Source organism: Muscardinus avellanarius (genome assembly GCF_963383645.1).
Source record: "Muscardinus avellanarius genome assembly, chromosome: 16".
Taxonomy (NCBI): domain Eukaryota; kingdom Metazoa; phylum Chordata; class Mammalia; order Rodentia; family Gliridae; genus Muscardinus; species Muscardinus avellanarius.
The window spans coordinates 54,907,894-54,958,669 of NC_137802.1; the positions used below are offsets into that span (position 1 = coordinate 54,907,894).

Sequence of the window (50,776 nt, forward strand, 5' to 3'; positions counted from 1 at the left end):
AAGCATCCTACCACTGAACTATATTCCAGACCTTTACAATTTTTTTTTTCCTTAAAAACTTTTGTGTGTGTGAGTGGGTTTGGGGATGGAACCCTGGGGCATTTGACCTCCGAGCTACACCCCCTGCCCTATTTTTTTTTATTCTTTATTTTGAAACCGGGTCTCACTGAGTTGCAGAGGGCCTCACTAAGTAGCTGAGGCTGTCCACGAACTGCAATCCTCCAGGTCTCAGCCTCCCGAATGCTGGGATGACAAGTGTGCGCCACCACGCCCGGCTCCTTATATTTATTTTTTAATTTTAATTTTTTTGAAGATTTAAATAAGTTTATTAAAAGATAGAAATATATAAAATGGTAAAGAAGTTTATTAAAAGATAGAAATACAGAAAATAGAAATACAGCCCCATGCCAAAATGGCATGAGGGGGTGACTCTAAATGAATACACCCCCCCCGGGCTCCTTTTAAATTTCTTATGTTGAGCTGGAAGTGGTAGCGTGCACACCTGTAATCCCAGTACTTGGGAGGCTGAGACCGGAGGATCACAGGTTGAGACGGATCTCCCTAAATTGCCCAGGCTGGCCTCGAACTTACGATCCTCCTGAGTAGCTGGGATTACAGGTGTGTGCCATTAAGCCCAAGCCCAAGCAAATTTTCTCTTTTTATAAGGATGCTAGTCCCACTGGATTGATTAGTGCTCATCCTAATAATCTTATTTTAATTCCATTACCCTGGTGAAGACACCATTTCCAAATAAGGCTACATACTTTTTGGGGGGCAGAGGTTCATGATTCAGTTCATGACATTGGGCATCCACGCTTGTGCTGCACACTAGGGTTACCACACTGACCCTAGTGGACACGACTGCTGCCCTCACAGAACTTATGGTCTATGGGTGTTTTTCCATGCAATCTCCTTTTTATTTAATGATTGATTTTTGCTGGTACTGGGGATTGAGTCTAGGGGTGCTCTACCTCTGAGCTGCACCTCCAGCCTCTTTTAATTTAGCAAGACTTTTAAGACAGAGTCTTGCTAAGTTGCTGAGACTCTAAGTTGCTGAGGCTGACCATGAATCTGCGATCCTCCTGTCTCAGCCTCCCTAGTACTGGGATTATAGGCATGTATCACCAAGGACCCAGCTTCATGTCATCTTCTTTTCAAATACTAATTCTCATTTGTAAACCACACAGGAGCGTCCAAGGTGCTTAGATTCACGTAAGTTTCTTTGGGCATGATGAATAGGTCCCTATTTCACAGGTGGGGAGACTGAGTTTTGGAGAAGTGAAATGACTCATGTAGGGTCACAAGACTGAAAAGTCATAAGATGAGTAATGGCCCTATTCAGCACTTGCTAGATGCCGACCAGTGCAAACTTCATAAACTTGGTTCATTTGGTCCCCAGAGAATTCTACAGGATAAAGAAGTTGGAGTAAAGTCGGGCGTGATGGCGCACGCTTATAATCCCAGCATTTGGGAGCTGAGACAGGAGGATGGCGGTTCACTGACAGCGCAGCTACTTAGTGAGGCCCTTTGCAACTCAGTGAGACCCTGTTTCAAAGTAAAGAATAAAGCTGGAGGTGGTGGGAGGCTGAGACAGGAGGATCGCACAGGTTCGAAGCCAGCCTCAGCTACTTAGGCTCTCAGCAATTTAGCGAGACCCTGTTTCCAAATAAATTATAAAATAGGGCTGGGGGTGTAGCCTGGAGGTAGAAAAGCCCCTGGGTCCCACCCCCCAGTACCACCAAAAAACAAACAAACAAACAAACAAAACCCCCCAAAACACCAACCAAACAAACAAAAAATAATAATAATAAAGAATAAAAAAATAGGGCTAGCCAGGCATGGTGGCACAGGCTTGTAATCCCAGCATTCAGGAGGCAGAAACCATAGAATCATGCCCGCCTTAGGAGACCCTGTCTCAAAATAAATAATACAAAAATAGGACTGGGGATGTAGCTCGGAGGTCGAATGCCCCTGGGTTCCATCCCCAGACCCACCCACCCACCCACACACACACACAAAAGTTGTAAAGAATGACACTCAAATTCCAAATTTGTGGAGCATTCAGTATGTTTAAAAATAAATAAGCGCTGGGCATGCTTATAATCCCCACACTTGGGAGGCAGAGACAGGAGGATCACGCTGGTTCAAACCTAACCTTGCTGGTTTAAGAGATCCAGTTTCCAAATTAAAAAATATAAAATAGGTCTGGAAGTATAGCCTGGAAGTAGACGGGTTTCCAGGAACCCCAGTACCACCAAAAATAAAAAATAAAAAAATAATAAAATAATAAATAAATAAATAAATAAAGCCGGGTGTGGTGGCGCACGCTGTAATCCCAGCATTCAGGAGGCTGAGACAGGAGGATCGCGGTTCGTGCACAGCCTCAGCTACTTAGTGAGGTCCTCTGCAACTCAGTGAGACCCGGTTTCAAAATAAGAATAAAAAATTGGCCAGGCATGGTGGCGCACGCTTGTAATCCCAGCATTCAGGAGGCTGAGACAGGAGGATCGCGGTTCGCAGACAGCCTCAGCTACTTAGTGAGGTCCTCCACAACTCAGTGAGACCCTGTTTCAAAATAAAGAGTAAAAAATTGGGCAGAGGATGTAGCTTGGAATTCGAATGCCCCTTGGTTCCATCCCCTGACCCGTAAATAAATAAATAAATAAATAAGTAAATAAATAAATGAAATTGGGTATGGTAGCATGCCTGTAACCCAGTACTTGGAAGGCTGAGACAAGAGGATCACACAGTTCTGAAGACAGCCTCAGGAACATAGAGTAACTCTCAGCAACTTAGTGAGACTCTGTCTCAAAATAAAAAATTATGCTGGGTGTGGTGGTGCATGCTTGTAATTCCAGTACTTGGGAGGCTGAGGCAGGAGGATCATAGGTTCAAAGACAGCCTCAACAACTTAGTGAGACCCTGTTTCAAAATAAAAGAATAAGCCAGGTGTGGCGGTGCAAGCTTGTAATACCAGCATTTGGAGGCTGAGACAGAAGGACTCAGGTTCAGAGACAGCCATATATACTCAGGCCCTTTGTAACTCAGTGAGACCCTGTTTAAAAATAAAGAATAAAATATAGGGCTGTGTTGTAGCTGGAGGTTGAGTGCTCCTGGGTTCCATCCCCAGTACCACACACACACACACACAAAAAAAAAAAAAAAAAAAAAAAAAAGAATAAAATAGGGTTGAGGAGCCGGGCATAGTGGCGCACACTTGTAATCCCAGCATTTGGGAAGTTGAGACTGGAGGATTGTAGTTCATGGACAGCCTCAGCTGCTTAGTGAGGCCCTTTGCAACTTAGTGAGACCCTCTTTCTTCTCTTCTCTTCCCTTCCTTCCTTCCTTCCTTTCTTTCTTTCTTTCTTTCTTTCCTTCTTTTTCTGTCTTTTTTTTTTGTGTGTGTGTGTGTGTATGGTACCGGGTTCCTGGAAGCCCTTCTACCTCTGAGCTACACTCCCAGACCTATTTTATACTTTTTTATTTGGAAACGGTCTCTTGAGCCAGCGCAGCTGTCTTCAAACCTGTGTGATCTTCCTGCCTCCGCCTCCCAAGCACAGGGATTACAAGCGTGCGCCACCATGCCTGGCTTGAGACCCTGTTTCAAAATGAAGAATAAAAAAATATAGGGCATGGGGTGTAGCTCAGAGGTCAAATGCCCCCTGAGTTCCTTCCCCAGACCCACAAAAAAAAAAAAGAAAGTAAAAGGGTTGGGGGTGTAGCTCAGAAGTAAAAGACCACTGAGTTCTATCTCTAGTAACACAAACACAAAATATATAGGGCTGGGGTATACTCAGAGGTAGAATACCCCTGAGTTCAATCCCCAGTATCACAAAACAAACAAATTAATTAATTAAAAAAATATGCTGGGTGTGGTGGCGCACGCTTGTAATCCCCACGCTTGGGAGGCTGAGACAGGAGGATTGCACAGGTTCAAAGCCAGCCTCAGCTACTTAGTGAGGCTCTCAGCAACCTAGTGAGACCCTGTTTCCAAATAAAATAGAAAATAGGTCTGGGAGTATAGCCCGGAGGTAGAAAGCCCCTGGGTTCCACCCCAAGAACCACCAAAAATAGATAAATAAAATACTAAATATTAAATAAGGCTGGGGGTATAACTCAGAGGTAGAGTGCCCTGGGTTCCATCACCCATAAATACATAGATAAATAATCACACCGAGGATAAGAACCACCCAGCTGTAACCACAAAAATAAGCGAGGTGCTCACACCTGTAACCCTGATTCAGGAGGATCCCAAGTTCAATGCCAGACTCTGCAATTTAGTGAGAACTTGTCTCAAAAAAGAGTTCGGGATGTAGCTCAGTGGTAGGTGCCTGCCTAGCACGTACAAGGGCCTGGGTTAAAAAAAGAGGGACAGAAAGCCGGGTGTGGTGGCGCACGCTTGTAATCCACGCGCTTGGGAGGCAGAGACAGGAGGATTGCGCAGGTTCGAAGCCAGCCGCGCGCGCTGGCTTAGGAGACCCTGTTTCCGAATAAAAAATATAAAAATAGGTCTGGGAGTGTAGCCCAGAGGTAGAAGGGCTTCCAGGAACCCCAGTACCACACACACACACACAAAAAAAAGAGGGACAGAATCACACGCCAGAATCTCTTCTTTTGTTCCTTTTCTGTTGTTTTTTGTTTTGGTGGCGGTGCTGGGGATTGAACACATGGCCTTGTGCCTACTAAGCAAGTCTCTGCCACTGAGGGGCATCCTCAGGCTCTAAGCACTAGGGACTGAACCCAGGGCCTTGCAGGTGCTAGGCAAGCATTCTACCACCGAGCTACATCTCCAGCCTCCCGGCACTTTTTTTAATTTGATTTTTTTTTTTTTTTTTTTTGGCAATACTGGGGATTGAACCCAGGGGCATTCTTCCTCTGAGCTATACCCCCAGCCCTATTTTTTAATCTTTACTTGGAAACAGGGTCTCACTAAATTGAGGAGGGCCTCATTAAGTAGCTGAGGCTGGCCGTGAACCTGCGATCCTCCTGTCTCAGCCTCCTAAGTACTGGGATTACAGGTGTGTGCCACCATGACCATCTTAAATTTGATTTTTGAGACAGGGTTTCACTAAGTTGCTCAGTCTGGCCTCAAACTTGTGACCCTCTTGCCTCAGCCTCCTGAACTGATGAGATGACAGGCAAATACCACCAATATTTTTTTCCCTTTTTCTTTTTGTGGCACTGGGGATTGAATCCAGGGGTGTTCTACCTCTGAGCTATCCCCCCATCCTTATTTTATTTTTTAGTTTGAAATGCTAAGTTGTAGAGGACCTCACTATGTTGCTGAGGCTGGCCACAAACCTGTGATCCTCCTGTCTCGGCTTCCTAAATACTGTGATTAAAGGTGTGTGCCACCATACCCAGCTTCACCAACATCGTGTGTGTGTGTGTGTGTGTGTGTGTGTGTGTGTGTGTGTGTGTGTGTGTTACTGGGGGTTGAACCCAGATACATTCTACCTCTGAGCTACATCTTCATCCTTATTCTATTTATTTTTTATTTTTTATTTTTGTGGTACTGGGGGTGGAACCCAGGCACATTCTACCTCTGAGCTACATCGCCAGCCCTATTTTTTTTCCCTTTATTTTGAAATAGGGTCTCACTGAGTTGCAGAGGGCCTCACTAAGTAGCTGAGGCTGGCGGCGAACCACGATCCTCCTGTCTCAGCCTCCCGAATGCTGGGATTACAAGCGTGCGCTACCATGCCCGGCTACTATTTTATTTTTTATTGGTAAACAGGGTCTCAGTAAGTAGTTGAGGCTGTCCTCAAACCTTCAATCTTCCTGTCTCAGCCTCCCAAGTACTGGGATTACAGGTGTTGTACTACCACACCTGGCTTCCCCAACATCTTTTTTTTTTTTTTTTGGTGGCACTGGGGTTCCTGGAAGCCCTTCTACCTCCAGGCTACACTCCCAGACCTATTTTTATATTTTTTATTTGGAAACAGGGTCTCTTAAGCCAGCGAGGCTGGCCTCGAACCTGTGCAATCCTCCTGTCTCTGCCTCCCAAGCGCGGAGATTACAAGCGTGTGCCACCACACTTGGCTCACCAACATCTTTAAATAACTTGTTCTTTCCTTGAAATGTTTGTTGTAGCTGGGCATGGTGGCACAGGCTTGTAATCTCAGCACTTTGGAGGCTGAGACAGGAGGATCACAGGTTCATGGCCAGTCTCAGCTATTTATTTATTATTATTAGTAGTAGTATTAGTAGTAGTAGTAGTAGTAGTACTGGGATGGAACTCAGGGGCTACCTCCGGGATACACTCCCAGACCTATTTTATATTTATTTGGAAACAGGGTCTCACTAAGTTGCTGAGAGCCTAAGTAGCTGAGGCTGGCTTTGAACCTGTGTGATCCTCCTGTCTCAGCCTCCCAAGCGCGGGGATTACAAGCGTGAGCCACCATGCCCTGCTGAGTCTCAGCTATTTAATGAGGCCTTCTGCAATTTAGTAAGCCCCTATTTCAAAATAAAGAATAAAAAAAAGGGCTGGGAATGTATCTTGGAGGTAGAATGCCCCTGGGTTCAATCCCCAGTACTGCAAAAATAAATAAATACATAAATAAATATATACATACATAAATAAAAAAGCAATGTTTGTTGTGAGATTTGCAGTAAATGTAGTTCAATTCATTTGTCTTTCTTATATGTAAACGTTTTTTTTCTTTTTGCACCGGGCAGTGAACCCAGGGCTTCCTGCATGCTAAGCATGATTTCTATATGTTGTAAGCTTTTAATTGGTATATAACATGAATACACAGAAGTGCATAAATCACAAGTGTATACCTTGAATTTTCACAGATTGGACACGATCAGAGTCCAGAACCTTCAAAGCCCCGCTCTTACCTGCTGCTCCCCAAGGGTGACCTCCATCTTGGCCTCGGCCACAGAATCATTGGCTATTTTGGGATGTTCTATGAGAACAGTCTCTTTTTTTTTTTTTTTTTCATGTGTGTGTGTGATACTGGGGATTGAACCCAGGGGCGTTTGACCTCCATGCTATGCCTCCAGCCCTTTTAATTTTTTTATTTTGAAACAGGGTCTTGCTAGGTTGGTGAGAGTCCCACTAAGTTGCTAATTCTGGTCTCAAACCTGAGATCCACTGTCTCAGCCTCCATGTACCGGAATTACAGGCATGTGCCACCATGCTTGGCTGAAAATAAACATTGTACACATATCTGTATTACACTGGGGTTCTTTCCTTCAACGCCATGTGATCTATCCCTGTTGAGTAGCAAGGGTTCATTCTTGTTTTTTGCTGTATAATTTTCCATTGTATGAACGTACTAAAATGCACTAATTCCGGGTGCCTCCCTTGGGCGTGATCAGCGCTGCTATGAGAATTCCTTTGTGCCTCTCGGTGCTCACGAGTATACTTTCCTCTTGGGTTTATATCTAGGAGTCAAATCGCTAGGTCATGCTGTTTGCATATATTCAACTTTAATAGAAATTGTTAGTTTCCCATCACTAGTGGGAGAATTCCTTTGCTCCACCTTTTCATCCAACACTTGGTGGTGTTTACTTTTTTTTTTTTGGTATTGAGGGTGGAACCCAGGGGCTTTTCTACCTCCGGGCTATACTCTCAGACCTATTTTATAATTTATTTGGAAACAGGGTCTCACTAAGTAGCTGAGGCTGGTTTCGAACCTGTGCGATCCTCCTGTCTCAGCCTCCCCAGCGCTGGGATTACAGGTATGTGCCACCACACCTGGCTTTTTCTTTCCTTTTTAGCGTTAATTTTTTTGGGCTAAGTATTTCGTGTGTATCTTTTATTTATCCACATGGGGACTCTGTGAGGAAGGTGTTACTGTTTGCTCTGTTGTACAGATAAGAAATTGAACCTGCGGTTCAGGCACCTTTCCTCCCTCCCAGCCACAGGTGAGAGGCAGGGCTAGTGAGGCCCCAGGACTTACAGTCCCCATCCCCATCCCCATGGACAGAGGCCCAGGCTGGTAGGGGTGGGACCCCGTGAACACAGATCACTGGGCACTGGTGAGACCCCCTGGGTGAGTGGGGCTTAGCCGGCGGGAACCCACGGGGCTGGCTGGGAGGAGTCTCGGGAGCACTGCCTTGAACAGGCTCTTGGGCCAAGTCATCTTACAGTAATGGCACCTGGTGGTCCCAGTTAGGATTTCAGGCCGTGCTTAAAGTTGTTAACGCTCCTGGTACCTTGCGGACTAACCGCCCGGAGAAGGCTTTCTTTTCTGAGTCTGGGTAGGCCAGCGGAGAGCCGAGACGAATGGCAGTAAAGACCCCTCCATTCTCCAGCCCACAGGCCGGCTGGGGAGCTGAGGGCGCAACTCCGCGGTCCCGGGCCGCTGTCACCACCCCCACCCCACCCCCAGCCCAGCCCAGCCCGGGATTCCCATCTCTGCCCGTCCCAGCTGCCAGCGACAGGCGTGGGGTGGGCTGCGAAGGTTCCTAGGACTAGATCGCTGCTGCTGCTGCTGCTGCTGCGGAGGAGGAGGAGGAGGAGGAGGAGGAGGAGGAGGAGGAGGAGGAGGAGGAGGAGGAGGAGGAGGAGGAGGAGGAAGGGGGAGGAGGACGAGGGGAGGAGGAGGAGGAGGAGGAGGAGGAAGGGGGAGGAGGACGAGGGGAGGAGGACGGGTAGGGGGGAAGAGGGGGAGGAGGACGGAGAGGGGGAGGAGGATGGGGGGAGGAAGAGGAGGGGAAAGGAGAGGAAGAGGAGGAGGAAGGGAGGGAGAGGAGGAGGAAGGGAGGGAGAGGAAGAGGAGGAGAGAGTAAGAGGTGAAGGAGAGGAAGAGGAAGAGGAAGGGGAGGACAGAGGGAGCTGGGGGAGGGAAGGTTAACTGGCTGCCTACACTTTAGGGCCCAGGGCCGAGCGGGTTCGCGCCGCCTCCCCTCCTCCCTTCTCCACTCGGCCTCCTCGGGTTGCCCCGGGGCAGCGTGGTGGAGGCGGGAGTGCGGCGGAGGCTGACCCCTGGGAGGGCAGATGGGGCGGGGGGCGAGGCTATCTGGCGCTGGGTGGGCTGGGTGGCGGAAGGAAAACCTTGGGCGGACGCGCGGCGGGGCGGGGGCCTCGGCCCGTCCTGCCGCCGGCGGCTCGACAGCGCCACCTGCCGGCCGCGCGCCTCGCCGTCGGGGGGACCCGACCCCGAGGAGTCGCAGGCTCAGGTCAGAGGTGCGACCCGAGGCCGCTGGCCCCTGCCCTGGGGTCGCCATCCGAGCAGGACACCGACCGGCCAAGGCCTTTCTGTCCCGGGCCAGCGCACTGCCCGCGCTGGAGAAAACAGCAGAGTACAGATCCAGAGGACCCAGTCCTTGGGCTGAGACCGAAGGGTGGCAGGTTCGAGGCCAGCCTCAGCAATTTAGTGAGCATCTCAGCAACCTAGCAAGACCCTGTTTCAAAATATAAATTAATGCCGGGCGTGGTGGTGCATGCTTGTGATCCCAGCATTTGGGAGGCTGAGATAGGAGGATTGGAGTTCACAAACAGCCTTAGCTACTTAGGCCCTTTGCAACTCAGTGAGACCCTGTTTCAAAATGAAGAATAAAAGCCGGGCGTGGTGGCGCAAGTTTGTAATCCCAGTGCTTGGGAGGCTGAGACAGGTGGATCACACAGGTTCGAAGCCAACCTCAGCTACTTAGTGAGGCTCTCAGCAATTTAGTGAGACCCTGTTTCCAAATAAAGTATAAAACAGGTCTGGGAGTATAGCCCAGAGGTAGAAAAGCCCCTGGGTTCCACCCCCAGTAACACACACACACACACACACACACACACACACACACACACACTAACAATAAGATTAAATCAGGCTGGGAGGTATAGCTTGGAGGCAGTATGCTCCTGAGTTCAATCCTCAGTACTGCCCTTCCACAAATAGGCCTGAGGTGTAGCTGGAAGTTAGGGCTCAGCCTAAAGGGCTCCACACGGAAGTAGAAGAGCAGGAAGAAGAGGAAGAAGAAATATAAAGATCCTTCATATACTTTATCCAGGCCCACCATCTCTCTGCATATGAAATACACTTTTGTATATATATATTAAAGATATACAGCTGGGTATGGTGATACACACCTTTAATCCCAGTACTTGGGAGGCTGAGACAGGAGAATTGCAGGTTTGAGGACAGCTTCAAAAATGTAGTGAGACTCTGAGCAACCTAGTCAAATGCCCCTGGGTTCCATCACCAGACCCGCAAAAAAAAAAAAAAAAAAAAAAAAAAAAAAAAAAATATATATATATATATATATATATATATATATTTCAGTGCTTATATATTATATGCTTATATTTATGTTTTATGTTGTTATATATGCTTATTACATATAGATAGTACTAATTATATATTTATACATAAACACACATACATGTAGCTGGGTATGATGGAGCATGCCTATAACCTCAGTACTTGGGAAATTGAGATAGGAGGTTCACGGGTTCCAGGACAGCCTCAGCAATGCAGAGAGACTCAGCAACCTAGTGAGACCTTGTTTCAAAACAAAAAATAAAAAGGGCTGGGGGTGTAGCTTGGAAGTAGAATCTCCCTGGGTTCAGTGGCTAGTAACACACACACAGACACACACACACACACACACACACATACACTTGGGCTGGGACATAGCTAAGTGGTACAGTGAGTTTAACATGAGCAAGGCCTGTAGATTTGATCCCCAGCAGCGAGCGTGCGCATGCACACACACACACACACACACACACACGCATGCGCCTCTGTTTTTCTGAGCTGAGAGTAGGTGGCGGCCTTCGTGCCCCTTGATCCACAGGCGCTTCTGTGGCGTCTATTTCCTAAGAGCCGGGAGGTTCTCTTGCATCACCAGGGCTGACATTTCACCTTCAGGAAATTTAATGTTGATACAAGGCTTTCATCTAATCTACTGTCCTACTCCGGCGTTACCCATTGACTCAGCAAGGAGCCTTGGGAGCGCTGTCCTGGTCTAGGGTCCAGCTCGGGCCCTACGTGGCTGATATGTCTCTTTGCGCTTCTTTAATCTGGTGCAACCCAGGGCATCTGACCTCTGAGCTGCACCCCCAGCCCTATTGTTTAGTCTTCATTTTTATTTTATTTTATTTTATTTTTGCAGGTCTGGGGATGGAACCTAGGGGCATTTGACCTCCGAGCTACACCCCCTGCCCTATTTTTTATTCTTTATTTTGAAACCGGGTCTCACTGAATTGCAGAGGGCCTCACTAAGTAGCTGAGGTTGTCCGCGAATCGCGATCCTCTGGTCTCAGCCTCCTGAATGCTGGGATTACAAGCGTGCGCCACCATGCCCGGCCCTTATTCTTTATTTTGAAAAAGGTCTCACTCAGTTGTGGAAGGCCTCACTAAGTAGCTGAGGCTGTCCCCAAACCGTGATCCTCTTGTCTCAGCCTCCCAAGTACTGGGATTACAAGTGTGCGCCACCACACCCAGCTAGGTTAGGGTTCTTTTAATTTTTTTTGTTACTGGGGATTGAACCTAGGAGTAGTCTACCTTTTAGCTATTCTCCCAGCCCTATTTATTTACTTATTTATTTTTATGGTACTGGGGACTGAGTCCAGGGGCATTCTATAGCCAAGCTATACTCCCAACTCTACTTTATCTTTTTTTTTTTTTTTTTTTTTTTGCGGATCAGGGGATGGAACCCAGGGGCATTTGACCTCCGAGCCACACCCACTGCCCTATTTTTATTCTTTATTTTGAAACAGGGTCTCACTAAGTTGCAGAAGGCCTCACTAAGTAGCTGAGGCTGTCTGCGAACTGCAATCCTCCAGTCTCAGCCTCCCGAATGCTGGGATTACAAGTGTGCGCCACCACGCCCGGCTTCTACTTTATCTTTTATTTTGAAGCAGGGTCTCGCTAAATTCTTAGGACCTCACTAAGTGGTTGATACTGGATGCGAACCTGTGAACCTCTTGTCTCAGCTTCTCAAGTACTGGGATTACAAGTGTGGGCCACCACACTTGGCTCTTATTTTTTAAATTCTGAAACAGGACTAATTCTGAAACTAGCTAAATTGCTGAGGCTGGCCTCAGCAGTCCTCCTGTCTCAGCCTCCCAAGTACTGGAATTAGAGTTATATGTTACCATGCCTAGCCTGCAGTTGGATTCCTTGCCTTAAGGGATTCACAGAACTCCTGAGCCTCTAAGAATTAACTCTCAAGTTGTCTGTCAAAAAATTAGATTATAGCGGGTGGCACATGCTTGTAATCCCAGCAGTCGGGAAGCTGAGACAGGAGGATTACAGGTTCACAGCCGGCCTCTGCTACTTACTAAGGCCCTTTGAAACTCAGTGAGACCCTATTTCAAAATAAAAAATAAAAATCGGGCTGGAGGGTGTAGCTTGGAGGTAGAATGCCACTGGGTTCCATCCCCAGTACTGGAAAAAAAAAATTAGATTTTTCCAAGGTGTGGTTGCATACACCTGTAATCCCAGTACTTGGGAGGCTGAGATGGAGGATCACAGATTCAAGGACAGCCTCAGCAAGTAGTGCGACTCTTGGCTACCTAGTGAGAGCCTGTTTCAAAATAAAAATAAAATAGGACCTGGGCGTGGTGATGCACACTTGTAATCGAGCATTTGGGAGGCTGAGAGAAGGATCATGGTTCGTGGCCAGTCTCAGCAATTTAGTGAGACCCTGTTTCCAAATAAAAATAATAATAAAATAGGGCTGGTGGTGTAGCTTGGAGGTAGAATGCTCCTGGAATCAGTCTCCAGTAACACACAGAGACACACACACACACACACACACACACACACACACACCATGCATTGTTTTGAGAGCCACAAGGGACACTCTAATTGTGGAACTGTCTCTTAATCCCTCCCTTGACCTCTGCGGCATCTGACATGGCCGACTGCCCGCCTCCCAGAGGTCTCCAGAGACCAGGCTCAGCTTCCCAGCCCTTCTCTCCAGTCCACGATGGTGGCCGCGGGGTGCTCAGCGGCAGAGCCACTCCTGCAGCAGGCTGCTTGTCAGGGACTGTCTTCAGGAGCGCGGTACCTGACCTCCGGGGCCCTTGACTGCTCAAGCCCTGGGGTGCTTCAGCCTTAGCCCTCTGCCTCAACCGGCCAGGAAGGGTGTCTCCACCTCCTGCCCGGACGGACCCGAAGTGGCCCAAGATGGCTCTTCTCTCCAGGCTCTTCCTCTACCTGGCCTTGTGGACCCCGCTCTCTCTAGCACTGCGCTCTGAACCTGAGATAGTTTTCCTCCTTCCATCACAGGCTTGTCTTCCCGCTATGAGAGCCTCCCTTCCCCCCTCTCTCTTTCTTCTACCTGGTTGTTCCTGGTGGTAAAAAAAGAATTCCCCAGGATGACCATGGTGGCGCAAAAGCTGTAATACTAATACTTGGGAGGCCCAGACGGGAGGATCGCAGGTTTGAGGACAGTCTTGGCAACTTAGTAAGGCCCTCCTTTAAAAGATCCCACTTTAAAATAAAAAATAATAAGCTGGGCGTGGTGGTGGACACTTGTAATCCCAGCGCTTGGGAGGCTGAGATAGGAGGATTGCACAGGTTCGAAGCCAGCCTCAGTTACTGAGTGAGGCTCACAGCAACTGAGTGAGACCCTGTTTCCAAATAAAATATAAAAATGGGTCTGGGAGTATAGCCTGAAGGTAGAAAACCCCCTGGGTTCCACCCTCAGTACCACAAAATAAATAAGTAAATAAATAAATAAATAAATAAGGCTAGGGTGTAGCTCAGAGATAGAATGTCCCTGGGATCAATCAGTATAATAAATAAATACATACATAAATTCAATCCCTAAACCAAACACAGTGGTGTCTGTAATACTGTTTTACCACTTACAGAGGCGGTCCTCCAACCTGAGATCTCCTGTCTCAGCCTCCCAAGTACTGGGATTACAAACATGCAATATCATGCCTGGCTCATAACTATTTAGAAGGGTGGTAAACCAGCTTTGACTAACTTCTTGCGTCAGACTCCCACATGTCAGGAGGGGCCTGGAATTAGTGTTCCTTCCTCAGTGACGCTCACCACTCCCCTCTATGCAGGAGCACTTCCTGGGTCTGCTTCTCCCTCATTTCCCCTCTTGTCTCTGGTATGCCCCCCCTTCTCTCCCTCCTCTTCCTCCTCCTCCTCCCCCCTCCTTTTCTCCCTCTCTTCCTCCTCCTCCTCCTCTTCCTTCTCCTCTTTCTTCTCCCTTTTCTTAGATACTAGGGATTCGACCCAGGGCATTCTACCTCTGAGCTACACTCTAGGCTAGTTTTATTTTTTATTTTCAAACAGGGCCTTGGTAAATTGCAGAGGCTGGCCTTAAACCTTTGATCCTCATATCTCAGTCTTCCAAGTACTGGAATTACAGGTGTGTGCCACTTCACTAAATAGGGCTACCGTGTGTGTGTGTGTGTGTGTGTGTGTGTGTGTGTGTGTGTGTGTGGAATTGAACCCAGGAGCATTCTACCTCTGAGCTACACCTCCAGCCCTTTTTATTTTATTGCTTTTGAAAGAAGGTCTTAGCCGGGTGTGGCGGCGCACACTTGTAATCCCAGCATTTGGGAGGATTGCGGACAGGAGGATCGCGGTTTGCAGCCAGCCTCTGCTACTTAGTGAGGCTCTTTGCAGCTCAGTGAGACCTTGTTTCAAAATAAGGAATAAAAAATAGGGCTGAGGGTGTAGCTTGGAGGTAGAATGCCCCTGGGTTCTATCCCCAGTACCATAAAAAAGAAAAGGAAAAAAAAAAATAAGGTCTTGCTAGGTTGCTTAGGCTGGTTTTGAACCCGTAATTCTCCTGTCTTAGCTTCCCAGGTACCGAGATTACAGGTGTGTGCCACCGCAGCTGGCTTGGTCTGCTAGCTTCTTGACTTGGGACAAGTCACTTTATTCCACTGAACTCCAGTGTCATTTGTAAATAATGATGCTGTCTTAGTATGTTTTCTGCTGCTATAATAGAATATCTGACACTGTGTAATTTATAAAGAAATGAAGCTGGCCCAACACTGCAACACATAGGCACAGATAAACACTTTCTCAACAAGACCCCAAAGGCACAACAAATTAAAAGGCGAATCAATACATGGGATTGCATGAAACTGAAGAGCTTCTGTTCAGCAAAGGAAACTGTCAAGAACCTCAATCGAGAGCCAACAGAATGGAGAAGGTTTTTGCCACCTACCCCTCTGATAGAGGACTAATATCTAGAATATACAGAGAACTCAAGAAACTTAACACTAAGAAAACAAAGCATCCAATAACAAAATGGGCAAACAAACTAAATAGACACTTCACAAAAGAAGAAATTCAAATGGCCAATAAATGGATGAAAAAATGCTCAACATCACTGCAATCAGAGAGATGCAAATCAAAACTACCCTGAGATTTCACCTAACTCCAACTAGAATGGCAATCATTCAAAACACAAACAACAACAGATGCTGGCGAGGATGCGGAGAAGTGGGTACTCTAAGACATTGTTGGTGGGATGGCAAATTAGTGCAACCACTTCAGAAAACAGTATGGAGAATCCTCAGAAGAATGGGAACAAATTACCATTTGATCCAGCAATACCCCTTCTGGGTATCTACCCAAAAGATAGGAAACCAAACTACCAAACTAATGCATGTGTATCTATGTTCATAGCTGCACAATTCACCATAGCCAGACTATGGAACCAGCCAAGATGTCCATCAACAGATGAATGGATTACAAAACTGTGGGATATGTACACAATGGAATTTTACTCAGCCATTAAAAATAACTCAATTACATAATTTTCAGGGAAATGGATGGAACTGGAGGACGTTATGCTAAGTGAGATTAGTCAGTCACAAAAACCAAGAAATTGGATGCTTTCCCTAATATGTGAGAGCTAAGGAGAAATGGGTCATAGGAAGAACTCTAGATGAAAAAGGAAATCCTATAGAGGAGCAAACAAGACAACCTAAAGGAGGAGAAAGGAGGGGGGAAGAAGGAAAATCTCTAAAACACACAATGTACTTAAACATATCGAAGTCAACCACTAAGCCAAGCAAGGGAAGGAGGGATGGGGAGGGAATGGGGTGGGAATTGGGTAGGGGCTAACTGGGTGATGTGTACATGTATGTCCACACAAGTTTTTTTTTTTACCCCAATATGATGTATGAATATAATGCACCAATAAAAAAATTAAAAATAAAAGAAAGGGGGTCTTGCTAGATTGCTGAGGCTGATTTCGAATTTGGGATCCTCCTATCTCAGTACTGGGATTACAGGTGTGGCCACCACCCTTGGCTCAGAAGGTAAATATTAAAAAAAAAAATTAAGCTGGGCCTGGCATGATGGCGCACGCTTGTAATCCCAGTACTTGGGAGGCTGGAACAGAAGGATAAAAGGTTCCCAGCTAGTCTCAGCTATTTAGTGAGGGTCTGGCAACCCAGTGAGACCCTGTTTGAAAATAAAGAAGAAGCTGGGCGTGGTGGTGCACACTTGTAATCCCAGCATTTGGGAGGCTGAGACAGGAGGATTCGGGTTCCTCTCCTTGCCAGCCCCAGCTACTTAATGAGGCTTTTTGCAACTCAGTGAGACCTTGTTTCAAAATAAAGAATAATAAAAAAAAATAGGGCTGGGGGTGCAGCTTGGAGGTAGAATGCCTGAGTTCAATCCCCAGTACCACAAACAAACAAACAGGCCAAAAAGAAATATATACATTTTATTTTGTATGGAGCTAGAGGTGGGAATCCAGGTCTGAGGGTTTCCATTTGGCCATCTTGCTGCCTCTTAACATGGTGGAAAGCGTCACATGGTAAAGCCTGTAGGGGGGGGCGAGCTTGTGTTTTTATCAGGAACATTCTTCCATGGCAACAGCAGACACCCATCCAGAGGGCTTGCCCTAACTACCGCTTCAATGTCCCAACACTTTTGTAACCCCAGCACTTGGGAGGCTGAGACCGGAAGATCGCAAGTTCAAGGCAGCCTCAGTAAGTAGTGAGACTCTCATCAACCTCGCGAGACCCTGTTTCCAAATAAGAGATGAAATTGGGCTGGTGCTGTAGCCTGAAGGTACAGTGCCTCTGCATTCAATCCCCAGAACCACACACACACACACACACACACACACACACACACACACGCGCACACACACACAATCAAAACCAAAACAGGGTGCAGCTCAGGGCTGGATAGCACCAACCTGAGCACATCACCACAGCATCAGCTATCACCCGCCGTAGTGTGGGCTTCAGGGTCCTGAAAGGACTGACTGTTCTTTTCAGGCAGCTTTAGCAGAGCTGGCTAAGACAGTGATGGAGAAATGAAAGCCACAGCTGCGGCCCCTAGCTCTCAGTTGAGGCAGACATACCAGGATATAAACAGGGTCTTGCTTAGTTGCTGAGACTGACCTTGAACCTGCAATCCTCTAGTCTGTCTGCCAAGTAGCTGGGATTGCAGGCGTGCACCAGACACCTTCTTGCTTTTTACATTTTCTTTTTCCAAGGGGCACCTAATAGAATAATGGTGAAGGGCTTAAGGGGAGGAGATTGGTGTGGAAGCCTGTTCATTCACCTGGGCTTTGAGTGTCCCCAGTGATTGCATAATCCTTCCATCAAAGGTAAAGAAGTGGCAACAGTCCAGAAATGTCGCCCAGACATTCCACACATCACCAAAGGAAGCCTTGCCGTGGTACAGCTGCCATGCCACCAGTCCCCACAAGGGGGCGGTACAGACCCACCAAAGCACCGGTTCCAAACTTGACCACCAGGCCTCCCAGGAGGATTTCCTCCTCTGTGGACCACGGCTGGAAAGAATATTTTCTGCCAAGTCAAGTCAATTTAATAGGTAATGATTGATTATATTTCCTCTCTCTTTTCTCTGTCTTTTTTTGTAATTCACGGTTCTCATCAGCACGAGAGAGATAATGTAGGCATGCTGAAAGATAATTTTCAGCACAAGAGGTCCTACTTAGTCTAGCAGTATTTCTGCCAGACTCTGGGTGAGGGGTGGTTGGCAATGGCCTGAGGACTCCAGGGATTGAGGACACAGACTGGCAATGACTGTATTAGAGATTACCTGGGTTTTCAGCTGCAGGACACACTCCTGCTCTCTCTGCACCCCTCAAGGGAGTAGTTCTGGACAAGAGGAAGTATGAACACGGTTGTGGTGGTGTACGCCTGTAATCTCAGTACTTGGGAGACAGACAGGAGGATCGCAGGTTTGAGGCCAGCCTTAGCAACTTAGTGAGGCCCTTAGCAACTTAGTGAGACCCTGTTTCCGAATAAAATAAAGCCGGGGGTGTAGTAGCTTGGAGGTAGAAATGGCCCTGGGTTCAATCTCAAAAAAAAAAAAAAAAAAAAAAGGAAGCATGAGCAGCCATACTACCCACAGGCGGCCTTCACGCAGCCACGTGACAGATGTGTCTATGTGTAGAGTCTGTTCCTTGCTAGGCTGTGAGCAGCCCAGGGGCAGGGACCCCTCTCATCCTTTACAGAATCCCCAGGACTAAGCACATGCTGCTATCAAGGACAGTTGATGGGTTGAAAGAGACAGCCGATGAGGAAACAGAAACTAAATTATTATTATCATTGGTATTATTTTGCAGCGCTGAGAGTTGATCCCAGATCCCAGTGTGTTCTATCACTGAGCTACATCCACACTTTTTTTTTTTTTTTTAGGTTTTGAGACAGGGTCTCACTAAATAGCTCAGGCTGGCCTCAAACTTGGGGTCCTCCTGCCTCAGTTTCCAGAGTTGCTACTAGATTCCTTTTTGGGGGGGGCACTGGGGATTGAACTGAGGGGCATTCTGTCTCCAAGATACATCCCCAGACTTATTTTATTTTATTTTTTATTTTTATTTTTGGTGGTACTGGGGTTCCTGGAAGCCCTTCTACCTCCGGGCTACACTCCTAGACCTATTTTTACATTTTCATTTTGGAAACAGGGTCTCCTAAGCCAGTGTGCGCGGCTGGCTTCGAACCTGCGCGATCCTCCTGTCTCTGCCTCCCAAGCGCGGGGATTACAAGCGTGCGCCACCACGCCCGGCCTCAGACTTATTTTATTTTGAAGTAGGGTATTGCTGAGTTGCTGAGAGTCCTGCTAGATTGCTGAACCTGTGATCCTCCTGTCTTAGCTTTCCAAGTACTGGGATTACAGGCATATGCCATTGTGCCTGGATCCTACAGCCCTGTATTATTTATTTGCTTGTTTGGAAACAGAGCACTGCTAAGTTGCTGAGGTTGACCTTGAACTTATGGTCTTCCTATTTCAGTCTCCCAAGTCCTGGGGTTACAGGTACGAGACACCTACTTCAACTTTCTCACTAAAATTTTATTTTATTTATTTATTTTTTGGTGGTACTAGGAGTGGAACCCAGAGGCTTTCTACCTCCGGGCTATACTACCAGACCTTTTTTTAAAAAATATATATTTTATTTGGAAACAGGATCTCGCTAAGTTGCTGAAAGCCTCACTAAGTAGCCAAGGCTGGCTTTGGTTTTTTTTTTTTTTTTTTTTGGTGGTACTGGGGTTCCTGGAAGCCCTTCTACCTCCGGGCTACACTCCCAGACCTATTTTTACATTTTCATTTTTGGAAACAGGGTCTCCTAAGCCAGCGCACGCGGCTGGCTTCGAACCTGCGCGATCCTCCTGTCTCTGCCTCCCAAGCGCGGGGATTACAAGCGTGCGCCACCACGCCCGGCATCACTAAATTCTTTTTTTGTGTGTGTGTGTGTGTGTGGTACCAGGGATTGAATTCAGGAGCATTCTACCTCTGAGCTACACCCCCTGCCCTTTTTATTTTATGATTTGGAAACAGAGTCTTGCTAAGTTACTGACAGCCTCACTAGGTTGCTGAAAGCCTTGCTAAGTAGCTGAGGCTGGCTTCAAACCTGTGATCCTCCTGCCCCAGCCTCCTAAGTACTGGGATTACAAGCATGGGCCACCATAGCTAGCTTCTGGCTGAATTCTTTTATTCCTTTTTACTTTATTTATTTATTTATTTATTTATTTATTTATTTATTTATTTAGTGGTACTGGGGATGGAGCCCAGGAACATTCTGCCTCTGAGCTATACCCCAGCCCTATGTTTTTATTCTTTATTTTGAAACAGGGTCTCACTAAATTGCAAAGGGCCTCACCAAGTAGCTGAGGCTGTCTGCGAACCACGATTCTCCAGTCAGCCTCCCAAATGCCGGGATTACAATTGTGGGCTACCATGCCAGCTTAATTTATGTAATTGAATTTTTTTGGGGGGTTTGTGGTACCTGGGATTGAACCTAGAGCATTGTACCTTCAAGTTATAGCCACGGCACTTTTATTTATTTATTTATTTATTTTTAATTTTTTATCTGTGGCACTGGAGATTGAACCCAGGGGCATTCTTTCTCCAAGCTACACCCTCAGCCCTATTTTTTAATTTTTATTTTGAAACAGTTCTCACTCGGTTGATGAGAGCCTTGCTATTTGCTGAGGCTGTCTTTGAACCTGCAATCCTCCTGTCTCAGCCTCCCAAGTACTGAGATTACAAGTGTGCACACTATGCACGGCTTATTTTTTTGTTTTGAATAGGCTCTTACTTGGTTGGTGAGACTATCCCTAAGATGCTGAGGCTGTCCTTGAACCTGTGATCCTCCTGTTTCAGCCTCCCAAGTACTGGGATTACAGGTGTACACCACCATGCCCCATGTTGGAGGCCCCTGGCCAAAGCAAGAAGCAGGGACCATCGCTCCCCTACCTGGTATGCTGGGGACTTTGGAAGAATTAAGGCTTGAATTAGGTCAGCTGGGGGAAGGGGCTGGCTCATCCCCGGGGCTCTCTCAGGACTGGATAGTTATTTTCTCAAGAACTGCTTAAAGCCTTGTCAGTGGTTCTGAATCCATTCTGAATCCACGGGCAGAGGAGAAGGATACTATCAGGGAGGGGATCATTTAGGGTCCCTGACCGGCCTGCTCAGTGGGACCCCGGCTGCAATGCCCCTGCAGGTAGTGAGGGCACAGCTGGGGGTCCCCACAAGTTAAATGGGAAAGGACGGGGGCAAGTGAAAGTCTCAAGTTAGGCTAGAGATGGAGCCCCAGTCCTGAGGGTCGCCTCTCCACACTCTCCCATCCTGGAGAAGGAGGGGGGGGGGGCAGGACGGCACTTCCAAGACAGCCTCCATTTTGGAGGCAGACGGAGAGGAGGCCTGTTTCTGCCCTTTCTTAGCCTGTGTGCCCTTGGAGAAGTCATTAATCTGCGCTGAGCTTATAGTGTCCCCAGCTCTAAAATGAGGACAGCCATCGTACCTTCGCTAGTCATTGTCAAGAGGAATGAAAAGGAGCTTGGAAGTATTTCTGTAATGGGCAGACATCAGAGACCGGTCTTCACCGGGACCAGAGGCCACGTTAGGTCCCTGGTGCTGACGGCGCCCAGGAGCGGCTCTCCCCTCCTCCGTGGCGCCGGCTCCTTCTCCAGCCTTGAGCTGGCGCTCCTCCGCCCTTGCCAGCCCCCTGCTTTCCCTCGGTACCGCTTCGGGGGTCCCCAGCCTCTGCGGCTGGCCTTTTCCACGGGTACCCCGTTTTGAAACCCCCCGGAGATGCGGCTCGGGCAGGCACGCAGGGCGCAGTCGCGGGACAGGTGGTGAGGGTCTCCGCGGGGCCTGGGTCCGGATACCCCACCCCGTTTGGGGGGCTTCTGTGTGCACATGGTTCCCTCTGGCCCTCCGCTCATCTCTGGGCTACACAGAGCAGAGAGACACAGAGGTGGGGGCCCGAGAAGGGGGTTCCCACCGTCTCCATCGGGGACCCAAGGGGGGGGATGCAGCCCAGGCGCCCCCGCCGCCCCGCCCTGGGGCTCCGAGCCGCGCTCGCCTGGGGCGGCCACCCCCTCGGGGGAGGTCCGCCCTCTGCAGCCCGGGCCTGGCCCGGCGCCCCCACCCCCGGCCGGGGCCGACCCCCGCGCGCCCGGAGCCGGGAGATGCGGTTCTAGGACCCGGGGGCGCCGCGGGCGCTCGGCCGCCGCCCGGGCCTCGCCGGGTCTCCCGCGGCCCCCCGGCAGGTGCGGCGGCCCCTCGGCAGGTGAGCGCCATGGCCGCGGGGACCCCGGCCCCCGCCCGCGCGCCGCCCCCGCCCGCAGCCCGCCCCCGGCCGGGCGCGCGGAGGACTGCGGTCTGCGCAGCGCGCGCGGCGGCAGAAGTTCGGAGACCGCCGCGGGGGGAGCGCGGCTTCCTGCCCCGGCCCGCCCCCCCCCGCTTCCTCCCGCGCCGCGCGCCCCGACCCCGCCGCCGCGATGGGACGCCGCTGAGCGGCCGCGCCGCCGAGCTGGACTTCCGAGGCTGGAGGCGCCTGGCCGGCTGGGTGGGGGCCATGGGCAACGCGGCCGGCAGCGCCGAGCCGCCCGCGGGCCCCGCCGCGCCGCCCCCCCGGCAGCCGCCCGCCCCCAAGCAGCCGATGCCCGCGGCCGCCGAGCTGGAGGAGAGGTTCAGCCGGGTGCTGGTGAGTGCGCCCCGGGCTCGCGTCCCCGCCCCCGGGGGCTCCGGTGCCGCTTGGAGATCGCCCGCCCCGCCGCTGCCCCCGGGGTGGGCGCGACGGCGCCTTCTCGCAGAGTGACTTAGCACTCCCCAAAAAACTTTCTCCTGCAATCGCCCAGTGTCTCTCCCTAAGACACCCCCGCGCTCCTGGGTCTAGAGGTCTGGAAATGGTCCTGGGAGGAAGGAGGGTGGGAGCGGGGCGCCAGGGCTGCGCGGGGACCCCCTTCCCCGGCGCGCGGAGGACCAGCCGCCGCGCGGGTCTGGAGCATCCGCCCTCCTGCATCTCGGGGTCAAAGATGGAAGGGGTCGCGGTTCGGTCTCCTTGAAGCCCTTGGAGCCGCGGAGCCGGTGGAAGTGTTGGGCCAGGGTGCCGGGAGGGGGTGTCGGGTCGTGGAGAGGGGGGTGTCTGCGTTTCTCCTCTGCTCCCCCGTGCCGGGAGAGGGTGCGGATCTGGGGCCTCCCCCTCCCGACTGCTGAAGGGAGAAAGGTTAGGAAGGGCGGGGTCAGGATGGGTTGGTCCCTGGCTTGGGGTGGAGCAAAAGTCTGGAAGCCCCTTTCCCCACACCTGCCCTGTGAACTGGGGAGGGGGCGATCAGCTCAGGCCCAGTCTGGAGCACTGGGGTCCCTAAGACTGGTGGGCAGAGTAGGGAAGAGGAGGGGCCCCGGCTCTCACTTCCCCCTCCGGCCTCGGCCTCTTCCCTACGCCCTTCTCTGGTTGCTTGGTGGCCTGTCTGCTGTCAGCGGCCCCTCGCAGGTGCTTGTTGACGGGAGAGTCGGGCTGGGCTGTTTCCTAGAGGTCTCCCCAGTCTGAGCAGGCTGGCACTGCAGATCTGAGGGTGGGGGCCCTAGGGAGGCACAGGGAGCAGGTAAATCATCTCCCCTTCTGGGCTGTTCTGGATCTCCCATGTAGCCCCAAGGCTAGCCTCCTAACAGTTCCTGAGACTCCATTGCTGGCCCTCCTAGGAGGTCAAGAGAGGTGTGGGAGGAGCTGGGTGTAGCCGTCACGCCTGTCTCCCAGTACTTGGGAGGTTGCGACAGGAGGATTGCAGGTTTGAGATCAGCCTTGGCAACTTAGTGGGACCCTCAGCAACTTAGCAAGACTGTTTCAAGATAAAAAATAAAAAAGGGGGTGTAGCCTGGAGGTAGAATGCCCCTGGGCTCAGCCCCCAGTGCCCTCCAAAGAGGGTCTGGAGGAACTCTGGGGTGGGGTCTATGCTTGTGAACATACCTTGCTTGATTAGCAAAGAGAGATGGGCTGCAAGAAACACTAGGCTGGCCCCTTCATCCCCATCTGTCCACCTGCCTCCATTTCTCCCCAAACTCAGAAGCCAAGCTGAGCGGATGGGGGAAGGGTGCTGAAGAGACAATCTCTTAGGGCCATCTGGGGAGCCTGGGTTGGTGGTGGTTCCCTGGACTCCAGCCTGATGGGGGGGGGACAGGAGTCTGTCTTTCCCCCCCCCCAAGTGTGCGTCTGTAGATAGAGGTGGGCGGCTTTGGGGCTGAGGGCCCAGCCCCAGTCTGCTCTATTATGCACACTAATGAGGAGGAGCCACGCCAGTGAATAATTCAGACCAGTGGAAAACCCAAAAGTCAAGAGTGACGTCCTTGTGAAGGACTTGATCGCCCCGCTTGGATTTGTGGTTGTGACCACTGGGTAGCCTCACCTCCAGTACCCAGTCGGGGAGGCGGAGGCCCAGAGATGGAACTCAGGGCGTGTCCAGCGGTGAGCAGGGTGGTGGCTGGGGCTGGGGAGCAGTCCAGAGCCGCAGTCTCCATTGGGATCCCTGCCCCTCCGGGTCCCCAGGAGCCCCCTGCCTGTTCACAGCCTCTTCCTGGGGAGGGTTCAGCCTACCCTTACGCCTGTTATGGGCAGGATGAACCCAACCTGGGGTCACTAGGCTGAGGGCCCAGTTCTTCTCACCCCTACCCTGAGGCAATAGCCCTCACCCCTGCCTGCAGCTGCCCATGGCTAAATCTGGCTGAACCCACAGGCGTGGTGTCAGTTGTTTTGGGGGCAGGTCTCCATCTGACCCCCAGCCCCAGAGTCAGAGCTGAGACCTGCCCTTAGTGTATGTTTAAGAGGAGAAAAACCACCGGGTATGGTGGTACGCAAATGAAATCTTAGTACTCAAGAGAGGCTGAAACAGGAAAATCACAGGTTCAAGGCCAGCCTCAACAATTTAGTTGAGGGCCTCACCAACTTAGTGAGACCCTGTTTCAAAAAAAGAATAAAGTGGACTGGGGGTGTAGCTCAGAGGTGTGCCTCTGGGTTCAATCCCTAGTAACAACACACACACACACACACACACACACACACACACACACACGAGAACCTTAGATGGCTGAGGCGGTCCCAGCACCCCAAGGACCCCCATCCTGATGGGAGAAGCGCAGTCTTTCCCTTGTCCCTGGGAACCTCTTCTTCTCACTTCCTCGTCCCCTGGGGGGAGTAGACTCCCTGCACCCCAGACTCCTCTTCTTCTCCTGGCCCTGGGACTCCTGTTGTGGGTGAGGGTGCCCCCACCAGGGCCGACAGCCAGCCAGGGGGTGCAGGAAGGCTTTTTCTCATGCAAGAGCAAATGGGGTCCACTACCTCCAAGAAGTCTGCGAGACAGAGGGGTGTCCCTGCCCAAAACGGGTGGGAGAAAGCAGGTTGTGCCAAGGTTTCTTTCTGGCTGCTGCCTTAGCAACGGCTGTGGAGTGATGGCCGCCCAGCTCAGGGCCTGTGGGGATGGTGGGAACACCAGGCACCCGGGCTCCCAGCTCTCGCCTCTCCCACGCCCGTGCCCAAGGCTGGTGGCTTCCAGCCCTCGTGCCTTCCCCTGCGTGGAAGAGCACAGAGGGGCTGGGGTGGCAAGGCACCTTCCCTAGGCCTGCCGGAAGTGCCTTGCGTGGACCGGATGCCCTGTCCGCCTGGGCAGAGCTGGGCCTGCAGCCCTGGGGCAGAGGGAGAAGGGAGGAGCCTGGGATGATGTCCCAGAGCGGAGACAGATGCCGGCTGCAGAGAGGGGCTGGGCCACTGGAGAGGAATTTGCTCCCTGGAGCTCTCTTACCTGTGCCCACAGACACGGGCACTTGGCCGGGCAGTGCGGGGCAGCGAGGACAGCTGGGTGTGGCCCTGGGAGTCCTGCCTGGAGCTGGGCACCCCTCTGGGTGGTGGGGCACAGACGTGGGTATCTCCATTCTGCTGGCCGGGCGGGTGTGCATCCTTGGCAGCTCCCTCCTGGGTGGGGCGGATGGAGCTTGGGGTGCAGAGCTCAGGCCCGGGCCTCCTGCCTTTGGGGTGTCCTGCCACAGAGGGGCTCAGTGGGGTGTGGCCCTGTGGTCGGATACTGGGCTGGGCAGAGGCATGGGTGACATTCCTAGCAGGCAGGCAGGGCTGGCACACTGGGGGACGCGGTGGGCATGATTCACAGTGACATCTGCCAGTTGGCAGAGCGCTGGGCCAGACGGGCAGGAACAGGTGGGGCTGCGGTGGGTGAAGCCTCTGCATTTCTCCTGGGAATAAAGAGTTCTGGAAGGTGGCTCGGGCCTCTCTACCTTTGAGAGGGCAGGGGTAGCTGAGGAGAGAGGCAGGGAAGATTTCTGGGTTTTGGGGTCATGAAGTTTAGGGACCCACTTTTATCTTTGTCACTTATGACCTATGTGACCTGGGATAAATTACTTAACCTCTCTGAGCTCTAGTTTTTCTTTCATGTATAAAAAGAGACAATAAAGGCACCTGCTGGCCTCCTAGGATTATTGGGGGAATTAAATAGAGTGCTTAGCACCTGCCCCCGAGGGAGGATCAACAAACACTCTGAACCATGAGGAAGTGGAGGTGATTCCTCCGCTCCAGCGCTCCAGCTTGGGGCCAGGCCCGGCCTGTCCCCTCCTCTATGTCCCTCACAGGAGCACCCGAGGGGCTTCCGAGGAACGCCAGATCTCTAGGCAGGGCTGCCAGGGCACAGGTCAGCAGCCATGGGGCGGAGACTGAAAGCTGCCTGGTGGCCGGAAACCACAGTGAGCGGAGGCCACCTCTCCTGGAGGGTGGGGCCGCGCGGTGCTAACGGCAGGCGCCCTGTGCACATGGGGGGGGGAGCGCCTCCACTTCCCCCAACAGAGGGTGTGCTGGGGGGGGTTCCCCAGTGAGCAAGCGCCCAGTGTGGGTGACAACAGGAAGCGCAGGGTGCTGGTGGCAGGAAGTGGCGCCGGCTGGTCCTGGTTCCTCAGATGGGGGACTCTGGCCGGTGGTCTGCATAAGACCCTTGTGGGGGCCAGGGCCCACCCTTCTCATTGTCCCGGCTCTCTTTCTCCTGAGGAAATAGTCTTGTGTTGAAACCCTTGGGTAGAAACCCAGGAGCATTCTTCCTCCCAGCTACTTTTCTTGCCCTATTTTTATTTTATTTTATTTTGAAACATGGTCTTGCTAGGTTGATTAGTCTCACTAAGTAGCTGGGGTTGGCTGCAAACCTGGGATCCTCCTATCTCAGCCTCCCAAGTATTGGGATTTCAATTGGGCGTGGTGGCGCACGCTTGTAATCCCAGCATTTGGGAGGCTGAGACAGGAGGATTGTGCTTCGAGAACAGCCTCAGCTACTTAGTGAGACTCTATAATCAACCTAGCAAGACCCGGTTTCAAAATAAAGAATAAAAATAATAGGGCCGGGCGTGGTGGCGCATGCTTGTAATCCCTGCGCTTGGGAGGCGGAGACAGGAGGATCGCGCAGGTTCAAAGCCAGCCTCGCTGGCTTAAGAGACCCAGTTTCCAAATAAAAATATAAAAATAGGTCTGGGAGTGTAGCCTGAAGGTAGAAGGGCTTCCAGGAACCCCAGTACCACCACCACCAACAACAACAACAAAATAGGGCAGTGGGTATAGCTCGGAGGTTGAATGCCCCTGGGTTCCATCCCCAGACCCACACACACACACACACACAAAGAATAAAAAAATAGGGCAGGGGGTGTAGCTCGGAGGTAGAATGCCCCTGGGTGGTTCCATCCCCAGACCTGCCAACAAAACAAAACAAAACAAAACAAAACACTAAGTACTGGTATTACAAGTGTGCACCACCACACGCAGCTCAAACTGAGTCTTTTTTTTTTTTTTTTGGTGGTACTGGGGTTCCTGTAAGCCCTTCCACCTCCGGGCTACACTCCCAGACCTATTTTATACTTTTTATTTTTATTTATTTATTTATTTTGGTGGTACTGGGGTTCCTGGAAGCCCTTCTACCTCCGGGATACACTCCCATGGGCTTACACTCCCAGACCTATTTTTTACTTTTTTTTTTTTTTTAATGTGGAAACAGGGTCTCTTAAGCCAGCGAGGCTGGCTTCTAACCTGCGCGATCCTCCTGTCTCCGCATCCCAAACTTGGGGATTACAAACGTGCGCCACCACGTTGGGCTTCGTTTTTTGAGACAGGGTCTTACTAAGATGCTAAAGACTGGCCTTGAGCCTACAATCCCCCTGCTCAACCTCCCAAGTGCTGGGATTATAGATGTGCGATACTGCACCCGGCTTTTTGTGATTTTATTTATTTATTTTTTGTAGTGCTGGGGATGAAACCCAGCCCCACCCCATGTTACACAGGGCTGTGTCACTGAGCTACCTCCGCAGCTCTCGGTTTCCCTTTTTGTGTGTGTGTGCGGTACTGGAGATGGAACCCAGGGGCATTCTATTTTTGAGCTATACCCTCAGCCCTATTTTTTTATTATTTTTATTTTGAAACAGGGTCTCACTGAGTTGCAAAGGGCCTCACTAAGTAGCTGAGGCTGTCCTCGAGCCACGATCCTCCTGTCTAAGCCTCTCGGATGCTGGGATTACAAGCGTGTGCCACCATGCCCAGCTTTGGTTTCCCATTTGTGAAACGGAGAGTATACTAGTGTCTATTTTTCAGGCTTGTTGTTGAGGTCTAAGTTAGTTAATAAGTGTAAAACAATAGCTATGTAATCCTAGTCACTCTGGAGGATAAAAGGGGCTGGGAGTATAGCTCAGTGATAAAGTGCCCTGGATTTAATCCCCAGTATTGGTGGGGGGGAGCTGGTTGTTTTGGCACAGGCCTGTAATCTCAGTACTTGGGAGGCTGAGACAGGAGGATTGCAGGTTCTTGGCGAGCCTCAGGTACTTACTTAGATCCTCTACAACTTAATGAGGTCCTGTTTCAAAATAAAAATCAAAATAGAGCAAGAGGTGTATCTCAGAGGCCGAATGTCCCTGGGTTCCATCGCACTGCAAAAAAAAAAAAAAAAAAAAAAAAAAAGGCACTTAGCTCAGGGGAAATGTGTTTGGAGGCCCTCCTTCCACTTCTCTTCCTCCTCCTTTTCCTTCTGACAGCCTGGGTGTAGGCAGGGTCTGTGTCCCGGTTCCCACCCTCCTGGTCTTTGTTCCTACCCTGGGACCCTCGAGATCAGATGGGAGAGGCTGTTAGGTCTGGGAGTCCTCAGCACCTGAGTCCTGGTTCAGGGCAGGTAATCTGCAGCCTCCTCTCAGCCTGAATTGTTTGTAAGAGCTCCAGAAAATCTATACAGGGATTTTTAATTTATTTTTATTTTTTGTGGTCCTGGGGATTGAACCCAGGGGCATTCTATCTCTGAGCTACACTCCCAGTCCTATTTTTGAAAAAATTTGGAAACAGGGTCACACTAGGTTGATGAGAGTCTCACTATTTGCTGAGGCTGTCTTCAAACCTGCGATCCTCCTGTCTCAACCTCCCAAGTGCTGGGGTTACAAGTGTGTGCCACCACACCTGGCTCTACGGGGATTTTTAGAAAGTAGATGCAGTTGGCTGTTTTGGGAGATGCCCCGAGGGCAGTCAAAATAGAGACCACTTGGGGGATGGGCGGGGAATGGGGCTGGGGGACAAGCCCAGCTTCTGGGCCCAGGGGCCTGATGAACACGGTGGGGCTGGCCTGACACGGCATTGGTGTGCAGATTCAGGGCCTCCTAGGGCTTGAAGGGCAGGGCCCTGGGGAGAGGGTGAGCTGGTGGGCTGGGAGGTAGGATCTGCTCGGATGAAAGCGAAACTGTAGGGTGTGGCTGTTTCCAGATGTGGCCGGAACCCTTAGGTCTCCTGGGATTCCTTGGAAGTCAACACCCGGCAGGGAGGGCGGGCGGGCGGCGGGAGGGAGAGCTGGAGTGGAGCCTGCAGGGGCTGGACTTGCCTGAGCAGAGGGTTCCTCACTGGCACCCCAGGAGGTAGGGGCAGGGAGGAAGGACAGTGGTCCGCACATGTTCTGAGAAGACGATTCAGCCCAAAACATGAACCTCAGCTCTCCCCTCCTTTGGCCCAAGGCACTGGGGTGTCGGGGACGGCTCGAGGGCCAGTTGGCGTTTGTCAAGCTTTGGAGGCAGGTGTGTCTTATCTGTATATTTCCACAAACGTTTGTTCACTCTACCACCCCCGATCTTGGGGTCTTTGGTGGAATCCCCCAACCCTGTGCCCCCCACATCTGCGAGGCGCCTCTTGCTGGCGCTGGCTCACGGAAGGACATTATCGTGTTGACCTATAGCTTCTCAAGAGCTGGCTCACGGAAGGACATTATCGTGTTGACCTATAGCTTCTCAAGAGCGTGCCCAGGAGCTCTGTGCATGTGAGGCAGGTGGAGGAGTAATTTTTTGTTTGTTTGGTGGTACTGGGGATTGAACCCAGGAGCATTCTACCACTTAGCTACACTCTCAGTCCTATTATATTTTTAAAAATTTGAAACAGGATCTCACTAAGTTGCTGAGGCTGGCCTCAAACCTCTGATCCTCCTGTCTCAGCCTCCCAAGTATTGGGATTACAGCTGTGTATCATCAAACCTGGCTTATTTATTTATTTTTTAATCTAGAAACAGAGTCTTACTAAGTTGATGAGGGTCTTGCTAAGACACTGAGGCTGGCCTTGAACTTGCAATCCTCCTGTCTCAGCCTCCCAAGCACTGGGATTACAGGTGTATACCACTAAACCCAGATTATTATCATTATTATTTTCCAGGTTTGGGGATAGAACCCAGTGGCATTCGACCTCCGAGCTACACCCTCTGCCCTATTTTCTATTCTTTATTTTGAAACAGAGTCTCACTAAGTTGCAGAGGGCCTCACTAAATAGCTGAAGCTGTCCGCAAACCACGATCCTCCAGTCTCAGCCTCCCGAATGCTGGGATTACAAGCGTGCAGCACCACCATGCCCGGCTAATTTATTGTTATTTTTTATTTAGAAACAAGGTCTTGCTAAGTTGATGAGGGTCTAGCTAAATCACTGAGGCTGGCCTCGAACTTGCAATCCTTTTGTCTCAGCCTCCCAAGCACTGGGATTACAGGTGTGAGCCACCATGCCTGGCTGGGAGTGTGTCCATTTCGTGGAGGTGGAAGCTGAGATTTAAGAAGGCCAAAAGCTATAGGGCTGGGTGGGCCCAGAGCCTGTATCCTTTGAACCCAGCCCCAGGTCCTCCACATCCTGTGCTCAGATGGCAGGTGAACCCCTCACATACGCGCCTGGACTGCCTGACCCTTCCTGTCCCCTTTAAACAATGTCAGCCAGCCTTCCCCTAGCTCCCCAGCCCCCATCCCACGGTGTGGCTTCCTTGCCGAGGACCCTGGCTTGGGGCTCTCTTCCTGTTTTCAGGGTAGCCTCACCGCACCCTGATTGAGTGGCATCTGCCGGCCCCTCTCCCTCTGCGCGGTGCCCAACTCCTCGGTGGGCACAGCCGCAGCCCGGGAGCAGCTGCTAATTAGTGTTCAGCGCTGTCATAGCTATTTCTGATTTCTGAGCCTAAATTTAGCGCGTCTGGCAGGCTGGTACGCGGGCCTGGGGCCTGAGAAGGCCCAGGTGGGACAGGGGCAAGTGGGCTGTGCCCTCCACCACTGAAGCTCAGGTGTGCCAGGCCCCAGAAGGGGGTCTCCTCGCCCCCATGATAACCCTGGGCCGCCCAGGGGGTGCAAGGCTCGTGGCTCAAAGCCAGCCAGGCTCTGTGCCCTTGGGCAGGTCACTAAGGCACTCTGCACTTGCACCTGTGAGATTGGCATGCCATGGTGCCAACAGGGGTGGAGAGGGTGGGCGGCGGCTGGCAGCGTGCGGGGCGCTGAGCCATGGCGGTATGGCGCTCTCTGGCGAGCCGGCCACCGCGTCGATTGGGTTGTGACTACGACTCAGTGTGCCGTGATGTGTCCCAGAACCAGAGGGTCTCTCTGGACCAGGTGGGTGAGGGCCCAGGAAGTCCCGTATGAGGAAGGGCTGTGTTCCCTCCAAGGCCCAGATGCTGGGACTGGCCGCCCCATCTCCCTCTGCCCTGCCGGCTGAGCTCCGGGGTCCTGGCACTGCCTGTTGTCCTGCTTCCTCCTTTCTCCTCAGCCAGGGCCACCTCAGCCCCGCCCTGCTCGCAGTCTGGGTGGGAGAGAGGGGGAGAAAGGCCTTGGACCTCACTAGCAAAGTAGATGGCTCCCCTGCGGGCCCTCTGGAGCCGCAGGAAGGCTGTGGATGAGGCCATGTGGTGGTTTCCTCTGTCCCAGGCTCACTTTCGCAATGGGGACGGGGGTGACGCACCCTTACTCCCAGCCTGCCGGGAGGCTGGGTGCTGGGCAGTTTCACCTCTCAAGAGGGGTCCTCGCCAGAAAACTTAGGCAAGGGGGCAAGGGGACAAGGATACCCAGCTTCCTGCATCTGAGGCTGACTCAAGGCAGTGATTTTTTGGCGTGAGATCTGGCCAGAGCCCCAGACCTAGGCCCAGCACCCAAGAGAGGAAGCTGGCTGAGGCGCCCTGGGTGGGTGTGGTCCCCTCTCTGTTCCAACTGTGGCCTCTCTCAGCCCCGTGACTGAGTGTGCTACTTTGAACCGCAAGGGCCAGGAGCCTTACAAGTTGGGCTGGGGCTCCCTGGGCTCCTGCACTCCCTGGCAGCTCTGAGAGAAAGACCTATCTTTTGGGATCTGACACATAGTAGGCCCTCAAAAACCTGGGATTTAGCCAGGCATGGTGGTGCATGCTTGTAATCCCAGGACTGGGGAGGCTGAAACAGGAGGATCACAGGTTCGGGGCCAGCCTCAGCTACTTAGTGAGGCCCTCTGCAACTTAGTGAGACCTTGTTTCAGAGTAAAGAGTAAAAATAGGGCTGGGCATGTAGCTGGGAGGTAGAATGCCTCTGGGTTCAATCCCCAGTATCAAAAAACAAAACAAAACAAAACATAAAACTGGGATTTACTGAATTGGGGTGAGCTGGCCTTGTTTTCTTTTCTTTTTTGTGGCACTGGAGAGGGAACCCAGGGGCATTCTACCTCCAAGCTACACCCTAGCCCTATTTTTATTATTTACTTAGAAACAAGGTCTCACTAAGTTACAGGGAGCTTCACTAAGTAGCTGAGGCTGGCAGCAAACCTGCTATCCTCCTGTCTCAGCTTCCCAAATACTGGGATTACAACTTTTTTTTTTGTACTAGAGATAGAGCCCAGGGTCATTCTACCTCTGAGATACATGCCCAGCCCTGTTTTATTTTTCTGTTTTGAAACAGGGTCTAGTTAAGTTGCTGAGGGCCTAAGTAGCGGAGGCCGACCACAAACCTGAGATCCTCCTGTCTCAGCTTCCCAGGTACTGGGACTACAGGGGTGCACCACCACGCCCGGCTTGGCCTTGTCTTCTGAGTCCATAAGAGAGATGTGCCAAGCAGTGGGGTCCAGGGAGCCCCGACTGCTGCTGGCAAAGCCTGGTTGAATGCACAGCCCCGATCTGGGCTGTACACGTGCCCTGTGGTAACAGAGACACCGTGGCTAGGGGAAGAGACCCAGACAAGGCTCTGCTATAGATCCTGAGGGAGTCCCAGCCTGGTGGATGCAGTGTGTGTGCACAGTTCTCCCCAGTCCGTGTGGCCGAGTGACCCTCCCACTTACTCCCCAGGGCCCAGCTGCGGGGCCTCCTCTGCCTGGAACCCCTCCTGGCTGTCATAGCTGCCCTCAGCTCCCTTGGCCTGCCCCCATCCTCTTCCTCCTCCCCCCCCTTTTTTTTGTGGCACCAGGGATTGAACCCGGAGTATTCTACCTCTGAACTATATTCCTAGATCTTTCTATTATTTATTTATTTATTTTTTTTTTGCGGGTCTGGGGATGGAACCCAGGGGCACTTGACCTCCGAGCTATACCCCCTGCCCTACTTTTTATTCTTTATTTTTAAACCGGGTCTCACTGAGTTGCAGAGGGCCTCACTAAGTAGCTGAGGCTGTCCGCGAACCGTGATCCTCCAGGTCTCAGCCTCCCGAATGCTGGGATTACAAGTGTGCGCCACCACGCCCGGCTTTTTATTTATTTTGGTGGTACTGGGGTTCCTGGAAACCCTTCTACCTCTGGGCTACACTCCTCCCAGACAACTATTTTTTTTTTTTTTTTTTTAAATTTGGAAACAGGGTCTCTTAAGCCATCATGGCTGGCTTCGAATCTGTGCGATCCTCCTGTCTCTGCCTCCCAAGTACGGGGATTACAAGCGTGCGCCACCACACCCGGCATCTATTATTTATTTTGAAACAGGGTCTAGCTAGGCTCCTGAGAGGCTCAGGAAGTTGCTGAAGCTGGTCTCAAACCTGCAATCTCCCTCTCAGCCTCCTAAGGACTAATTACAGGTGCATGGCCCCAGACCTGGCCCCCTCCCTTCTTGAAGGGACCAGGTGGGAGGCACTGAGAGGGATGGGGAAAGAGGAGCCTCCTGCTTTCCATGCAAGAGGTTTCCAAGTGTCGGTGCCCTGGGTCTGGCTGTGCCCATGTGGTGTCGGGTGGCATGTGGAAAAAGGCACGGTCCGCCGGCCACACCTGGGCCGGGATGGAGATGGCCCCTTGTTAGCTTCCCACCTGGATAGGCGAAGAGACGATACCCCTATTACAGACGGGAAACGGGAGCCCAGAGGTGTCTGAATGCCCCGAATGCCCCTGGGTCTCTAGCTGTTGGGTCCTGGAAGATGCCCGTTCTCCTGGTCCTCCCTGTGTTAGGTCTTGAGGCTCAGGGGTCCCTTCTTTGTTTTCCCCTCCCAGAACTGCATGAACTTACCCCCGGACAAGGTCCAGCTGCTGAGCCAGTATGACAGTGAGAAGAAGTGGGAGCTCATCTGTGACCAGGTGGGCACCAGGACGGCTCTGCCGCTGGGGCACCCCGCCCCGCCCAGGCTGATGCTGCCAAGAGAGGGGGTGGGGTCGGGGCCGTCCTAGAGGGGAGGGTGCTGGGCCTCTGCAGGAGTCTGAATCCCCCTCCCTAAACACTGGCCTCCCAGAGACCTAGTGGGTCCTGAGCAGGGCTTGCTCTGTCCTGCAGAACCAGCAGGCAGGGGGCCAGGTTGCAGGGTTGGCTGCCCTCCTCCCCTCTGGACCCTCCCATCCCACCTGGGCTGGGGAAGGGTGGAATCTACCCCTCATTATACATCTTCATTCAGGCTGTCAGAGAGGCAGGAAGGGGCACAGATCTCTGCCACTCCAGGCCAGCCAGTTTGGACCTTGGTCTCTGAGGGGCCAGGCCCCAGCTGGGCTCCCCACTGACAGGCCCACTGGACTTGTGGATAGGAGGAGCCCCTGCCAGGGCTGGCTGCTGGGGATCCAGAGAGGGGGGAGGCTGGAGTTGCTTTCCTGCTGAGGCCTGGAGGCTGGGGGTGGGGAGCTGGGGAGCCAGCACCTCCCCTGGGGCCATGGAAGCCTCCTGCTAATGGAGCAGGATGCACTGCTGGCTGCTAGGGTGAGGCCAGGCTGTGGGCCGAAGTGGGAGTGTCCAAGGCTCTGGGCTGTGGGAGGGGCCCCTCCTAAAGGGGCTCAGGCTGGAGAAGGTTGAGGAGGGTGGCTGGGGTTTGGGGCCCTCTGTCATGGCTCCTGCCTCAGGTGACGGAGTTAGAGGTTGGTTTGTGGAACACAGGAGAATCGCACTTACACGGGTACCCACCGACACAGTGGACAGGACAGCTGGGGTGTAGTCCTGGGGAGGGACCTGTGCTAGTCCAAGCAGGGTGCCCCCAGCTGGCCTGAGTCCCCCCCAGGGCGGAGCCTGTGGCAGGACTGACCTCTTCTGTCTTCTACCCTAGGCAGTGCCAGGGGACAGGCCAGGCGAGGCCTGGGGTCTTTTCAAGCTCTCCGTGGGCGGTGTTGGGGTCTTTGCCTTTGGTACTTCAGAGGCGTCTAAAGACAGCCGGCAGCCCCAGCCCTGGGCTGAGGGTGGGAGGCAGGGATGAGGAGGGCTGGCCGTCTGCCTGGGCTTCTGTGGCTGTTCCCTGTACACCCGCCCCTCTCCCTAGGAACGGTTTCAAGTCAAGAACCCCCCGGAAGCATACATCCAGAAGCTGAGGAGCTACCTGGATACGGGGGGGCTCAGCCGCAAGGTGGCCGCTGGCTGGATGCCTGACCTGGGGGTACATGTCCCCTTTATTCTCTCTCCCCGCATCTTCACACTCTGGGCAGCGGGCGTGGCTGTGTGTATAAACTTTTCTGTGGGCTTGTGTGAATGGATGTTGAGTGTGTGTGTGTGTATTTATAGTGGCCTGAGCGTGCCCTGAGCATGTGCTTTGTTGTATTCTTATATGCTTACATGTATATGCCTCTGTGTACTTGTGTATGAACATGTGCACCCTGTGTTTCCATACACAGATGTGTGTGTGTGTTATAGGTGTACTTTGGTGTCTAGTCATGGATGTGTGTATATGCTTGTATGAATTCCTAAGTCCATGTGTAGCAGAGAGGAAGCAGGTATGTGTTTGTGTACACGTGTGTACTCTATGTGTCTGTGTGGATGTGTGGGCACCCTATGTCGGTATGTCCAGGGGGCTGTGCATGGATGTACATGTGTGTGTGTACCAGATATGTGCTTGTGTAGGTGTGTGTGTGTACGTGCGTGTGCTATGTGTCTGTAGAGGTATGCATGTACACTCTGCGTTTTTGTGGGTATGCACGTAGCTTGTGTGTACCCAGTGTGTGCGCGGGGGAGTGCATGTAGCTGGTACGCACTTGCTGACTGTGCGGGCAGGTGTGTGGAGGTGGTGGGGGAGGAGGACGTGAAAGGCCTTGCGTGGTTGGCTGGGGTGGGTTTGCTGGCTGCCGCCTCAGGCCTCGGGAGCCAGGCTCCACCCCTCAAACTCTGTTCTTGACCCCCAGTTTAAGAGGCGAGTTCAGGAGTCCACCCAGGTGCTGCGGGAGCTGGAGACCTCTCTGAGGACAAACCACATTGGGTGAGCTAGGGCCCGGTCTCTCTCTGGACCTAGGGAAGTGCCACCCTGCTCCCAGCAGCCTCTGGGGCTTCCCCTGCCTGCTCCTCCTGCCGGAGTCCCCAGAATCCTCTGGCCTCATGCTGTCCCCTGGGTTGGGTGTGTGGATGTCTGCCTGGGGTGAGGGCACCCACTTGGGCAGACACTTCCTGTCTGGGACTCAGGGAGCCTATGTCCCCACAGGTGGGTGCAGGAATTCCTCAACGAGGAGAACCGTGGCCTGGACGTGCTCCTGGAGTACCTGGCCTTTGCCCAGTGCTCTGTCGCGTAAGCCCCGCCCCGGGCCCTCATGTGTCCCTGGTCCGGGTGCCCCGCGCATCCCTCTCGCTCTGGTCAGTTCCAGGCAGCACAGCTGAGCCTCTCCCTGGGGACCTTGCGCTCAGCCTGGGCGACGTCCCTGCCTGATGGCACATGCTGCTCGAGGAGGGAGCCCGCCCTGCCCTCAGCCCCTCTTGGGTGTCCACTGCAGTGCTGGTCTCCAAGTCCCTTGCACCGTATCTCCAGGTATGACATGGAGAGCACAGATAACGGGCCCAGCTCAGAGAAGAGCAAGCCCCTGGAGCAGTCGCTGGAAGATCTCAGCAAGGGGCCTCCCTCGTCTGTGCCCAAAAGTCGCCACCTGAATGTCAAGTATGTGGGCCCCAACACAGGGTGGCGAGAGAATGGAGTGTCCCCTCCTCCTGCACTGCTGCTCCAACCAGCCCCACCCAGGGTGCTGGGGGCTGGTGGGAGGGCTGGCCAAGCATGGGGGACCAGAGTCAGGGCCCCCCACAATGCTCAAGACACCAATAAGTTAAAAAGGCTTCAGGGGCGGCGCCTAGAGCCTGGAATCACGGTGGGTCTGGGATAAGGGGGTTCCTGGGTTGGCGGGATCCCTCTGTACCCATCTAACCCCCTGTTTTCTCCCATGCGGCCTCCAGGTGCCCCCCTTCTCCCCGGTACGTAGCCATCTGGGGGCAGGAGCTTGCCCGCTGACTCTGAGGGTGGGCGGGGTGGCGTGGCTGAAAGCCGACATCCCTGGGCCTAGCTGCCAGCCAGTCTCCTCCCCCAGCGTAGGGCCCGGAGGTGGGGAGGGGAAGGAGACAACCCTGGAGCATCATGTGGACCCCAGCTTCTGACTCTGGGGCTAGGGAACCTGCTGCATGTTAAGTCCCAAACCCTTGCGGTGTTTCTTTGCCCATTCCTTTATCCATTCAACAAAGCCCTTTGCAGAACTGATAAGACAGATTGCCCTGACATTAGGGTTCACAGTCTGGGGGGGGGGGCGATTCAGGTGACAGGCTGTCACAAAGATGTGGCTGGGAACTTTTAGAAGGGAGGCAGCCACTGATTGGGGTATCAGGAAGCCCAAGGGCTAAGGAAGCCCGCCTGCCCTCAGCTGTTGGTGGGATGGACAGGAAGCCGTCACCTAGGGTTCCAGATGGGTCCCCTCTCACTCCAGGGGCCATCTTACTGGTGGCTGGGGCTTAGGGTTCTGCCCCCTGCAGCCTCCTGCACCCTTCCCAGAAGGGGCGACACTGTCCTACAGATGTTTGGAGGCTTTATCGGCAGCCATGGGGGCAAAGGAGGTCAGTAGATATATTTGAGCAACCATGAGAACAGGCGCTGTGACCGGCAGAGGGGAAGGCTGGGCAGGGTGGGGGCAGGCCTCCCAGTGTTGATGGGAATGGGATAGACTTGTCAAGAGGACCGACATGTGGAAGTCATGGTTGATGGTTCTGCAAAAATGAACCCATCCCACATTTTTTTTTGGCCAAGAATTACGGAGCACTTTCCTAGGTGCCAAAGCACGGTTCTGGGCGCCTTCCGTAATCCCAGCAGCCCTGCTGAGAAGCGCTATTAATGCCATTCCTATCTTACAAAGTGAGGCACAGAGAGACCGTGTAACTTGCCCAGTAAGTGGTGAGCTGGAATGTTCTTGAACCAGGGCAGTCTGTATTGACAACCTCCCTCTCAAGATGGAGGATGAACCCAAGTGGCCATGGGCGCCACCTTGTGGACAGTCTTCTCACGGCTGTCTCCAGGCTTTGGCAGTCTTTCCCCCTATCAGCTTTTTCTACCCCCAAGACACAACTACCTTTCTTAATGCCAAGTCACTGTGAGGGCCTTGCTCACCTCCCTGCAGCAGGCCAGGCCCCAGGCCTAGGCCTGCCTGGCCCCAGCCTTGCTCTCCCCAGGGCAAGGAGGGGAGGCTGGGGCCTCCGTGGGCCATCAGACTGGTGGGGGCAGCAGGAAGCTGGGGCTCGGGTTCTGACCCCTGCTGCCTCCTACACCCCGCCCAGGCTGACCCCTGCCCACAGCAGGAAGGCCCTGCGGAACTCCCGCATCGTCAGCCAGAAGGACGACGTCCACGTCTGCATCATGTGCCTGCGTGCCATCATGAACTACCAGGTCGGCGGGGGCGGGGAGGGGGGGTAAGGAGCTGGGGCTGTGCAGGTTGCCAAGGTTTGGGGACCACATGTTGCTCTACGCTGCCCCCCAGTGGGGAAGTCTGGGGGTCTGAGCTACAGGTGCAGGGCCTGGGTCTGGTGAGTCTCGAGGGGAAGCCTGTAATTTTGCTGCCTCCTGGTTCGGTCCCCCGCAGCATCCCTGGGCATGGCTGGGGCATGATGCATCTCACGTGGGGGCCAAGCAGGGCTGGACAGAGAGGTCTGTGGGGAGAGCAGCCTCTGGCTATGTTTTGTCTCTTAGCTCAAATGAATTTAAAAGCAGGACAGGGTTAGGGTCTGGCTGCAGAAGAGATTATGGTTAGATATGAAGAAATTCTTAAGCACGAGGGCATCAGAAACCAGAGTGGCAGGATGCCAACTCTGCGGAGGTGCTAGGCAGGAGGTGCTGGCAGTCTGAGAGGCCTGCCTGGTGGTGCTGACCTCTCCTTTCCCCCCAGTCTGGCTTCAGCCTCGTTATGAATCACCCGGCCTGTGTCAATGAGATTGCTCTGAGCCTCAACAACAAGAGCCCCAGGTGAGATCCGAGCCCCTACCTTGTCTCTACCTGACCCGTCTCCTAGTGACCCCCTTGTCTACTTTTCCCCCCAGTTCTCAGAGCTGCTGCCTAGACTCATCCCACCTCTGCCCTCAGATCCCGTCCTCCTCCAGGCAGCCCCATGGCTGCCCTTGCCGTGGGGACTGCCCGCCCCTTCTCTCTCCAGAACCAAGGCCCTGGTGCTGGAGCTGCTGGCGGCCGTGTGCCTGGTGCGGGGGGGACACGACATCATCCTCGCGGCCTTTGACAACTTCAAGGAGGTACCGGAGCCCCAGCCAGCACACTCGCCCCGTGCTGTTGCTTGGAGTTCTGTTGTGGCCTCTGCTGGGGCTCCTGGGGATATCGGGTAGGCATTTGGGGGCCCAGAGGACCATCTGGGATGAGGAAGCTCTGAAATGAAGGTACAGCGTCCAGTGGGTGCACACTTGGGGTCACAGGGACAACTCCAAGGACCTGCTGAGCCTCTGACTCTCAGCCTTGCCAGGTCCAAAGTGGGCTTGAATTTGACATCTTGGGTCTCGCAGTCTAGTTAACGGGCTTGCAAGTAGATGCAGGGAGCTGAGGATTTCAGGTTTAAGGCCAGCTTTAGCAACTTAGGAAGACCCTCAGCAACTTAGTGACACCCTGTTCCAAATTAAAAAAAAAGAAAAAGTCTGGGGGGTTATAGCTCAGAAGTAGAATGCCCCTGGTTTCAATACTCATATTCATTCTCTCTCTCTCTCTCTGTCTCTCTCTCTCTCTCACACACACACGCACACACACACACACACACTGGATGCATGAGAATACAGAACACAAGGCTGGGTATGTTCATTCATGCTCCTCCATTCTTTTCTTGGCACTGAGGATTGAATCCATTCTACCTACAACTTATGCCCCCAGCCCTTTAAAAAAAATTTTGTTTTGCCGGGCGTGGTGGCGCACGCTTGTAATCCCCACGCTTGGGAGGCGGAGACAGGAGGATCGCGCAGTTTCGAAGCCAGCCAGGCGCGCTGGCTTAGAAGACCCTGTTTCCAAATATAAAAATGTAAAAATAGGTCTGGGAGTGTAGCCCGGAGGTAGAAGGGCTTCCAGGAACCCAGTACCACACACACAAAAAAAATTTTGTTTTGAGACAGGGTCTCCTTAGGTAGTTGAAACTGGTCATGAACATGCGATCCTCCTGCCTCGGCCTCCCATGTACTGGGATTACAGGCGTGTGCCACCGATTTGGCTTTCATTCATCCATAATGAAGATTTGCTGAGGTCTACTATGTACCAGGCATAGGCGTGGGCCCTTGGTATATATCAGCAAGCACAAGAAAAAGGCAGGGAAAGACAGACAATAATGTAAGCAAAAAGAAAACTGGCACGGCATTTTAGAAAAGGATAGGAATGCTGCAGGATTGGGGGGCCCCCGCTGCCGGGTGGAGGGGTCCGGCTGCCGGTGGGTCAGGGAGGCTCACTGAAAAGGCAGGACCTGAGCTAGGAGGAGGGTGGGGTACTGGACGTGACGTGGGCTATCTCTGGTGAAGCACCTGGAACAGAAATGCAAGGGCCTGAGGTCGGAGCATTTCCCAAGCCGGTGTAGCCGGAGTGGTGTGAGTGTGGGGGAGTGCACACATGGCGGCCCGACTTAGATGTAGCTGGAGAGGGGACTGCAGAGGCCCAGGGTGGCAGCCTGGGATGGCTCAGCAGGTGTGTTAGTGCACCCTCCGTGAGTACCACCTCCCTACCCAGGTGTGCGGGGAGCAGCATCGCTTCGAAAAGCTGATGGACTATTTCCGGAATGAGGACAGCAACATTGACTTCATGGTGAGCTCGGGAGCCAGGGAGCTGAGCCCGGGGCGGGGGGGGGGAGGAGGGTTCTGTCCCAGCAAAGCGTGAGGACTCGGTGGCCGGGGGACGTGGGGAGGGGGCTGCGTGGAGGGGCCACGCAGGTGACACCGCTTGGGGATAGGTGGGGGTGGGGTGCCTGGAGGATCATAGAATTGCTCCTGCTCTGGCCTCCAGGTGGCCTGCATGCAATTCATCAACATCGTGGTCCACTCGGTGGAGAACATGAACTTCCGTGTCTTCTTGCAATATGAGTTCACTCACCTGGGTCTGGACCTGTACTTGGAGGTGAGCCCTGTATGCCTCCCCGCTCCCCGATTTAACCGCACACACTGCAGAGGATGGCCAGGTGGTTGGCAGATCTGGGCTCAAGTCCTGGCTCTGCCGCTTATAGCCATGTGATAACAGGTCTGTTCTTTTCTGAGTCTCGGTTTTCCTATCCGTCCTACGAGAGAGGCTCAAGAGGTAACAATGAGCCCCTGGATGTGTAGGACAGTGCCTGGGGCGTGATGGGCACCCAGTCCAGCAGCTGTTGTGGCGGGCACTAGAGAAGACTTAGGTGGCCGCTGGTCTGGCTCCAGGGGAGCACCAGCTCGGACAGGTGCGCCGAGTAACTGGGGGAGGTGGACGCTGGCTCCTGGAGGAGGTCGGGGTCCTGGGAAGGTGGGCGAAGGAGTCTGGGGCTTCTTGGTTCAGTCTAGACAAAGAAGCTGCTGCTTCTGTTCAGCTCCTTTGGGAGATTTCCTGGAGGAGCGGGGCCTCTGGGGTTGGGGTTTTAAAAGCTAGGATTGGCAAAAGATGAAGAGCAGGCCAGGCCTGCGTATCCACACAGTGGAATGTGTCCAGCCATAACCAAGGAATAAAGTACGGCACTGACGAGCCTCGAAGACTTCACACTAAGTGAAGGGAGGCGGACACGAAGGGCCACACCTTATGTGATTTCTTAATGTAAAATATCCAGAATGGATGAATCCATAGTGGTTGTGGGGGGCTGGGGAGGACAGAGTGGAGAGTGACTGCTAATGGGTAGAGAGGGTTTTTTTGGGGGGTGATTGATTGAATCAAGGCCCTATGTATGCTAAGCAAGCATTCTACCACTGAGTTACAGCCCTGTTCCTATTTTGTAATTGCATAGTGATGATGGTTACATAGTGTGAATGTACTACAAATTATTGATTATACACTTTAAAATGGTAAATTTTGCTTTGTATGGTGGCGCACGCTTGTAATCCTAGTGCTTGGGAGGCTGAGACAGAAGGATTGCACAAGTTCGAAGCTAGCCTCAGCTACTTAGTGAGGCTCTCAGCAACTTAGTGAGACCCTGTTCCCAAATAAAGTATAAAAAATAGGTCTGGGAGTCTAGCCCGGAGGTAGAAAAGCTTCTGGGTTCCACCCTCAGTACCACACACACACAAAAATGGTGAATTTTATGGTATGTGAATTATATCTCAATAAAAGAAAAAAGAGCCAGGTGTGGTGGCACACAGCTATAATCCCAGGCACTTGGGAGCCTGAAACAGGAAGACTGTAGGTTTGAGGACAGCCTCAGCAACTTAGGCCCTGTTTCAAATTAAAAAAGAAAAATTTAGCTGGGCGTGGCAGCGCATGTTTGTAATCCCTGCGATTGGGAGGCGGAGACAGGAGGATCGCACAGGTTAGAAGCCAGCACGCTGGCATAAGAGACCCTGTTTCCAAATTAAAAAAAAAAAAAAAAAAGGTCTGGGAGTGTAGTAGCCCAGAGGTAGAAGGGCTTCCAGGAACCCCAGTACCACCAAAAAAAAAAAAAAAAAAAAAAAAAAAAAAAAAAAATTAAAAATAAATAAATAAATAAATAAATAGGGCTGGGGTGTAGCTCAGAGGTAGAATGTCCCTGGGTTCAATCCCCAGTAAAACACACACACACACACACACACACAGAGCCGGCTAGGGCTGGGGGTCCTTCCTCTGAGACCCCTGCGTTTGGCCTCACCTGGCGCTTTCCACCTGGGGACAGAGGCTGCGGCTCACAGAGAGTGACAAGCTACAAGTGCAGATTCAGGCCTATCTGGACAACATTTTTGATGTGGGTGCACTCCTGGAGGACACCGAGACCAAGAATGCTGTGCTGGAACACATGGAGGAGCTGCAGGAGCAGGTGTCCCTGGTGAGAGCTGGCCCCAGCCCCACCTGGCGCCCTGTCCCTAGGGCCCCACGAGGACACCGCTCACTGAATGGCAGGCACACTTCCCAGTGTGAATGGGAGGAGGCCGGCTGCCTAGCCCCTGAATTTGGCCTGAATCCCAACCCTGAGTCCTTTTGGTGCCTTTCTCAATGAGTATTCAGCAGCTCCTACGCTGTGTGGGACTTGCCCAAAAAGGCAGGCGCCTCCTCCACGGATGCTCTGACCTCAATCCCTGGCTTGGGAGAACTGGGTGCTTGGGGCCCTCCCAGCCCAGTCTCCTCCCCACCCACCGGCCTCGTCGTGGTGCCTCGGTTTCCCCTCCTCACTTTACTGGGGTTCGATGCCAGGCCCGGCCCACCCTTGGCACGCTGGGCTGAGCGGATCCGGGAGCCTCCCCCAGCCCTCCAGGCAGGCTTGGCTGATGCCGCCCCCTCGTCGGCGGCGCCAGCGCCCGGCCGCGGGGTGGTAGCTTACCATGTGCGGGTGCCACAGCTCACAGAGCGGCTTCGGGACGCGGAGAACGAATCCATGGCCAAGATCGCTGAACTGGAAAAGCAGCTAAGCCAGGCTCGCAAGGAGCTGGAGACCCTGCGGGTGAGGCTGGGGGCGTGGGCGGGCGGGGCTCGGGCGCCAGAGCTGGTCTTCTTCCTCTCCGCGGAAGAGGATGGGGCTCTGTGCCAGGGGCTCGGGGATCCTGCCGGTGGGCGCTGACCCCATCCCCCGGGCTTGCAGGAGCGCTTCACTGAGTCCGCCCCCATGGGCGTCTCCAGACGTCCCCCGGAGCCTGAGAAAGTGCCTCCCGGCACCCTGGCGCGGCCCTCGGCCCTAGAGCTTAAGGTGGAGGAGCTGGAGGAGAAGGGGTTAATCCGTATCCTGCGGGGGCCCGGGGATGCTGTCTCCATCGAGATCCTCCCAGTCGCTGTGGCAACTCCCAGCGGTGATGCTCCGACTCCGGGTTGGCCCAGCGGCTCCCCCAGCCCAGGTGCGCGGGAGTCCCAGGCTGAACCCGGGTGCGGGGCAGGTCCTGGGAGGGGAGCCTGGGGCCGCGCTCCCTGGGAGGGACACCGGGATTGGGTTGAGGGCGCGGCTGAGGTAGGAGCAGGTGGGTCGGAAGGGCAGGGGGCGGAGATGAGACCACCCATCTAAGAGGCTGACTCACCCCTCCCCCGCCGGCCGGGCTCAGATCTCCCACCCGCAGCAGAGTCGGTTCCAGGAGCAGCAGCACCCCCGCCGCCCCCGCCGCCGCCCCCGCTGGCTGGCTTGCAGTCTCAGCAGGAATCCCGGCCCGTGGCGCCCCCGCCGGCCCCACCGCTCCCCGGCAGCCCGGAGCCCCCGCCCGCGCCGCCCTTGCCCGGAGACCTGCCGCCCCCACCCCCACCGCCGCCGCCTCCCGGGACTGATGGCCAGGTGCCTCCGCCGCCCCCACCGCCCCCGGGAGGACCCCCTGATGGCCTTGGAGCCCCCGGCCTGGAGATGGGCCTAGGTGAGTGGAGTGGGCCCCCTGGCCTGGGGTTTGGGGAGACGGGTAGGGCCTGGCTTCTGGGCTCCTTTAGGACTCTGTGTGTGTGTGTGTGTGTGTGTGTGTGTGTGTGTGTGTGTGGCTTCCTCTTGTCTCCCCCCTGCACCAGCCCCACTGGCTGCTTCACCCTAGAGCCCCCCCGCACTCATCACACCCTCCTGGCCCCAGGGGTGAAGGCCAAGAAACCCATCCAGACCAAGTTCCGGATGCCACTCTTGAACTGGGTGGCCCTGAAACCCAGCCAGATCACAGGCACGGTCTTCACAGAAATCAATGACGAGAAGGTGCTGCAGGTGAGCGGGCACTGGGGGTCAGCTCCTCTACCCAGTTTTTCTGAGAAAGCAGGAGCCCAGATGTGAGTATCAAGCCAGGGGGCATGGGCATATCCAATGGGCAGCCATCCTGCCCCCCTAGGCACATCCAGAGGGCAGCCATCCTGCCCCCCTAAAGGCTTCCCTCCCTGCCCAAGCCTGGCCCCCTCCTCCCAGTCGGAATCCCTCTGCCCCTGGTCACCCAGGGCCTCAGCCTCCAGGCCACCTGCAGTTTTCTGAAAGGGGCTAAAGGGATGGCCTCTGTTGCCTTCAGGCCATTGCTCCTGCCGTTTCCTCTGCCTGGCTGCTCTTCCCATTCTCCTTTTTACTGCCCGCCAGTTCAGTCCTCCTTGGCTTTAAAGGCCTGGAGTTCCTTGGGTCCCCTGTTTGGGTCATCCTCTTCCTCTCCCCAGTGTCTATCAGGGCCTGTGGTCAGGCTGGGTTACTGGTTTGTCTCTCTGCTGGTGGCCCGTTAGTGCAGGAGCACAGGCAGGAGTGCCCCGCCCAGCCCCGCCTTTCCTTGCGCACCCTCAGGAGCTGGACATGAGTGACTTTGAGGAGCAGTTCAAGACGAAGTCTCAAGGCCCCAGCCTGGACATCAGCGCTCTCAAAGGCAAGTCATCCCAGAAGGCCCCCACTAAAGCCACGCTCATCGAGGCCAACCGGGCCAAGAACCTGGCCATCACGCTGCGCAAGGGCAACCTGGGGGCCGACCGCATCTGCCAGGCCATCGAGACGTGAGTGCCGTGCCCTGGGCTTGTCAGCAGCCCTGCGCCCCTCTGCTTAGGCTGGGCTTCACCAGTGAAGCCCGGGTTGTGGGACAGAGCCTGGGAGCTGCACACCGACCCGTTCCGGGGAGCTTGTTTTTGGAGTCTGTGGACATCAGGCTGAGGGACTTAGAGCTGGGCATCTACCACTGACGTGGACTTGGGCTTCCCAGCTCTCACTTTCTCCCGAAGCTGGTCTCTCTCTGAAGCTGTCAGCAAATAGCAAATACTGAAGTTCGTTCATTCAATCAGAGGAGGGGTGCAGTCTTGCTCCCGGGTTCGGTGGGTGTGGAGTGATAATTACTCTCTGCTCTTCTCCGCAGGTACGACCTCCAGGCCCTGGGCCTGGACTTCCTGGAGCTGTTGACGCGCTTCCTGCCCACAGAGTACGAGCGCAGCCTCATTGCCCGCTTCGAGCGGGAGCAGCGGCCGCCGGAGGAGCTGTCGGAGGAGGACCGCTTCATGCTGCGCTTCAGCCGCATCCAGCGCCTACCAGAGCGCATGGCCACGCTCACCTTCCTGGGCAACTTCCCAGACATGGCCCAGCTGCTCATGCCGGTGTGGGCGGGGCGGGCAGGGCAGTGGCCTGGGCTGGGTGGGGGAGGCATCTCCCGGCGCGGGCTCCGTCTGGGAGCACTAACTTACCTCGCCTCCCTTCCCATCCCCAGCAACTCAATGCCATCATCGCGGCCTCCATGTCCATCAAGTCCTCCGACAAACTCCGCCAGATCCTGGAGGTGAGACAGGAGGCAGGGCCCGCCTTCGCCTGTTCTGGGTAGCTTGAGGAGGAGACAGGGCTCTGCCCCTCAAGGGCACAGCAGAGATGATGCTCCCATTTCTCACATCTGTGCTGTGAACGACGGAGCTAAGGAGCCAGGATTTGCAATAGCAGCCGTCTCTCTGACAGGGCACCTGAGTCCCTGCCTGCGGGCGCAGTCCTTCTATGGATTGCTGAGTGACAGCACAGCCCCCTCTGCTCAGTGGAGTGTCCAGAGACAGTAGAAATAAATGACTTAAGGGCAGAAACCCCCCAACTTAGGAGGGGACGTTGACAGCTCAGTTTTGGGCTAGACTAGCAGAGGGCAAAATTGGGTATATTTATGGTGTTAATCACGTACACACGTGAGGTCTGCATATGCACGAGTCCGTGTGTCATGGGGACTGAAGGGGAATTCATTCTGGAGTCCAGGGGGGCGCAATATCTTTATCTACCTTCCTGTGCGATATCTACCGAGGGGGCTTCTCCAGCCCCCGCCCAGCCTGACCCTGCCTCTCGCAGATCGTCCTGGCCTTTGGTAACTACATGAACAGCAGCAAGAGGGGCGCAGCCTACGGCTTCCGGCTCCAGAGTCTGGACGCGGTGAGGAAGGGTCCCCGCCCTGGGGAGCGCGGGCGGGCCGGTGGCCTGCGGCTTACGATGGGTCTTCATGCAGCTGTTGGAGATGAAGTCAACCGACCGCAAGCAGACACTGCTGCACTACCTGGTAAAGGTCATCGCTGAGAAGTACCCACAGCTTACAGGCTTCCACAGCGACTTGCACTTCCTGGACAAGGCTGGCTCTGGTATGGAGCACCCTGGCCTTGGGGCTGGCGTGGGGCCTGGTCCTGGACCATCGGGTTGGTGTGGGTCTGGAGAAAGAACAGGACCGCAGAGTACACCGTGGTGGGAGTGCTACTTTTCGGATTCCTTGACGCCGTTCTGCCTTGCCCCCAACCAGTGTCCCTGGACAGCGTCCTGGGGGATGTGCGCTCCCTGCAGCGAGGCCTGGAGTTGACACAGCGGGAGTTTGTGCGTCAGGATGACTGTTTAGTGCTTAAAGAGTTCCTGAGGACCAATTCGCCCACCATGGACAAGATGTTGGCGGACAGCAAGACAGCTCAGGTGGGCTGGGGCTGCCGGCTGGGGTAGGTGGGGGCCTGTAGCTCAGGCTGGGAGGGACATGGCCACAGCTGGGACCCCTTGGGGGAGGGCGCCAACCCGCCTTGAGGGACAGAGATGCGGGGCCAATGTCCTGACTGGGAACGAAGCAGCGTGGGGCTCCCGGGGGTCCACACTGGTGGGCTGATGGCTGGCGTGCCTACAGGAGGCCTATGAGTCTGTGGTGGAGTACTTTGGAGAGAATCCGAAGACCACGTCCCCCTCCATGTTCTTCTCTCTCTTCAGCCGTTTCACCAAGGCCTACAAGGTGTGTGTGTGTGTGTGTGTGTGTGTGTGTGTGGGTGTGGTGGCTGGGCGTGTGTGGTGGCTGGGCCGGGAGCCCTGCATCCTCTCCTGGGCAGCGGGAGGGGCAGGGGCTGCTTCTGTCTCCAGTGGGATGGGAAGCAGTGAGGGCTGCCTTCACTGAGACCCACCTCCGCTTTTCAGAAAGCAGAGCAGGAAGTGGAGCAGTGGAAGAAAGCAGCAGCTGCTCAGGAAACGGGAGCCGACACCCCGGACAGCGGGGAGCCCCCCGCACCCAAGGTAGGCAGCTGCCCCTGAACTCCGCACCGGGTGGTAGGGATGCGGGATCCTCACCCCCCTCTGGCATCACCCCACAGCCTCGTGGTTAGGGACAGACAGACCCCGCCTGAGCACAAGGACCCAGCCTAGGTGCTGGGGATGGGTTGTCCTTGCTGTGAGGGACCGGGCAGATGTTCTAGGGTTCGGTGGGGCCAGGAGTGTCTGAGCTAAATGCATTCCCTCCAGTCTTCATCCAAGGCCCGGCGCCAGCAGATGGACCTCATCTCTGAGCTCAAGAGGAAGCAGCAGAAGGAGCCACTCATCTATGAGAGCGACCGCGACGGAGCCATTGAAGACATCATCACAGGTGCGGCTCTGCCGGGCTCCGTTCTGCCCCCAGTCTGTCCTTCTGTGCATCCTGGGTCTGAATCCCCTCCCGTGGTGGGGTCTGGCTGCTTCACTGTCTCTTGCTACCTTTTCTGTTCTTCTCTTTTCTTTTCCTTTTCTCTCCCTCCACCCCTTCAGTGCTCAAGACGGTGCCCTTCACGGCCCGCACTGGCAAGCGGACATCCCGGCTCCTCTGTGAGGCCAGCCTGGGAGAGGAGGTCCCCTTCTAGCCCCCCAGGTACCTGGGTGGTCTGGGCTCAGATAGCTGTGCTGCTGACAGCTCTGGACCCTTGGGGGCATGGAGTCCTCATCCTTCTTCTGGGCCACTGCATGGCTGGGATGGTTTTTTTTTGGGGGGGGGTTGGCTGATGTAAACAGTGCTCCTTCCCACATGCACACACCCTGGGTCCTGTGCCCTGAAGGGTGGTCCCAGCTCCGGGCACACTTCCGAAAGGCCACTGTTTCTCCTTTGACTGCAGATCTGCGGAACCAGCCCTACATCCGCACAGACACAGGCCGTCGCAGCGCCCGCCGGCGCCCGCCAGGCCCCCCCCTGCAGGTCACTGCCGACCTCTCACTGTAGCCTTTCTGCAGGTGGATTCTGTAGGGGATGGGGCTGTGGGCAGGCTGGGGCTCAGGGAAGGTGGTCCTCAGCTCGGCAGGGCCGGGCAGCCTCTCCTGCTGTCCACCACAGTCTTGAGCCGGCCTCCAGTGGGCCAGCGCACCCTCCTCCTGCTGGTCTAACCATCCAGATGCTGCTTGTAGCACTCCCCCACCCCCAGCCATACTTAGCCTGAACGGCCTGTAACTTATAAAGTGCACCTCGCCTTCCGCCCACCAACCCCCAGCCCCAAGGACTCTCCTTGGGCCTTATTTTTATACGAGATTAATAAAGATGTTTGCAAAAGATCGGAATCCGCTCCGTGCCGCCTCCACCACGTGCAGCCGGTTTCGCTCAGCAAAAGCTTTATTTGAACCAGCTCTTGAGAGCGTGTCTCCCCAGCGAGGGGGAGAAAGGCTGCTTCTGCACTAGTGTTGGGGGGGAGCTCAGGCGCTTCGCAGGGCGCATTTGGTCCAGCGACTCCACCGGGAACCCTGCGGGAGGGCAGAGGAGGCAGGCGGAGCGTCACCCCGGCAGCTGGGGTTGGCACCGCCGGGGTGGGCCTGGGCGCCGCCGCCCCACTTCCGCTGCGCCCCCTCCTACCTGAGCGGCTGGCCAGCCCAACTCGAGCCACGCCTCCCCCTCTGCACTGGCCCCATTTCTTTTGGTTCGCTCCCACTCCTCGCCTGCCGCCCGCCAGTCTGCATCTGCTGCCCGCCTCCGCCCCATCTGCCCTGCGGGGGTTCTCCGGGCCTCGCCCCAGGCTCCGGCTCTCACCTTGGCAGAGCGGCCTCAGGCTGGGCGGGAGCTTGGGGCAGCCGGGCTTGGAGAGGCGGACGTCGGGGCTGGGGACTCGGCTCCGGCTCCGTGTCCTGCGGTCTGCCCGCATCCGCCCCGCGGTTTTGGGTATCTGAGAATAGGGGCTGCGCCCACCTGGGGCGGGTACCCCCGAAGAGGAGGAGGAGGAGGAGGAGGAGGAGGAGGAGGAGGAGGAGGAGACAGTGCTGGGAGGGGGTCCTCGCAAGCCAGTGGCGGGGTGGGGGCTGTGTGTGGCCAGGAGAGTCCCCTGTCCCGTCCCGCCCCCTGCCTTGGGGGTCCCTGGGGGGCGCACCCGCTTTGCACAGTAAGTGCAGTGAGCGCGCCAGCTCCGTGCCCGAGAGGCCGCTGACCCGGGCCCTCTGGTAGAAGAAATTGAGGCCTTCGTGGCCGCGCCCGGGCTGGCCCTGG

At 54.1% G+C, this 50,776-nt stretch overlaps 1 protein-coding gene across 4 annotated transcripts; it reads left to right on the forward strand.

Annotated features, from left to right (window-relative positions):
• Positions 1-22,224: 22,224 nt before the first annotated feature.
• Positions 22,225-49,531, forward strand: FMNL1 (formin like 1; the record flags this gene model as incomplete). Of its 4 annotated transcripts, XM_080713552.1 has the most annotated exons (27): positions 22,225-22,353; positions 34,360-34,443; positions 35,601-35,714; positions 36,454-36,527; positions 36,747-36,830; positions 37,068-37,193; positions 37,484-37,501; positions 38,846-38,954; positions 39,451-39,527; positions 39,715-39,808; positions 41,268-41,342; positions 41,541-41,651; positions 43,357-43,506; positions 44,017-44,118; positions 44,257-44,506; positions 44,723-45,007; positions 45,212-45,336; positions 45,889-46,091; positions 46,445-46,679; positions 46,790-46,858; positions 47,401-47,481; positions 47,555-47,684; positions 47,840-48,003; positions 48,206-48,307; positions 48,487-48,582; positions 48,808-48,928; positions 49,428-49,531. In XM_080713552.1, 27 exons carry the CDS (start codon positions 22,225-22,227, stop codon positions 49,529-49,531), a joined length of 3,312 nt encoding a protein of 1,103 aa, XP_080569678.1. The 4 variants fall into 4 exon arrangements, with proteins under 4 accessions (XP_080569678.1, XP_080569676.1, XP_080569677.1 ...); XM_080713550.1 differs by lacking the exon at positions 37,484-37,501 and having other exon boundaries at positions 44,708-45,007; XM_080713551.1 differs by lacking the exon at positions 37,484-37,501.
• Between the last annotated feature and the right edge of the window lie 1,245 nt (positions 49,532-50,776).